The 72,089-nt window shown below is 38.1% G+C and overlaps 1 pseudogene; it reads left to right on the forward strand.

The window, feature by feature from the left end:
* The first annotated feature begins 16,867 nt into the window (after positions 1 to 16,867).
* On the forward strand, positions 16,868 to 37,863 carry LOC128311873 (uncharacterized; annotated as a pseudogene).
* The last annotated feature ends 34,226 nt before the right edge of the window (positions 37,864 to 72,089 follow it).

Genomic DNA, 72,089 nt, shown 5'->3' on the forward strand with positions numbered 1-72,089 from the left:
CTCTGTCAGCTGCACCCAAAGCAAATCCTAACCACCTAGTGACCTGCCAAGTGACCCAGCAGGAGCCCTACCAGGGACTCAATGGGAGCAACCCTATCTGTGCACCTAACAGCCCTGCCATCTGTAGACCCAACTGAAGACCTTGAAGCAGACCCTTGTTTTAGCAACAACCTACTAACCAAGGTCATAGAGGCAGTCCTGTCCACCCCGGGACCAGGGTAGACACCTGCCAAAGCCCCTGATCACAGGAGCACAGTTGCTGGGATGTATAGTAAAAGTATGGTTAGTTTAGTAAGACACTGCCAAACTGTCCTCCAAAGTGGCTTTTCTCAAAATGCATTTATTCAAAGCAATGAATGAGATTCCTGCTGTTCCACATCTTCACCAGCATTTGGTGTTGCCAGCATTCTGGATTTTGGTTGTTCCAATAGTTATAAAGAGTTATCTCACTGTTATTTTAATTTGCAATTCCCTAACAGCTTATGATAATTGAACATCTCTTCACATGTTTATTTGCCATCTGTTCACCTTGTTTGGTGAGGTGTCTATTCAGCCTTTTCTGCTCATTTCTTCAAACTTTAAATGTGAAGGAACAAATTCACCTACTTTTATAATAACCTCAAAATAGATTTCCTTCCTGGATTTCTACTATTTCCATCCTGAGATGGGATTGAAGAATCAGAGGTATTTAATTGGGGAAAAAAAATCCCAAATCAGTCACTCATAATCTTCTCTGAAAAAAAAAAATTAGAACTGTTAATTTCCTCAGGGTGAAACATGGACAGACAACATTGTACCTGAAAATAATAATAATGCACATTATCCTGCTAGTCTGGAACATTTGCCTCTTGACTTCCGTTGCCCTGATTTCACCTCTAAAACATTGACAGGACACAATGGTTATCACTGTCCTGGTCTGAGTGATTAATCTGAAGGACTGAGCTATTTTTGAATTGTCACTTTAGTTTCATGAGCTATGCCCTCACTTGTTTTGAATGACCTTATATTTAGTTATCAATGTTATGGCCAAGTAAAACAGGGATCAAATTACCACACAAGCTCTGATTCATGAAATTATTTAAACAACTATTAGCATTGGGCTAAAAATACTGTTACTTTCTAATAACTAATACATTTTCAAATAAGTAGCAAGTCAGGATATTTATTTTCTGAAAATGTGTTATATCAAAAGATAATAAAGTACCATTGAGAAAAATCAAAATTACCTTATTAAACCACGTTTTGGCAGGAGTATGGTTTAGAATATGAAAGTGGTTGTTAATGGGTCTCAAGCAGTTTATAATATATTTATAGGCATGGCTATTAAGGATACTAAAAGTATTGTAACATAAAAAAGAAAACAAAGAAAGAGACATAAATATAGGTCATAGTCAAAATATCCTTAGACAGCAATAATTTAGATAAAAATTAGTCTTCATTTTCTAATACATTTTCATTTATTGAACCAAATATTATACGTAATAATTCAGATAAAAATTATATATTCTTTTAAACTATTAATTTTAACATTTATGATTAACATATATGTACCTTATGCTCTAATTGAATCTCTGCTTTAAAACTCTTGTTTGAAACTGAATATCCAGGGATGCATGGGTGGTTCAGTCAGTTAAGCATCTGACTTTTGATTTCAGCTCAAGTCATGATCTCTTGGTTCATGAGGTGGAGCCCCGCACGTGCTCTGCACTGACAGTGTGGAACCTGCTTAGGATTCTCTCACTTTTCCACTCTCTCTGCCCCTCATCTGCTCGCACATGCTCTCTCTCAAAATAAATAAAATAAAACTTTTAAAAAAAGTGAATATTCATATAATGATAGTTTTATCAAATTTTATCATCAAAGATAAAATGAATAAATTTAAGGCCAGATAAAATTCTGAAACTACAACAAAACCACCTATGATGACAATCGGTAGGAAATCATTAAAAATATCTAGTCATCACGAATCACTAAATAAGTGGAAGTTCTAGAATACTTTTGGAACTGCAAGCAACTCAGAAGGTCATTTGGTCCATCTACCATGTTTAGTTAAGTCTATAATTAAGAATTATGCTGGGCATATAGTTGTCGATTTTTCTTCTAAAGATACTTGGAACATTTTCTGATCACCCATTGCAGTACCAACATTTATTAATTACATTCTAGAATGTCTTCCTTCTCTTTGAATTCCCTCCTGCCACGATTTCCTCTGTTTTACCTTCTGAAGGAATTGCAAATAATTTCTCAAAAACAAGAGCAGTGTCAATCAAACATCAGTTCAATCAGCATTTTTACCTAAGTTAAATAGAAAATACCAGGGGCACCTATGTGCTTTAGTCAGTTAAGCGTCCAACTTCCACTCAGGTCATGATCTCATGGTTTTTGGATTTGGGACCTGCATCGGGCTCTGCACTGGCAGTGCGGAGCCTGCCTGGGATTCTCTCTGTCCCTCCCCCTCTTGCTTTCTCTCTCTCTAGAAATAAATGAATAAACCTAAAACGAAAATAGAAAATACCAGTGTGTTGGGGATTCAGGAAACTTGTTTCAAGTTATCCGTATGTATATGTGTGGGTATTCATTTATGTGCAAGTATATGTCTGTCAAGATAAAAATATAACTAAGTATAATCGTTTTTAAAAATTAACATAAATTTCTATTAGGACATCAAGAATTATTCCTTGGTCATTTTTTATTCTTTTTATAAGTTGAAGAATATTTTCTGACTATATATTTTCCATTTGACTCAGAAATTGTGTTGTTGTTCACATAATTATTCCCCTTGTTAATTGTCCGATTTTGTTTTGGGAAAACTCAAAAAATATTTTCTTACATACTATGTTGTCACTAAATTATATAAAACCTAGAATTATGACCTTTGGAAATTGAGAATAATTTAAAACCTTTGATGTATAATTTGTGACATAACTTCTATTTAGCCCTCATGTCAAAGAGAATCGCTCACAATGTATGTATGGATCAGCAAATGTAAATTGTTATTAGAATTGATATAACCAGGAAGTGTTTTTCTGTGTGAGGTACAATTGAAGCGTCAGTTGTATTGCAGTAGGAGCGCCTGGGTGGCTCAGTTGGTTGAGCGTCTGATTTCTGCTCAGGTCATGATTTCATGGTTTGTGGTTCAAACCCCATGTCAGGCTATGTGCTGATGGCTCAGAGCCTGGAGCCGGCTTCTGATTCTGTGTCTCCCTCTCTCGCTGCCCCTCCCCTGCTCACACCCTGTCCCACTCTCTCTCAAAAATAAATAAACATTAAATAAATAAATAAATTATGTTGCAATAAATATCATTCCTTTGACATGTAATACAAAAAAAGTAAGAAAGAATTTTTCTATGCTAATTTGGCACAATTTCTCATTAGTAGAAGCAGAAAAATTCAAAACTTTGTATTAATTTTAAACATTAATAATATGAATCCTTACTAAAATAAAAACTAAAATGATGAAAAGGAATGTGATATTATAAAACCCCAAGCATTTTCTTGAGTTTTTTTTTCTTTTTTTTTTTAAATCAACTTTACTCAGGACATAAAATGCTGTGTACTTTAACGGGTACAATCTGATGAGTTTTGACAATCTATCCACCCATGTAACCACCACCCTTTCCAGTCAATCTTTTTTCAGCCATACAGTGTGAATCAATGTTATTAAAATATATTTTTATTGTTCTGTGTAGTTTGTTTCTTGTCATTGCTGGGTAGTGTTCCATTGTATCAATATATCACAATTTGTTATCTAGTCATCTATTGATAAATATTTGGATTGTTTCTAACCTTGGGTTATTATGAATAAAACTGCTATAAATATTTGTGTACAAGTCTTTTTATGAATATAATCAGAGAAATTTTTATAAGGAATTTTTTATAAGAGATTTTTTTATAAGGAATTTTTTATAAGAGATTATTATAAGGAATTGGGTCATGAGATTATGAAGTCGAGAAATCCAAGATCTGCAGTCAGCAAGCTAGAGACCCCAGACAGCCAGTGGTATAAGTTCCAGTCTGAAAGCCAGAAGACTCAAGACCCAAGAAGGACTGATGTTTTAGTTTGAGTGAGAAAAAGACTAAGATCCCAGCTCAAATAGGCAGATGAAAGTCCCTCTTACTCAACCTTTTTACTTAGTCTTTTTGATGGATTAAGGTCTTCAGCTGATTGGTGAGGCATGTTGTCTTAGGGAAGACAATCTGCTTTACTTAGACAATGGATTCAATGTTAATCTCCTCCAGAAATACCCTTACAGATACACCCAAAATAATGTTTGGCCAAACATCTGGGCACCCTGTGGTCCAGCCAAGTTGACACATGAAATTAACCATCACAGCTATTCTGTGAGTAATCTCATATTTCATAACACACTCTAAACACCAAAAGTAATTCCCATAGTACATCACTAAGACTGGTGACAAGAAAGTAAGACAAATCAGGGAAGAAAGGAGGGAGAAGAAAGAAAGCATGAACAAGGAGCCAAGGAATATGTAACCAAGGAGAGGGTTTATCAGTCTGATGTGTGTGTATGAGTACAGTTTATATAAGATGCCATTGGAGAGGCTACAGAAGATGTTTCCTTGCTGTGCAAGTACACTCCTTAATAACAATGAATTCTGAAACAAACACCCTTTAGAGACCTACCTTGTGGCTTGGGGTTCTAAAATCACAAAGCACACTCACTTCAATTACTTGCCCAATAATCATCTTCTTCATCCCAAGCAAGGGAACGTTTTCAATAGAACCAGCTCCATTTGGAGAAGCTAAGAGGTAATTGGAAAAATGATTCTGAAAACCTATACTCACAAAATCCTGAAAAGTTTATTTGCTTAAAACTCTTCTTTAGGCTGAAATTTACAAGAAATGTCCGCACTTCCCACCCTCCATTCCACCAGTTCATAGGCAATAAAAGTGGTATCTGGACTGATATCTTTTAGAGGGATGACCTCTGACCATTGTATACTTGACCAGCAGCCATGAGAATGTCCTCTGAATTAATTCCAAGTTCTGTGGGGAGTAAGGACTTCTTAAAGACCATTTTGTTGTTTTTTTTAGCTACTAATGTTGTAACCTGACATTTTTTTCCTTTACTTGGGACAAAGTCTTCATAAATATTCCCTTCAGGGTGGGTAGGGGGAGGTGAGGGGACAGTTTTGTTGTAAAGAAAGTGAGAGTCTAGGTTCCAATTTCCCATGCTGGGACTGTATTTGCCATTCCTTGGGCATGGGTTCAAAGACAGCCTTTCCAATCTGTGAATTTTATGTTTTTAGTATTAAATGAAAATTGGCAAGTTTCAAATGTCTGCCATGATTTTCTTCATATTTGAAAGCCTGTACAGCTCTCAGGTGTGTGCACTTGAACATTTCAAAAGAGTTTCATTCTTTCAGGCGCTTAGGATTATAAATCTAAGTATTCAATTTTGCAAATGGGGTTTTCCATACCCTGAGATTTTGATATAAATGAGCACCTATGTGCCAAGAATTGTTCAAAGTGCATGACGATTTTCATTTTTAACTCATTTAATCTTCATAAGAACCACAGAAGTTGGTTGCCATTATTATCCTTATTTTACACCTGTCTGTGGCATAGTGAGGGATGAGGTACTTCACAAGTTTGCACAGCTAGTAAGTGAAGGAGCCAGAAATCAAACACAGATTTGATTTCGATGTTCTTAAACACTGTGCTATGCTACCTCTCCTTAGAATGGCCCATTTTCTCTTCTTGAAGTGGATCAATTCCTGAAGTTAAAAATGAGGATAACATAAGATATTGCACCTACTTGGGTAATATATCATAGAATTTGGGAAAAGCATTACATTGATACCTTCATATGTTTCTTTTGTACCATTATAGGGAAATTTACTTTATCCCAACGTAAAATAGATACACTACCATGTAGATGCTATAATTTGTAACTATGTTTATCAAAGATCTTTTTTGAAAGTCTAGAAATGGCATCAAGCAAACATTAACATTTAAAAGTGTAATACCAAAAATGATCTAATTCCATTGATTTTCAGATTTTTTTTTCTGTTCAAAATTTATCATAGCATTTTATATCCCCAAAATAACCAATTCTCACTTGATTAGATAGGAAACCATCTTATACTTATATTGTGTCATCATTTTTGTGTCTTCTTCTAACTTTAGTTAAGAAAAAACATCTGGTTACCTGAAATTGGTAATTAAACTGCCCCTGAGGACTTACTATGACTCTTGAAACCTTTAACTCCCAAACCTTTAATCAGTGAATTCATTACGGATCCCTGCCAAGTTCTCCTTATTTTTTTCATGTCTTTCAAATCATTGAGATCCATACTGGACATGTCCTATAATTTATTATTAAAATATCATTGTCATCATATCTCTCCATCTTGTGAGCACTGCTCTGGGAGTCAGAAGATTTAATATCTACTTTCCGTTTCCAGTTTATTAGCCTTTAGAGTTGTCACCTGACTTATCTGCATCCCAGTGGGCTTACATGTAGATAGTAGCAACTTGCCCAGAAAATTTTTACTATCTCAAGATGGTATGATTCTATGACTTTCTCCAGTGAAACAATAATTTTTAATGAATATCCTTGCATAGCTAATTTTTTTGCATTCTCTTTTGCCAGATTGTTTTTTCTTTGCAAATCAAATTATCCTTCATTTATCCCAAGGGAGCTTCATTATATTTATTTTTCAGCTTGTCAAAGTTATTAAGAGTTCTAATTTGCCACAAGGTAAGGAATTCATTCACTTAAAATATCAGTCCTTCAATGCCAATATGAAGTACCTAGGAAAAATGTCAGAATATTCTTGTGTGTATTAGATCAGTTTCAGGAATTTATGGAAGATAAACTAGCATGTTTACATCTAGTCTCAGAAAAGTTTAACAGGAGGGGTATTGGGTGGCTCAGTCAGTTAAGTGTCCAACTTTGGCTCAGGTCATGATCTCACTGTTTGTGGGTCTGAGTCCTGCATCGGGGTCTCTGCTGTCAGTACAGAGCCCACTATGGATTCTCTGTCTCCCTCTCTCTGCCTCTTCCCTGCTCTTGCTCTCTCTCTCAGAAATAAATAAACATTAAAAAAGTAAATAAATAAACATTTAAAAAAAGAAAGGAAAAGTTTAACAGGATAAAAATAGGTCAAAAGGTGAGATTAACCAATCATTACTGCTCCTCCATTTTCTCTTCCAATTGTATTTATTTCACACCCCCATTTACTGTGCCAGGTGCTATGCCAAGAAAGCACAACAGATGTATTTCTTGTCTTTGAAGAACTTAAATCTTAAAATAGGTATTACTGAAGTGCGAAAAAAGGGTAAGAAATAGATTTAAAATATGCAGAGAATAAGTGACTCTTTCAAAGTATGTGTACTTTTACCAATATGTTCTGGTTGGAATCTTGTAGCAAAAGGTTCTTTATCATCAAATCTGACCGCATGACTTGGGCAACAGCTTCTACTTCGCTCGTTTTCATATGACTTTTAGGAAGGATCTTATCTAGAAAGAAATATTGTCTTTATTCTTTTTCCACTACTGTTTTTTCAACCTATTCCGCTCGCCTTTCTTCCCTTCCCCTTCTCTGGCCTTCCCAGTCTGCCTCCCTGCAATCCTTACACAGTACCTCCTTCAATGTAAGTAGTTCATGTAAAGTCAGCCCCATACTTTCCTTGGGACCTGGGTCCCCAAAATTAGTCTCAACTTTTTCTCAAAATTACTCTCAAATTGTTTCTTTCTGAGAAATAATTTAAAGGGTTCCTGAGAAATAATGATGATGATAAATCAAGTGTAGCTTCTTTTTATGAAGACACTTAAATCTCTGGTATAGGGATTATAAATAATTCTTGCTGGAGTGAGATGTGCGTGTGCTTAACTTGTGGCCTCATAATTGGAGAAGGTCAAGAGAACTCTAAAGGAAGAGTTGGAAAATTTCTGGTAGAACTGAAATGGGGAGAGATAAGACTTAGAAATATTTTAGCAATATTTGAGAATATGTAGAATGTTCTAAGGAGTAGATGTAGAGGAAAGGCAGAGTGGAATAAGCAGTCTGGGCATAGCCTTATATTCTAATTTGTAACTATAGATAAGGAATTGGACAGTGAAGAAGAGAGTTGGCAAGAGAAGAATTTTACCAAGAGTGATTTGATGGTTACAATGATGGATTACTAGCTCACTCCTGATAAAACACATAAAACACCCACAGCCTCCATTCCTTTGTAAAATGTGGCTAATGGTGCTCTCCTACTGAGGGAATGTCCAAAACAACAACGAAAATTACTGAAAAGTTACCAATTTAAAAAATTCCTTAAATAATAACTTTTCTTTCCTGAATTTTTTCAAAGCTTTATTCGACTAGTCTCAAGACTTATTTTAACATGTCATATTTTATTCTAACAGAATACAGCTACCCTGTTTAAAAACCTAAGAGAATTTTTCCTTCCATCAATTGAAACATGTCATTGCTGTCTAGTTCTAACAGCAATCATCATAATGTAGAATAAGATTTGTGCTTTCGTTCTTTTTCAAAATTAATAATATCCGAGAGAAAGACTGGTAATGAAAGTCACAGTAAATGAAAACATGGTACTGGGGAGATGCTGGGTCAGGTGTGCCAGAATATTTAATATAGACCAAATCATTTAAAATTTATTTTACAGAAACAGATGCATTTAAATTACTATTTAAGTGCTCTTACACATTACTGTTTATAGGGTTCGGTTATAAACTGCTCATTTGGTTACAGCTCAGTAGGTAAGTGTGTTAATGAACAAGGTAGAGTTTGAACCATTTATTTAGGACATGCAAATACTTTCAAGCTAGGAAAAAGTTTCTTCTCCTCTGCGGGACTCCTATGTAGAAAAATACTGATTTTATGTTGATTCTTGTGACAATGTTAGAGTAGATAAAAGTTTAAAACTAAATGCTTGATGAGATTTGTATATTCAGTAGAAATAAAATTCAGTGCAGTTGTGTTCACAGCCTTTTTATTTTTTGCTTGGGAGTTTTAAAAATGCTTCTAGAAGAGGTGAATGTTTTATTGATTAGCTAACCCTACAATTTTTTACTATGTATAAATAATTGCTAGGTGTTTCAGCAAGTTCTAGTTGTAAAACTGACTAGAGTCAACATTATTTGGTAAATTACTATAATTCCTTACTAAACATTTTTCACATTTCAATTAACTTTTTTTCCTCCACTAAGTACTAAACAATAAAGTCACTGTGCAGTTAGAAATCATTTTGTCATGCCTGAACATTACTGTTTCACAAAGAGCAATCATTTTTGGATACATAAGCTGTCAGTAAAATAATTTCATTTACCTTTTAACTGATGCTTAAGACTCTTTAAGACCATCATTAACAAACCTTCTTTAATGATTAGCCAAGAAATGTCTTCAAATAATTAGCAATTTTCTGGCACCCAGCAGAACACCTTTGTCCTATAGTAGTAGAGGGCAGAAGAACTTTTGAGGAGGCCCACCGAAAAGACGGTTCTAGGCCAGATATCCCCAATGAATATCTGGAACCATTTAATAAGACTTGCATGGGGAGAAGAAGAGAATGGCTCTTTAGTATCGTCATCATGTTATAATCGGCAGAGGCGGGTTTGAAACATTCTTCTTTCCTGTGTGTAAATATGGAACATCTGTGGGAGCAAGTGCCTGTGCAGACTATGCAAACAAAAATAGAAAGATTTCCATTTCGAAATCTCCTTCCTGGGATGGTCAGGGATGAGAAATAAAAGACTGGATCCTTCCGTGGCATTTTAAGGTAATATTTACTGATGCTAGAGAAAATAATCAGGTTTGTCCATTGTTTCAAGACAATGATCTTAATGGATAATTTCTTAATGTCCCCAAGCATAAGATTCCTCTATGCAGATAGAGGCAGGTTGATGTGATGTTGGTAGCAAAAAGATTATGTTATTGTCTGCACAGTTCGAAGTCTCCATGATGATTATAGATCAGAAAGTAATTTAAAAAGACAAATTCTATTCCCCTAATGCTTTCCATGAAAGTAGTTAAGATTGCTATTCCAGATTACTTTTAAAAACTCACATGCTGACTTTATTCAAGGAATAATTAAAATATTTCAGTTAGATTTGGCTCACAGCAATCCTTTTTTTTGTTGTTATCACAATCTTAGACTAACTTTCCTGATCATACCAAGTTAATTTAGACTAGATGGCTGAAAACAATGGAGGAAAGTAATAACTATCGTATTTAAAATAATTTGGGGTTTGGGGCACCCGGGTGCTCAGTCGGTTGAGCTCACTTCAACTATAGCCCATGTCAGGTTTTCACAGTTGGTGATGTTGAGCCACACATCAGACTCGCTGCTGTCGACGCAGAGCCTGCTTTGGATCCTCTGCCCACCGCCCCTCTCTGCCTCTCCCCGACTCACGCTCTCTTCCTCAAAAATAAATAAAAACACTTATTAAAAAATAAAATAATAAAATAATAAATTTTAAAATAAAATTAAAACTTAAAAAATAAAACGACAAATAAAATAATTTCGGGGTTTTTTTCCTCTCTGGCATTTATAATACTTTTCAATAGACCAATGAACCAACCACACTTTGAGGTTAGAAATTTTATGCAGTATATAATATGTCCACATAAGAAATCAAAATCAACAAATGGTCTTTGGTCTTTCTGGTTGAGGACAGACATTTTTAAATTACAACTTCCAATTTTAACTGTCTCATAAATAAGTCCACCCTGGTTCCATTCACCTATAGTATAAGACAAATTTCCTTACTGGGGGTATTTAACAGGTAATTAATGTGCATGCCTTTTATCCCTGTCAGAGAAGTTATTTTCAAAATATTTTTTAGGAGCAACATGGCATATATTAAAATTTTTTTAATGTTTATTTATTCTTGAATGAGAAAGACAGCGTGCGAGCAGGGGAGCGGTTGCTAGGTATTTCCCTCTGGGTCTTTCTCTCTAGAAAGAGACACTAGGTCTTTCTCTCTTGAAAGAGAGATACAGAATCTGAAGTAGCCTCCAGGCTCTGAGCAGTCAGCACACAAACTCATGAACTCATGAGCCATGAGATTATGACCTGAGCCGAAGTCAGACGCTTAACGGACTGAGCTACCCGGGTGTCCCAAAATACCACATATTAAAAATTGTATGCTGTGAACCTTATTTAGTATGTTCTATTGGGAAAACATCAAGCCAATTACATATTTTTAAACCTGTATGTCTCCAGGAATGGGGCTATATTGTGTTTTAGTTTAAATGTTACTTATTATAAAACAGTAGTATTTTAACACATTGAAGAAAACCCTATGGTTGTTGGCAAAAAAAAAAAAAAAAAAAAAACTAGAACCAATTTATAAAATTAGAGCAAAATTTTTTTAGATCAATCACCCGTATTTTCAGCTGTGATGAAAGAATGGGACACCCCTATCAACACGGTCAAGTGGTAGGGTTGTACTATACCCAACAAAAAGCCTGAGATTGTTTCGAAAATTTTATTGAGTCTGTTAGACTGGAAAGCTGCTGACAGTAGATGATATTAATTATTCTAGAACATTCCAGCAAATGAGATTATCACTGTTCTCACCCCAAACTGTCCTGTCAATTCTACCTTTAAAAAAAATTATTTTCTGTATGATATACGGGCACACCTCAGAGATACTGCAGGCTCAGCTCCAGATTATCGCATTAAAGCAAATATTGCAATAAAGCAAGTCAAACGAATTTTTGGTTTCCTCGTACCTCTAAGAGTTATGTTTACACTATCCTGTAGTCTATTAGCCGTGTAATAGCAGTATGTGTAAAAAAACAATGTGCATACCTTAAATTTAAAACACTTTATTGCTTAAAAATGCTAATCATCATCTGAGCTTAAACAATGTGCATACCTTAAATTTAAAACACTTTATTGCTTAAAAATGCTAATCATCATCTGAGCTTCTAGCAAGTTATCATCTTTTTGCTGGTGGATGGTCTGGCCTCGATGTTGATGGCTGCTGACTAATCAGGGTGGTAGTTGCTGAAGGTTGGGTCAGCTGTGGAAATTTCTTAAAATAAGATGACATTCAAGTTGGCAACATTGATTGATTCTTCCTTTCACAAATGATTTCTCTATAGCATACAGTGCTGTTTAGTAGCATTTTGCCCACAAAACTTCTTTCAAAATTGGAGTCAGTCCTCTCAAACTCTGCCACTGATTTATCAAATAAGTTTGTGTAATATTCTAAGTCCTTTGTTGTCATGTCAACATCTTCACGAGGAGTAGATTCCATCTCAAGAAACCACTTTCTTTGCTCATCCATAAGAAGCAATTCCTCATCCATTCAAGTTTTATCATGAGATTCCCATAACTCAGTCACATCTTCAGGCTCCACTTCTTTTTTTTTTTTTTTTGACATTTATTTATTTTTGAGACAGAGAGAGACAGAGCATGGACGGAGGAGGGGCAAAGAGAGAGGGAGACACAGAATCGGAAGCAGGCTCCAGGCTCCAAGCCATCAGCCCAGAGCCCGACACGGGGCTGGAACTCACGGACCGTGAGATCGTGACCCGAGTCGAAGTCGGACGCTTCACCGACTGAGCCACCCAGGCGCCCCTTCAGGCTCCACTTCTAATTCTAGTTCTCTTGCTATTTCCACCACATCGGCAGGTACTTTCTCCACTGAAGTCTTGAACCCCTCAATGTCATCCATGAGGGTTGGAATCAGCTTCTTTCAAACTCCTGTGAATGTTGATATTTTGACCTCTTCCCACTTCCTGTGAATCATGAATGTTCTTCAGGGCATCTAGAATAGTGGATCCTTTCCAGATGGTTTTCAGTTTATTTTGCTCAGATTCATTTGAGAAATCACTATTAATGGCAGCTATAGACTTATGAAACATATTTTTTAGTTTTTTTAGTTTTTTTTACATTTATTTATTTTTGATAGACAGAGAGAGCCAGAGCACAAGTGGGGGATGGGGCAGAGAGAGAAGGAGACACAGAATCCGAAGCAGGCTTCAGGTTCCGAGCTGTCAGCACACAGCCCGACGCAGGGCTCGAACACACAAACCACAAGATCATGACCTGAGCCAAAGTCAGACGCTTAACCAACTGAGCCACTCAGGCACCCCTGAAACATATTTTTTAAATAATAAGACTTGAAAGTTGAAATTACTCCTTGATCCACTGGCTGCAAAATGGATGTGGTATTAGCAGGCATGAAAACAACATTAATTGCAAGCATTTCCATTGGAGCTCTTGGGTGACCAGGTGCATTGTCAACGAGCAGTAATATTTTGCAAGAAATCTTTCTGAGCAATAGGTCTCAATGGCATGCTTGAAATATTCAGCAAACCATGTTGTAACCAGATGTGCTGTCAGCCAGGCTTTGTTGTTCCATTTATAGGACACAGGCAGGGTAAATTCAGCATAATTCTTAAAGGTCCTAGGAATTTTGGAATAGTAAACCAACATGGGTTTCAATTCGAAGTCACCAGCTACAAGAGAGTCAGCCTGTCCTTTGAAGTTTTGAAGCCAGGCATTGACTTTTCCTCTCTAGCTTTGAGAATACTAGGTGGCATCTCTTCCTATATAGGGCTGTTTCATCTACAGTGAACATCGGTCATTTAGTGTGGCCACCTTCACTAATTATCTTAACTAGATTTGGGTAACTTGCTGCAGCTTCCTCATCAGGACTTGCTTCTTCACCTTGCACTTATCTGTTATGGAGACAGCTTCTTCCCTCAACCTCATGACCAATCTCTGCCAGCTTCAAACTTTTCTACCACAGCTTCCTCACTTCTCTCAGCCTTCATAGAATTGAAGAGAGTTAGGGTCTTGCTCCAGGTTAGGCTTTGGTTTAGGGATACTGAGACTGGTTGATCTTCTATCCAGACCACTGAAACGTTTTCCTTATGAACAATCAGGCTGTTTCCCTTTCTTATTATCTACGTGTTCACTGGTGTAGCACTTTTAATTTTCTTCAAGAACTTTTCCTTTGCCTTCTCAACTTGGCTAACTGGCAGAAGAGGCCTAGCTCTCAACCTGTCTTGGCTTTTGACACATCTTCCTCAGTAAGCTTAATTATTTCTAGATTTTTATTTTAAAGTCAGAGGTGTGTGACACTCCCTTTCCCTGGAACACGTAGAGGCCACCATAGGGTTCTTAACTGGCCTAATGTCAATATTGTGGTGTCTCAGAGAATAGGGAGGCCTGAGAAGAGGGAGAGAGATGGGGGAAGAGCCAGTTGGTGGAGCAGTCAGTCAGAATCCATATACAACATTTGCCCATTAAGTTCACCATCTTATTTGAATGCAGTTCATGATGCCCCCAAACAGTTGCAATAGTAACAGCAGAGACCGCCAATCATAGATCACCATAACAAATACAATAATAATGAAAACATTTGAAATATTGTGAGAATTACCAAAATGTGACACCGAGACACGAAGTGGCAAATGCTGTTGGAAAATGATGCTGAGAGACTTGCTCGATGCAAGGTTGCCACAAACCTGCAATTTGTAAAGAATGCAATATCTGTGAAGCACAATAAAGCAAGGTGCAATAAAATGAGGCACGGCTGTATATAAAATTCAAAATGATGTTCACTCTATTCATCAAAATGCATTGAGTGTTTTTACTAAATAAAGGATTGTAAAAACCTGAATGATGTTTTTCTGCATGTTCTTATTGTCCTTAAATTTATAACATTTCCCTTCATCTCTGCACTCTGTAATTTGAGAATGTGGGGGAAATTGGTGCTACAATGTTTAATACTTTTCATTTTGGTTTATGAGTGCAGAATCTAACTCATCAAAAGTATATTGTGTAGGTCTGATTAGCTCCCTTGCAAATGTCTTTTGGAACGTGTATCACATACTTTGCATGCAATTAGAAGTTAAAATATGGATGGATATAGGGAAAACTGAGATGGTGTCCTTGACTATGCTTACAGAATTCCAGAACTGAAATGGAAACATGTTTTCATAATTACCATTTACTTCAGCTTTGAGTCAATCTCTAACTGGATTACTTTTTACAAAAAAAAAAAAATCTTACAGATAAAAACTTTCAAATAAAATTAGATGCAATGGAGGATATGAAACAAAGTAAGCTATGAATTCTGTCCTTGAAAAGCTAATAGTTTAATATAGGAGATAAGATATGTAAATAACCATAACACAACGAGACGATAGGTGATCTGAGGAAAATCACTGGGATAACTTAGTGAAGAGGAAAATGACTTCAGAAGACCTGGTGAGGAATGTGGCAGATGAGTTTTGGGAATGAGTCTGGCAGAAAAAATCAGAAGATGAGCAAAGCAGGGACGTTCACGGTGTGTAAAGTTACTAACAATGAGGGACTGCCCACAATGTAAAATCACCGGGCTGGGGAGCCACAGCCACTACTGGAACAGGTCAGAGGAGACCTGGAGGCTGTGATTCTTCTCTCAGCCACTAGCTCAGGCTGGTTCATTTTCAGTTCTTCCACATTCGCCTTTCCATGTTTCAATAGCCAACTCACCATGTTGTGAATATCAGAGGCAGCTAAGGGACTCCTTGCAATTTGTTCTCTCCTTTTACTGTTCCATTTTTAATGAACAGAATGACACATGCAGGAGGTTCATTTCTCACAATGTTCATTTCATGCTTAGATCCAAATTGCAAGGCCACATCTGAGAATGAGTCCTCGATGTAGAGCAACGGGGGACTGTGTAGATGCTGATGACAGGGGAAGTGGATTTTCAGATGAGGCACACTAGAGCGAAGCCAGCACCAGGAGACCTTCAGGTCATTAAGGTCATTTGCTGCTGAAGGATTATTGTCGGCCTCAGGTCCTGAGGAAATGCCAACAAAGATAATTGCTTGTGGAAAAGTTAACTTGGATAAATTAAAAACTGCTCTTTACTTATATATTAAACAACCTGGAAGCTTTCATTTTTCCATATGGTTTTGTTAGTTTGTTTCTGGGCAGTCTGATTACAGCTAGAGGCTGTATTTGTTATATTCTTCATGGCTGAATATTGGGTAAGTAGAAAAGATCGAGGCAGCTGCATTGGGTAGACTGCTTCAAATGTGTAGGTGACGGGGTGAGCTGCATTCCTGAACCTTTTAAGGCAGTTGTTAGCAAGTACGTTGTGGCCACCACAGGTGAAATTTATCTCATTAATTTTAATTGGGGAAAGTCATCTTTACTTCCTTTACATAAAGCCCACACTTCGTTCCATGGTTTAATTATGTTATTAATGCACCTCACTGAAAACACAATTCATCTCTTCCTGATCTCCTAATAAGCGTCTTACAACAGTTCATCCAAAACTTCCCCACTGTTTCCAAGCCTTCATTTCTCCACACTCATTCCCAACAAATGAGCTCACTAGTTTTTTATGGAGGAGCGAAAAGTCATTTAGCATAAACTCCCTCATCTGCTCTCTTCTCAGGTTTGGTTTCTATGCTACCATGTCTCTTTCCTTGACATAGACTCAGAGAAAGAGGCGTTTCCTTCCAAGGCTTCGCACTGGGTCTGGGCTCTTTGCTTTTCTAAGTGTGGCCTGAGGAGCAGAAACGTCAGCATCACTCGGGAGCGTGTTCAGAATGCAGAATTTCAGGGCCCATGCTGAAGTTAAGAATCCAAATCTGGATATTAGAAAGATCCCCAGGGGCTTTGTACACACATTCATATTTCATTTCAGGTCCTACCCCCCCTCCAGGCTATTTTCCTTTAATTGTGTACTTTCACTGTAATTCATCATTATACTATATCTCCTTCTCTCTTGTGTTTTTAAATGCTCATATTTTCTTTTTTTCTATCTTGCCAAGCAAGTCCTTCTCTTCCCACCACTTCTCACTTAAGTTACACTTTCCAAAATTCTTAGCATATTCTTACCCGTTGACCTGGTTCTTACATCCTTTCGTCATGACTCCTGACATTTTACTTCCACATGTACCCTTGAAAGAGACCAATGATCTTCAGGGCCGTAATCCAATAATCTAGACTTAGTCTGCATGACTTTAAATTTTTGTAGAATGTGGCATTGCTCAGCAGTTTCTTGACATTTTTTTCCTCCCGCTCTTATGACACTGGACTTTGCCCAAGGCTCTAGCGAATGGTGCTGGCTTTTTTTTCTTTCCTGTTCTCAACTGTGGTTGAAGGAATGGCATGGGAGAATCCTTAGCTATAAATATGAGACACCCTAATCATAAGAATCCTTTAGAATTGGAGTGGCATTATTGCAGCATTCAAGGGAAAATCAAAGTGAAATCCAGAACTTGAAAACATATTTGTTCAAAATAAAAGGGAAGAAGAAGACTTATAGAAAAGTCCTGGGGACTAAAAGTGCTACAGTTCCTCAGTACATTTCTTCAGATGCCATCTTCTAAGAGAAGCAATAAATGAGCTGAGCAGCTTTAGACTTTATTCTCATGATGTGAGGCTTTTGGTATTATAATTATTCCTTTGATGGAAAGTCTCTTGGCTGAGTTCTCGCCCCTCCTTCAACTTGGTAGAAATAACTTTAGGAATCAGAAAAAATATTCATCAATACAAGATGTTAGCAAAAAAATAGACTCAGAATTCTATTCTTCCCTCTCAGAGATAACCACAGTTAACTCTTCAGTTTCATCTTTCTAAATTTGCATTCATACATAGATAAATAGATGGATGGATGTGTATTGGGTGTGTTGGTGTATAAACTTAAACTTTTTTTTTTAGTAATTTGTCTACAAAGAATGAAACCTTCTTTTTCAGTTACTTCTATGTAACTTGAAATTTCTATGTAAAAGTAGATATATCCACGCTATTTCTAATTGTCAGTATTAGTCTAGTGAGTGACTATGGCATCATTTATTTGAATAATTGTTTATCATTCTTTTCTATGTTTTGCACCTTTAAACAATGTTTCAATGAGCATTTGTGTATAGATACCTTTGTTTATCATATTGCTTCATTATGGTAAATTGCTAAAAGTAGAATTTTTATGTCAAGGGCTATGTGTCTGTCAACTGTGGACAAATATTGGCAAGTTGCCCACCAATTTATAGGCCATTCACAGTATGGATGAGTGTTATTTCTCCTGATTTTTACCATTATGTGCAGGGCCAGAATTAAGGTCATATAAATGCAGGGCTGAATCCTGCCTTTATTTAAAATTTTGACATTTTGTTCATCATAGATTTTTTGGATTAATTTCCATCAAAATGTCACTTATTGTGATTACGAATTTTTTGTTCCTGAGACAAGTAACTTATTTCACCTTAGTCCCTGCCCTGAATATTGAGTCTGATATTTTAAAAAAAAATAGCCAATATGGTTGATATGAAATGATGTTTAATCGTTACTTTAGCTTACATTTTTAAAATTTCTGATGAGAGTAAACAAACTTCCATATTTAATGATGATTTATACTTTTTCCTCTAAATTGGTTGTTTGCATACTTTGCCAAATTTTTATGGAATACTGTCTTTCACATTTTGATTTGTAAAAACTCTCTGTTTATCATATACATTGTAATAATTTCCTCAGTTTTTTAAGCCTTTTTCCACATAAAGCTTGAAAATTGTTTGTAGGTATGATGTGAAGGTAGAGACTGTTTGAAATGGAAAACAAACCTTTACTTTTCTCCCTCACTTCAAGTATTTTTTTTCCTAAGAGAATTTGAAGACCAATTCTTCCCTGCCCCTGAGGAAATGTTAAGTTTTTCTGCAACTCTTAATAATCTGAGTGTTTTGAAATGCACCACCAAAGTCCATTGTAGCAGAAAAAGAAGGAGGACAGGTAGGAGAGGAGAAGCAGAGTGGAGACACAAGAGGTGGAGAAGGGTTTTCTCCAATGCGACAAAGATTTTTGGAGACAAGGCATCTGGTTTCAGAGCTGCCTTGGCCTTCATGCTGGGAAGGTGGAAGGATCCCAGGGAAGGTTGAATTGTACATCCAGGCAAAAGAAGCTGGTTCCCTAAGTCCTCGTGTGACACAGAAGCCAGGGAGAGCTACCCAACTTCAAGGGCCAATTATAAGCTTGGATAAATAGTTGCAGGAAAAATTCCCTGGAAAATAGGAGCATTGACATTTGCATCTCATCATCCGCCTTCAACCCATCTAATTTTCTAACTACCACATAAGCCTCTTTGATTTCGACGCAACCTTGAGGAAGAGAAGAAGTCATCAACTGTAATAAGGTTGGGATTTTCTGGCAATCTGTTAGAAGGTTGAAATTAAAGGAAACAAAGTCTTGTTGGTTGTATGTTCAAGTTTGAAGTCTGAGATTCACATTTGCTAAATGATTAGATTTACAAATCTCATATGTATTTTTGGTTTTGATAGAATGCTAAGAATAGGCTTTCCCATTCCAGGAATTTTTTTAATTATCCTAGAATTTTTCTAGTATGTTAATGGTTTCGTTTTTATTTTTAAACCTTTAATTCATTTCTAGTTCGTTTTGGTGTGTTTGTGTATAATAGGAATATAATTTTAAAGTCATTTCCAAGGGGTGCCTGAATGGTTCAGTTGGTTGAGCATCTAACTTCAGCTCAGGTCATGATCTTACAGTTCGTAAGTTCAAGCCCTGTGTCAGGCTTTGTGCTGACAGTTCAGAGTCTGGAGCCTGCTTCGGATTCTGTGTCTCCCTCTCTCTCTGTCCCTCCCCTGACCATACTCTGACTCTCTCTCTCTCTCTTTTTTTTTAACATTTATTTATTTATTTAATTTTGAAAGACAGAGACAGAGCACAAGTGGGGGAGGGGCATAGAGAGAAGGAGACACAGAATCCGAAGCAGGCTCCAGGCTCTGAGCTGTCAGCACAGAGCCTGACGTGGGGCTCAGACTCACAAACCGTGAGATCGTGACCTAAGCCGAAGTCAGAAGCTCAACCGACAGAGCCACCCAGGCGCCCCACTCTGACTCTCTCTTAAAAATAAATAAACATTAAAAGAAAAATAATTTAAAAAAATAATGAAGTCACTTCCAAAATGGTCAGCCAGTTAATTATCATCTCAACCATAAATAAAATCCCCAATAGTATAAACTGGACATCCTGTACATGAGAGGCTAGAACTTGTTCTTTGTTTTCCCTTTCTTATAATTTAGTCAGTCTAGTCTCTCTTTTCATTTCCTTCAATTATCTCCCTTTCATTTTATTCCCTTGCAGCCAAAGTGATCTCTCTAAAAGACAAATCTTCTCATGCCATATAGTTGCTGACAAATATTTGAAAGGTTATATTGTGTAAGAGGAATCTGCTCTGTCAGGCACCACCAGGACTTCTGGTAGAAAAATTTGGTGCAAATTTAAATTGTCAAACATTGAAGTATCTGTAATATAAGGAAGTAGATTCCTTGTTTCGGTTCTCTTTACTGTGGATATATTTCAGACTGGAAGAGTACTCTGTCAAGAATGTTGTGAAAGAGATTATGCCATAGATAGAAAATTGGGATAGATGACTTCAAGATTCTAGCTGTGCCAAGTGCCAGGGGTTCCAAAGAACCAGAGCTCAAAAGGTAACAAATTAAGTAGAAAATTACAGTTGTTAAGATATCTCCAGTTGAAACAGATCCACTTTTCTGTTAAGTGCTGTTCCTTTAAGTTCTATTAAGTGCTATTTCTGTTAGTGCTTTTATAATCCTGGAACTGAGTTTTCTGAATATCTAACATAATTATTTATAGCTATAATTGTTCTCTTTAATATTGGTGTAGTGCTTTATTGCAAAACAATATTCTTATGAAATGTTAATACATATCCTCTATCTGTGTTTTCGAGATTTAATTAATTATGACGGCTTAAATACATTAAAATGTATTAGCTGGAATTTGATCTTAACATAACTCATTAAAGTGATTTCTTTCTTTCAATATGGAGTAATGTTATTATTGGACCATAGTTCTGGTAAAAAAAAAAATTAGGAAAAAGTTTATGATACTTTTTAGCAATATCCACGAGCTCAACATTGATTATCATTTGAAATAGGGGCAACGAGAGTATCAGAACTTCATGGTTGAGTGATTTAGTCTCTGAACTACAATCTAGTTAAGAGGAGAGCCGCAGGGTTACTAATACATTAGGACTAAGGTCACAGAAGGGAATCAGGTGCCTTATGCCTTGACTTGATTATTATTAAATGTTTCCCTTCAGGAACATTACATTAATTTTCCATTTCAGAAAGCAAATTACTTTTGCAAGAGTTAGAACAGGGAACTAACTAGGTTCCTCCAAAATCTGGATATTTGCCAACTGCCTTGAGATATTCTTGATAGATAATTTCCTCCCTGCCTCCTCCATGCACGCAGTACGTTCTAATTGTCTAGTAGGTGGGAAATACAATTTTGTGCTAAATGAATTTCCATCGATGCTATTTGGAATATCTGTGTGTTGTAACCCACTAATTCACAGTGGGCTATTTTCCTGGATAAATGCTTTAAATATAAGGTAGTTGTGTAGTTCTGCATCTTTACTCAAAAAATGTTTTTAGTAACATTTCTCTATTTTCTATTTTTTGTTAATGTGTAAGATTAAAATTGATAAAGCTTAGCAAGTGGAGGAAGGGTACGTGGTAAAATAATAGCTCACCCAATCAAAAGATGTCTGAGGTTCTACTTATACTTTACTCTCTTAAAACTTTTTATCTCACAAGGGTAGCATACTGATTTGTATTATGTGCAAACCTACTTAATAAATTTTCTAGACTGTGCAAAGGAGGATTGACATTTGTCACAACATTTGAAGCTTTGAAAAATTTACTTTATTTGGCACCCATATGAACATTTTTGTGTTTTGATAATATTTGGGACTGTTTCCAAGAATACTATATTCTTTGTACCACTATATATGTGAGGCAGATTGTTAATTTCTTCACTTTTTTTCACTAGAGAACATCCCCAATGCCACTTTATTATGAGTTAGAATATAGCACCTTAGACGGGCACCTGGGTGTCTCAGTTAAGCTTCTGACTCTGGCTCGGGTCACGATCTTGCAGTCTGTGAGTTTGAGCCCCATGTTGGGCTTGTGCTGACAGCTCAGAACCTGTAGCCTGCTTCAGATTCTGTGTCTTCCTCTCTCTCTGCCCTTCCACCACTTGCACTCTGTCTCTGTCTCTGTCTCTCTCTCTCAAAACTAAATAAACATCTAAAAAGTTAGAATATAGTACCTTAGAATTATCTGTATACTACCTAAAATCATAAAATTGTATGTTCTTCCTCTCCAGGTATACTCTATGCTGTGGATAATTCAAACAGCATTGGTCATAAAATACGGTTGTGTTTCCATTCAATGTCTGTTTTTTGAAAGTAGCAAATGCTTTAGCACTAGTTTTACTCAAACCTAACCCAGTAAATGAAACACTTCTTGAGTGTATTTCAATCCCAGTGTATCAATTACCTATTGCTTTGTGACAAATCACCTAAAAACTCAGTGGTTTCAAACAACCGCTACTTATTATGTATCACAATTCTGTAGGTTGACTGCAAGTGTCTTCTGGAAGTCTCCACTAGGATGGCTGAACCTCCCTCTCCACCATCTGGGAAAGAACAGGGCTGCATCAAAAGTTTGGCTTCTCTACATGCAGCTGGACTCAAAAGGGTGAGATTGGTGGAGGCAAGGCCTCTTGTCGCCTTGGCTTGGCAGTCATTCCAGTATCACTTTTGCCAAATTCTCTTGGCTAAAGAAAGTCACCAGGCCAGTTCAAATTCAAGATGGAAAAGTAGACTCTATCTCTTTACTGATTGGATGAATGGCAACATCACTTCCTAGATTGGGAGAAACTTGGGGCCATATTTTGCAGTCTACCACCTCTGGGAAGTAAGGAAGTGACCATGGGTGCGATCTGCAATCATCATATCTAAGTCAAAATCCCAAGAAACCAGAAAGTATAGATAACTCATACAACCCAAGTAAACAAAAATTTTTAACTGGCAAAATTTGAATAGACACTTTACAAAAATAAAATATACATATACATATACATACACATACATATATATATGTATATGTATATGTATAGCCAATGGGCACATGCAAAAATGTTCAACATCATTTGTCATCAGGATATGTAAATTTGTGCCTAAATAACACACTGCACACATTTTACTCACTCTCCCACTCATGTATTCAATTAACATGTATTATTTTCTCAGTGCCAAACATTATGGTAAGTAGTAGTTATATAAAGATAGGTCATGTTTGTTGAAACTCCCAATAGAGATGAACAAATCGAGTCAAAACGAAGTACTATACTAGAGAGTGTACAAAATTTAGAAAGGCACAGAGGAAGTAGTGACCAAGCTTTGGGAGACCAGAGAAGGATGAGGCAGAGTGATTTCTGGGTAGTCTTGAAAGAAGGGTGAGTTTACAAGGAATAATGGGGAGAAAGAGTATTCCAAGAAAAGAAGTAATCCTGTGTCAAAATATAAGGGCATGGCACAGTGTGGCAGGGTTGGGAGAATATAAGGAAGTTTGGCCTCTAAGGGAAAGGAGTAGGCTTAGTGGTGACTGATAGATGGGCGAGTACATAATGGGCAATGAGAGACTCATGATAACTTTCCTACTCTGTTTCTTTCTTGGTGGACGAGCACAGAAGACAACTCCTCCATCAATTTATCAATTCTTTAATCTCCCCCTTCTCCCCTTCTTCCCATAAGAAAAAAAAAGCAACAACAAACAAACAAACAAAAAACCTTTCTTTTCTTGAGCTTCAGTAACACTTTGTTGTATACTTATCACATTTTACTTCATATTTAGATTATTTTTCTTCATGTCTGAACACCCATATTTGACTGACAGCTGCTGTTAAGGCAGGACCTGAGTCTTTTCTTTTCTCTTAAGAATATTTTGCAAGATTTTACTTTTACAGGTCACCAATAAATGCTTGTTAAGTAAATTTTTACTGTATCCTTTAATTATTTTTTGGCATATGATGTTGACATGTTAAAAAGAGATCAAATACAACATAGTTTACTGCAATTGTCTCATAGATTTAGGTGTGTATGAAACTTAAATAGCCAAACTTAAGTTTGTATATTGTAGGCTTTTTTTAAAATCAAGTACTTTCAGAGGTACCTGGGTGGCTTAGTCAGTTAAATGTTGGACTTCGGCTCAGGTCATGATCTCATGGTTTGTGAGCTGGAGCCCTGAATCAGGCTGCCTGCTATTAGCACAAAGCCCGCTTGGGATCCTCTGTCTGCCTCTCCCTCTGCCCCTCCCCAACTTGTGCTCATTCTCTCTCTTTTTCTTTCTCAAAAAAAAAAATAAACATTTAAAAAATCAAGTAATTTTATGTTTTTTTAAATGATTATTTCTTTTTGGTAAATTTAAATTTTGGAATATTTATCATTTAAAATATGAATTTCTTTATGCTATGTGTTAAGTTGAACCCAGATTTCTTGGCCTTACACATTAGAATTTGCTTTCAGAACTAGCTCTTTGTCATGGAATCACTTTCTAACAGTAATTCATAAAAGATACATTAAATCACATGGGCAATGTGATACATGAAATGCACTCATATATGAACTAATGATAAGCTCAACACACATTCTAGCAGTTCTTGGGAGATGAGCTTGGGGATAATAGGGAATAGTTTATTTTAAAATCCCAAGGAGTAGAATGTGAATTGTTTAAAAAACATAAATTTGATCTAAATATTATATATAAATTATTTTTAGAATGAAAACTACACAAAACAAGGCTTGGCTGATGTATGTGAAGATAGAGTGAAAAAAATACACAAAGGTAAGCAAATAAAGTTGTAAAACTTAGTGGGTACTAGACCTATATGTATTAAGTGAAAACTATCTGAATAATTTCGAGAAAGAAAAGAAAATTTAATTCACAAAATTAACAAAGTTCATTGAGCATCTATTATGCATAGGATACGTGAGGATTTTCATTATTAACTGTACTCAAATGAAAGTTTTCCCTTTCTACTTTATATTGTATGCTCAGACAGAGACTTAGTTTCTAACCAGAACAAAAGGACACTTAAATAACTTATCCTAGGTGTGAGCATTTATCCTCTGACTCCTGTCAATCCTTCATCAGTCAGGCTAGTCCCTAACTAAACAGATGGGGTTTTCACCAAGCTCTGACGGCCAGCAGGCATTGTTGAGCCAAGAATGAAAATTAATTCCATAGACAATGACCTTCTTCTGAAAATGCTTACATAGTCAAGGTTTGCATTCAATCATTCAAGGAAGATGTATTCTGCTTGATTTAAGGGAGGCCTTTCCTTCTACTATGATATTGCTTTGCTATTGAACAGGAATTCATAGGGAAGGCATTTGTCAGAAGATGGGGTTCTCTGCTTCTTTCTGAGTAATGAGGTTCGGGTCATTTAAAATACGGTTTCTCCATTTGTGAAGGAGGGTAGTAATACTCTCCTCCTCTCCAACTGCAACAACAGTGTTCACTATACCAAGAACCGCAATAATTTGTAATGTATTTTGAGTGTCACAGACTCAGATACCTGTAGCATTTTTTAATGCCTACCCCATTACAGATTATTAACTTTATTTCAGTGGAACCTAGAATAATGAGGAAGTATTATTATTCCCACTTAAATATTTTTTTATGTTTATTTATTTTTGAGAGAGAGAGAGCATGCGCATAAGTGGGGGAGGGGCAGAGAAAGAGGAAGATACCGAATCCGAAGCAGGCTCCAGGCTCTGAGTTGTCAACACAGAGCCCAATGCAGGGCTTGAACCCACAAACCACGAGATCATGACCTGAGCTGAAGTCAGATGCTTAACCGACTGAGCCACCCAGGTGCCCTGCACTATTCCCATTCTATAAGCAAAGACACTGAGATTCAGCAATGTTAAGCAGTTTGGCTAAGATAACATTTCAAGTAAGTGCTAGAAATATTTAGAGTTATGTTATTCTGACTTCAAGTGCAGAGCTCTCTTAATTCTCCCACCCTGCCCTCTCAGAGCAATGCTATCCGCACAGTATTCTCTCCAGATTGTTCAGGGTGTTGAAGTAACAGTCTATATATAAAGTTCTATAAACTTCAAACTAGACTTTTCCCCTCTGCCTCCATAGAAGATCTCAGAGCCATAACACCTCCACTGAAATTTGTCATTGTCTCAAAAGGACACTGGTTTACAAACAAAAATAGCCCTTCATAGTTTTACCCATGATTAAATCAATCCTTATCCCAAAATATTTAGAATCAGCCATTCAACCATACTACTCTGCCTTTGAGACATATTTTTATTGAAATAAAAGCTAAATGGTATGAATACAGCCTTCAAAAAAAAGTCTCTAACTTTAGCTGAATTTAACAACAAAGTTGGGATCTTTTCTCAACCTGCAAAAGTAATTAATTCACCACCTGGCTCAGTGCCTCGAAAGGATTAAATATAAAACATGAAAATTGCTTTCAGTTAAGGGGCAGTGAGATGAGATCGCATGAGAACTTAGCAAAAGACTCACAAGATCAAAGCTGCACCTTGGCAGCAGGTCAGGGGTATCTGTTCAAGCACAGCTCCTTTCAGGGTTCAAACAGTTGGCATGTATGTGGAACTATAAATAAGCAGGCTCCATCAAGAAAGTGTCCCCAGTTTCTGCTTTTTAGAAACCTCTGAGGAGAGGTGTATTTACCCTGGATTTTTGTGCTTATTGGCTGCCAACAGGTTTTTGGAAGCAAGTATCATAGGCATAAGAGGAAAGATATTACTAATTTTCAACAACAACAACAAAGTAAAAAACAAAATAACAGCGCAAGATAGATGTAAGATTCATGTTGTGTACTCCATAATTCTAAATTTCCTTTTTTAGCATCTACAGGGAGTATTCAGATCATATTCATATTTGTTTTCCTCCTTCCTAGCACACATCTTGGCACATAATAGACTTCCAAAAACTATTTGATGTCAGAATAATTAGGCTGTTGAGTGAAAAACATTCACCTACAGAGTATATCTGTCAAAGAGCCAGTGTAATAGAGTCAGTGATTAGACTCTGGAGTCAGACTGTCTGGGGTCAAATATTCATTGCATCACTTACTAGCTTTATGATCTCACCCATTATAAAAAAGGAAAAGAAGTGGTAGAAACCCATCAAATAAAATATGGTGCATAATAAACTCAGCACAGGGTCCAGCAGATAGTAAGTGCTCAGTATACTTTAGCATTTATTGTTTTTGTTATTTGTCTGGAATCCTGTATTTACCAACTTTAATCATATCTTTGTGGTTCATGGAGAGAAATACAAGATGAAAGATGGTTCTATCAGGTGAACACCCACCAAATAAGTGACTGTGCAAAAGAGTAGAGATAAATGACCGAAGGGCGATTGTAAGAGCTGTGCTTCAGGGCTCTCTCCTTGGCTTCTTCTAATCAATATTTTTACCAATGACTTGGTTGGAGATTTATCACATTTAAAGACTATCTGACATGTCTGGTATAAAATGGAATCTAACATTCCCTGATTCAGCCTTTATCAACTTCTCCCCAAAATATCTGTGAAAAACAGCAAAATATCAAAATATCAAAAACTGAAAGCTGATGATCCATGGATTGTGGGAAGTCAAGAGTCATTGGCACTATCAATACGGCTTAAGAAACATCTAAATTAATTTATCACAATCAATACTAGCCTGAAATATATTCATTTTATCCAACTAATATTTATTGATTGCCTACAATGTGTTGAGTACTGTTCTAGGAACTTGGGATCCTTTAGTAAACAAAGCAAAGATTCCTGAATTCACAGAACAGGGGATAAATGGTAACTATAATTAATAAATAAAATATATTGTGTCCAATGGTTTTGAGTGCCGTGATACAAAAGGGGGGGTGGGGAATATCAGCAGAAGATGAGGGCTGCAGTATTAAGCAGGGTGGTCAGGAAAGCTTCACTCAGAAGGTGAAATTGGAGACAATGCTAAAGGAAGTCTTGACAGAAATAAGGGATTGACTAGGGGGACATCTGAAGGAGGACTATTCCAGGAGGAGAGAAGAGCTGGAGGAAATGTTCTGAGATGGAAAGAAAACAAGAGAAGTCACTTCTTTCTATGCTTGTCCCTAAGTGACAAAACCATAGTGATCCAGAGGAGTGTGTTTTATTATCTTTTAAGTTTATTATTTAGGGCCATCTGGGTGGCTCAGTTGGTTATGTGTCCGACTTAGGCTCAGGTCATGATCTCACGGTTCAAGGGTTCAAGCCCCACGTCAGGCTCTATGCTGACAGCTCAGAGCCTGGAACCTGCTTCAAATTCTGTGTCTCTCTGTCTCTGCCCCTCCCCCACTTGCACTCTGTCTCCCTCTGTCTCTCAAAAATAAATAAACATTAACAATAATAATAATAAAGTTTATTTATTTTGAGAGAGAGAGAGACAGCATGAATGGGGGAGAGGCAGAGAGAGAGAGAGGGAGAGAGGAGAACTCCAGGCAGGCTCCACACTGTCAGCACAGAGCCCTGTGTGGGGCTGGAACTCACAACCCATGAGATCATGACCTGAGCCAAAATCAAGAGTTAGACACTTAACCACCTGAGCCACCCAGTCACCCCTGGAGGACTTTGGTTTAGAAAAATAAGAATAATAATATACATATTGAAAACCAGAGTCAGAATCACAACTCAAGAAAAGCCACTGAATAAAATGAAGCTTAATGGGGATAAATTATAAAGTATGGCAATTGAGTTTAAAAAAAGAAGTGCTGGAGGGCGCCTGCATGGCTCAGTTGGTCAAGCGGTTGACTTTGGCTCAGGTCATGATCTCACAGTTCGTGGATTGAGGCTCTGCGTTGTGCTCTCCGCTGTCATCACAGAGCCCACTTTGGATTCTCTGTCTCCCTCTCTCTCTGACCCTCCCTGGTGTGCTCCCTCCCTCTCTCTCTCTCTCTCTGTCTCTCTCTCTCTCAAATAAAAAATTTTAAAAAAATTTTTTTAAAGAAGTACCAGGGTGCCTGATGGCTCAGTGGTTGAGCGTCTGACTTCGGCTCAGGTCTTGATCTCATGGTTTGTGAGTTCAAGCCCCACTTCAGGCTTTTGCGCGGATAACACAGAGCCTGCTTCGGATTCCCTGTCTCCCTCTCTCTCTGCCCCTCCCTCACGAGCACACATGCACGCATTCTCTCTCTCTTTCTCTCTCAAAATTAAATAAACATTAAAGAATTAAAAAAAAGAAAAAAAGTACCTAACTGTAGTATAGCAAAAGCCAGTTTTAACAACAGGATGTGTCAAAGACACTTGGGAGTTTTAGCTGATTTCTTCTAAAACCCAATTTGACTCAACACTGGGAGTGGCTGCCAAAATAGCTCCGGTACGAAAATGCATTACTACTACGTAGTATCCGAAACTGGGAAATTGATATTTTGGCCCGCTCTACATGGTTGATCAAATCCCGGAGTATGTTGATCAATTCTGTGTCCCACACTTAAAAGTGCACCCAGAGGATGTTAAGGAGACTATCAGCATAACATCTGAGAAACAGATTATGGGACCGACACTGAAAAAGCTAGAAAAGGAAAGGCATGGGATCAGGATAAGAACATATTTAAGCAGTTAGAAATCAAGTACATATACGAAGCACTTTCACATAGCTTTTCTTGTTAAATCTTCACAATATCCGGAGGTAATTATTATTACTTTTATTGACACCTCACCTCGTTTTTTAACCCGAAGATTAAGACTCAGAGAGCCCAAAGAGAGGCCAGGTTTGACTCAGGCCCTGGAGTGTGAACATGCATGCTCCATTGATCATGGCCCCAATCCAAGGACACTCACTAAGCTCTCAGTGACAGTCTAACCCTGACACTCCTCTACCGGATCCTTGACAGACTGAAGCCCAGTGTTCCAAATGCCAAATGACTGTCCATTAACAAAGCCAGACATACTTCTTCTTCTCTTCTTTTGCTTATCTTCTTTTAGTCCTCATTATCCTCAGGTCCCAGCAAATTTCTCTCTTCTTTCCACCTTGAAAATTTACGAATATCTCTTAAATACCTACCATGTGAGTAGCAAGAAAAGGGAAAAGTGGCGGAAGGGGGATACAATGAGATAAAGATAAGTAAAACACCGTACCTAGTAAGTTGGAAGTAATGCATCCTGACTCAGCCATTCCCTGTCTAGGTATATTCTCTAGAAAAACTTGCATGGGTGTATAAGAAGATAAGTAGAATACATTTCTACAATGCAAGTAACATTGCTTGCAATATTGAAAAACTGATAGAAACTAAGGGCGCATCATTAGAAACATGGGTAAGCAGAAAGGTAGAATGAATGTACCAGAGAGATGTAGAGGTCACAAAAAGAAAGTTGAATGGGGAAAAAAGTTGCAGAATGGTTATGTACAATATGACACCACTTATAAACATTTTTAAAACACACGAAGGAGTTTCAGATATACATATGTATTTTTCTGCCTGCCTCCATTCTTTCAAGAGTTGTCTATGTTCCAGTCACCACTTTCTTCCTCTGCTCAGATATATCTCTTTACTCTTTTCTGGTCACTTGCTGAAGTCCCCAACTGAGATGAGTCCTTGTCCTAGGAAGGAGGTTAAGGAGGAAGGGTCAGCTGGATTTTGAGCTTTACTTTCCTCATGCTCTTTACCTATGTATCTTTGTTTAGAATGCCTATCCTCATTGCCTGATATAAAATTCTTACCCATTATCCAAGATCCAATTTAAACCAATTTCCTCTAAAATGCTTTCTTAATCACCCCTAATTGAAATTTAGTTCTCCTCCCTCATATTCTCTTAGCACCCTTTCCAACCACTCTTGAAAAATTGTTTATGTATATCTGTCTCCCCACTGCACTGATGGCCTCTAGAGACCATAGGTTTTATCTTCTATGCCTCTGAATTCCTCCTCAGCACCTAAGACAGGAGGCAGACCATAGGATGTGCTCAAAACAATGTTTGTTTAATTCTGATACTGTGTTGTGACAAGACTTCTTGATCTCTAAACACCACTTTGCTTGGAGCAAATACCTTTTTCTCCCATTCTCCAGAAACTAATTCTGTGATCTCTAACTAAACCTAACTACATTCTGGATCAACTGCTTGGCCCCTTCTCCACTGTTTTATGCTCTGCCTGCTTTGTGTGTATCTGTGTGTGTGTATGTGTGTGTTTCTACTTTCACACTGATTTCACTTATTTTTAATTTTGAGGGCTATAAGCTAGTAGTCTGCATGATTGAATTATGCCCAACTTTTTCAGTTATTTCTGTGCTAATCTTTTTATATCCACTATATACAATCTTAACAGATAAGTTCAGCAAGAAGTGATGAACAAGCCATTTTTAAATGGGTCTTCCCAATTAATTTCAGGACTAGAAAGTCAATGGAGTTCGAAGAGGAATGACCAGAGGCTCTGAGAGTTTTCTGAAAGTCATTCCAAATTACCAGATAATGAGGAGTTTTCTCTGATAGCTAGTGTATAATTGAATGCAGCTGAATAGTAACCAGTCCCAAAAGCAATTCATTTGTGTAATATAATTCTGTTTTTTTCTTCCAGATAAGTTTCTTGCAACTATAACAGCTAGTTCACATTATCTTTTTCTCTCTGCATCTTTCTAGGTTTACTTCTGTCCTTACTGAAGCACACCCTTTAGTAGTTCTTTCAGAAAAAATCAATGGGTAGCAAACCGATATAATCTTTTTCTAAAACATGACCTATTTGGCTTTCAATTTGGAATGATGCTTCTGCGTCAGGACTTTAAAAATATTATTCTCCATTTTCTTCTGGCATATTATGGATGGAAATCTAATGTCAATTTAATCATTATGACTTTGGCAATAATCTGTCTTTTCTCTTCACTTAGGCTTCAACATTATCTATGTATAAATGTCATTTTCCTTTTTACCATACCATTAGCTATAAATAATTTTTATTTATCCTATTCATTGCACAAGTATACTTTTCATCTAAGTGTAACAGAACCCAAGTCCATCTGTTTGATGCACAGCAAAGTCAATAGGGTATGTACCAGGGAAAGAGTTTGAGAGGCAGCCAAAGGGGGAGATGGGAGGACAAGCCTCAAATCTGCCTCTCCAAAGGGGAAGAGAGCAAGTTTTTTACAATCACGGGGGTTTTAATTACATACATACTGATGAAAAAGGGCAGAGAATGATATCATTATTCTTGAGGAAAGAGGGAGTATGCACAGTGAGCAAACATATATGTACCATATATCCCATGCTCACTTTAAGGTGGAAACTTAACATCAGAATGAGACAAAATTCAGTCCCTGATGTCAGGGGGGGTTATCTGAAGACAAGGAGAAGGGGCAATGGTCATGCTCCAAGAGCTTATATAAACTAAATGAAGTCTTGGGCTCCCTATCTTGGGTAAGGAATGCAGGGCCTTCCTTGTTCATAGGTTGGGACCATATCAGTTGACCTTGAGTCAAGACTTCTGCAGTGACAACTAGTGAGTTTTTTAGTGGGGTCTGAAAAGATACAATAGCTGATTAGAGGGAAACAGTTCTCTGAAAAACAAGCTTTAAACTTTCTGCCAGTTTTAACCTCCTTAACCCAATAGGACATGGTTTCATAAGAGCTCAGCTGTTTCTTGTCTAGCTAAATTCATGACCCTCAGATCCACTTTTAGAATAATTTAACCCCATTTAGTTTTCTATAATTCTAGAAAATGTTTGACATTACCTTTTTAGACTTTTTTTTAGTTCTTCTAGGTAAACATTAGACATCAATTAGCACTTATCTGGTCTTGCTCCTAGCTATATAGTTCATGTCTTTTTTTTTCTCTACTGTGTTCTAGGTAGAGTCATCAATACATTATTCCAATTTATTAATTCTTTTTGTGTTCTGCGTGGAGAATTCTTATTGTATCTGCTTGGAGTCTTGATGTGTTTGGTAATTTTGGTTTGCAGACTCATTTTTAGAGGTACGTATTTTTCCTCCAATTCACTTACTTCTTCCTATTTAGCAGTTTTCTGGGTCCATCAACACAGCCTTCTGGGGAAACCAGTTCAGAAACTTTTATTAGAGGCTTAGAGTTCCTGTCCTGTGACAATAATAAATGCATAACTTTGCTCACATCCTTCCTTTAAGCTAATCTGGATCCTCCTACCTTCCCAAGCATCCAGTTTAGCCTAGCCCTAGGCAACTGTCATTAGTAACTCTTTATAGCGTTCTTCATAATGCCCCTAGTTTCAAGTGATCCCCTTGACTCTACCTTATGTGCAGTTTCATTCTTCTTGTACTCAAAAAATATGAACTCCTGGCAGCCTCACAGCTTTTATACCTCTCAACAGTTTGCAATTCTGTTTCTGGTCCATGGACATGTATGCCTCATCTTGACCATTTTGTTTTCTCTTTCTACATATTCCTGTCATCTCTAAGCATTATAGCTGGAGTTGGGAGAAAGAGTGCCTGAAATCTATCCTGCCCCACTATCATCTATATTCTAGCTCTTCTCAAAGCAGTTCTGCGATCTCACTGGAAACTTTCCCTCTCCCTCTACCAGTGAGTGAAGTGGTGAATGTTAGCTTATGAGATTTAGGTTCCTTCATGTGCACCCAAGATCATGAAATTGTTCCTCAGCTGGGAGCAATCACTCTGGTTTGTGTCCATAGACTCTTTAATAACAGTTAAATACTTGTCAAATGTGTGCACACTGTTTGCTACTGATAATGGGGCAGAATCAACATTTCACACAACCAGTCAGCACTTCATCTCTGTTTAAATCTGATGGACCAACAAGAGAGGGTACATTAAGATAATTTCTACATTAAGATAACTTCTCACTGCACAAGATCTTGGAAATTCTGATTACATGGAATCTGAGACTGAGTAAGTCAGAGTTGACACCTGGAAGAGGTGGGTTCTCCTTTCTGTTTTCACCTAGTCAATTGACCATTACATCAGCAATATATCCTCTTAGTGGAGACCGTAGAATTTCAACAGACAGATCACTGATAGATAGATAGGTCAATCAATCGATAGGTAATACACACACACACACACACACACACACACATGAGGCCCCTTAAAAAGGGGAGACTAGACTTTGAGCTGTATCTCTGTTACAAAAATACTGTTTTTACTTAGATTGTATGTTTTAGTCAATAGAATTTTAAGAAATAATATGGCTGCAAGATACAGCGTGAATTATAAAGAGACAGTAATTGACTAATAACAGAATAAACTGGTAACCCATAGCAACAATCACCACTCTCAAACAGCACTTTCAGAGATAATTAAAAATTTTAACCACCAGCTTTTTAATATTATTCCTCCAAAGTACTTACATGGATTTATTTGTATGGGAGAGGTAAAAAAGAGAAAAGATGTTAATGGAAAATGAAGAAACAGAATTAATAAAAGCTCTGGTTAAAAAAAAATCTCCTACTTTTGACTTTCAGTATCATTTCAAGTGCATCACATAATTTCTCTGCCTACAAAGCAGAAATGCTAATATTTGCCATATCTTCAACTGATAAACACTCTTTGAACAACTAGGATTGAGACTCAATGTAAATACAGCAGAGTGCTATTTTTACTAACATTTTTCAAAGCCTTCTAAAATTTTAATCCACTGAAAATAATTGCTTAATTACATGAAAAGACATGAACACCTGGCTAGATTAAGATTTTGCACCCCATGGGGAAACTCACATGGAGTTGTCCCATAAACTTACAAGGGGAATAAATTGGGCCTATAAACTTGGAGCCTTAGGTCAGGTTTACTCCAGCCTAAAGCTTTTTTCCAACTGTAAGGAAAAATTTTGCTTTGTTTTAGGAGATTAAAAAGTTCTAAAACACATTGCTCTTATACAACTGAGTGACTCAAAGTGCTATTTCTCTCAGCAATTATCATATGAGCTACAAAATCGGATGAATTCAGGGGACGCTATGAGCCACTATCGTATCCCAGTGCCGGCGTTTAAATGAAATAGTTGAACATTGTCAAAGGAAGAATTGTGTTATGAACAGTGTTAACATTTAAAAAGAACCATGCCTACCTGCTGGGCGGGCAGAAGGCTGAGTTGAGAGTGATCCACAAGGCCAGCCATACACCTTCAGTGTCCTACCTCTGGAGTATATCAGCTCCTCAGCATCATCTCATTATTTAGTTCACATGGATCTTGATCACCTCTCCCTTCCACGAGATATGCTGGTCCATTACACTGATGATATGCTGATGGGGCCTAATGAGTGACAAGTGACAACCACTCTAGACTTACTGGTGAGATATTTGCGTGTCAGAGGGTGGGAAATAAATCTGACTAAAATTCAGAGGACTTCTACCCAGTGAAATTTCAAGGGGTCTACTGGTATTGGCATGTTCAGATATACCTCTTTAGGTGAAACATAATTTGTTGGATCCCCTGGACCTTCCTATAACTAAGAAAGAAGCACAGTTCCTCATGGGACTCTTTGGATTTTTTTTTTAATTTTTTTTTCAACGTGTTTTTTTTTGTTTTTTGTTTTTTGTTTTTTTTTTTGTTGGGGGGGGAGCAAAGAGAGACAGAGCATGAACGGGGGAGGGGCAGAGAGAGAGGGAGACACAGAATCGGAAACACGCTCCAGGCTCCGAGCCATCAGCCCAGAGCCTGACGCGGGGCTGGAACTCACGGACCACGAGATCGTGACCTGGCGGAAGTCGGACACTTAACCGACTGCGCCACCCAGGCGCCCCCGGGACTCTTTGGATTTTAAAGGCAGCATATTCCTTACTTGGGTATGTTACTCCAGCACGTTTATTGAGTGACCTGAAAAGCTGAAAAGTTTTGACTACAGCCAAGAATAAGAGAAGACCCTGAAATAGGTCTAGCTGCTGTGCAGGCTGGTCTCCCACTTGGCCCATATGATGTAGCAGATTCAATAATGCTTGAAATGTCAGTGGCAGACAGAGATACCATTTAGGGACTTTGGCAGGCTTGTGTAGGTGAATTGCAGTGCAAGTCTTTAGGATTTGAGAGCCCTGCCTTTATCTGCAGATAACTACCCTCCTTCTGAGAAACAGCTCGTGACCTGTTATCGGGCCTTAGTAGAGACTGAAAGCTTGAGCATGGACCACCAAGTTACTATGCCATCTAAGCTGCCTATCATGAATTAGGTGCTGTCTTTCCCACCAAGCCATAAAGTTGGATGTGCACAGCAAGATGTCATCATCAAATGTAAGTGGTATATACGTGATCAGGCTCAACAGGCCCTGAAAGCACAAGTAACTTACATGGAGAAGTGCCCCAAATACTCCTGGTCCCCACTCCTGCTATACTGGCTTCTCTCTCCCTACAATCCATTGACAGAGTTAGAGAAGACAAGCTTGATTTATAGATGGTTCTATATGATATGCAGATACCACCCAAAAGTGGACAACTGCAGCACTATAGCCCTTGTCTGGGATAGCCTTGAAAAACAATGGGAGGGGAAAATCCTGCCATTGGGTAGAACTTTGGGAAGCACACCTGCTTGTTTACTCTGTTTGGAGGAAAAATGGTCAGATGTGCAAACATATACCAATTTATGGGCTGTAGCCAAAAGTTTGGCTGAACGGTCAGGAACATAAAGGGGATATGCTTGGAAAATGGATAACAAAGAAATTTGGGGTAGAGGTATATGGATAGACCTCTCTGAATGGGCAAAATATGTGAAGATATTAGTGTCCCATGTGGATGCTCACCAAGGGCAACCTCAGCAGGGGAGGATTCTAATAATCAAGTAAATAGGATGTCCTGTTCTGTGGATGCCAATCAACTTCCTTCCCCAGCCACCCCTGTCATCACCCAAGGGCTTCATGAACAAAGTGGCCATGGTGGCAGGGATAGAGGTTATGCATAGGCCCAGCAACATGAACTTCTACTCACCATGGCCAACCTGACCACGGCCACCTCTGAGTGCAATCTGGCAGCAGCAAACTGACACTGATTCCCCAATATGATACTACTCCTCAGGGTGATCATCCAGCTACCTGGTGGCAGATGACTACACCAGACTGCTTTCATCATGGAAGGGCCAGAGTTTTGTTCTTTCTGGAATAGATATTTACTCTGGATATAGGTTTGCTTTTCCTACACACAAAGCTTCTGCCAAAACTATCATCTGTGGACTTATAGAATGTCTTATCCACCATCAAGCATTTCACAGAGCATAACTTCTGAGTAAGGAAATCATTTAGCAAAAGAAATGTGGCAATGAGCCCATGCTTATGGAATTCACTGGTCTTGCCATGTTCCCCACCACCTTGTAGCAACCAGCTTGCTAAGATACTGCAAGGGCCTTTTGAAGACACAGTTACAGTACCAGCTATGTGGCAATACCTTGCAGGGCTGGTGCAAGGTTCTCCAGAAGCTGTATATGGTCTGAATCAGTATCCAATATAAGGTGCTGTTTCTCTGATAGCCAGGATTCATGAGTCCAGGAATTAAGGGGTAAAAAGAGGAGTGGCACCACTCACTATCACCTCCACCAACACATTCGCAAATATTTTTTGCTTTCTGTTCCTGTGATGTTATGCTTTGCTAGCCTAGAGGTCTTATTTCCCAAAGGGAGGAATGCTTCCCCTAGGAAAAACAACAATGATTCCATTGAACTAGAAGACAATATTGCCACCTAGCCACTTTGGGATCCTCATGCCTCTCAATCTGTAGACAAAGAAGGGAGTTATGATGTTGGCTGGGGTGATTGATTCTGACTACCAAGGGGAAATTGGACTACTATTCCTCAATGGAGGTAAGGAAGAGTATGTGTGGACTCGCTAGGGTGTCTCTTAGTATCACCATGCCCTGTGGTTAAGGCCAATGGAAAATATAACAACCCAGTCCAGGTAGGACTATTAATGGCTCAGACCCTTTAAGAATGAAAGTTTGGGTTACCCTGCCACCTGCTAAAAAAAAAAAAAAAACCACAACCAGCTCAGAGTCTTGCTGAAGGCAAAAGGAATATAAAATGGGTAGTAAAAGAAGTAGTTATAAATACCAGCTACAACCACATAACCAGTTACAGATACAAGGACTATAATTGTCATGAGTAGTTCCTCCTTATTTTGTTATAAATATATTGATGTGTATATTTACATTAAGCTAATACCTTTGTTTTCTTTCCTCTTTTATTCCCTTATCATGTAATATAAGATGTACTGGCTAATAGTACTTAAGTATTATTATTTCACATCATAGTATTTAAGTTATGGGATATCAGGAGAAGAGTAAACATCACTCAAGGACTTTATCTCCTCTTCTGGGGAAGCAGTAGTGTATTTTCAGTTGTATGCAGGATAGTTGTATCATGTAAGGCAGAATTATGATCTTGTTATTGTTAGAGATTAAGCAAGGATATGTGTATGGGTTCCAGGTTGACAAAGGTAGGATTTATGAGGGTTATATTATGCGTCGGCTTCACTGGACCAAGGGACGTCCACATAGCTGGTAAAACATTATTTCTGGGTGTGTCTATAAGGATGTTTTCAGAAGAGATAAGCATTTGAACTAGAACACTGTGTAAAGATTGCCTTCACCAGTGAGAGTGAGCATCATCTAATCTGCTTAGGGGCCAAATAAAGCAAAAAGGCAGTAAAAGGGCCAATATGCTCCTTCTCCTTAAACTGAGACTCTGTCTTCTCCTGCCCTCAGTCATTGGTACTCCTGGCTCTCAGGCCTTTGGCCTTGGATGTGGACTTATACCATCAATTCCCAGGTTCTCAGCCCTTCAGACTCAGACTACAACGTACATTATTTTCTCCTGTGGTCCTCAGGCCTTCCAGTTTGGACTGGAACCACACCACCAGCTGTCCTGGCCCTCTAGCTTACATATTGTTCAGCTTCCATAATCATGTGAGCTAAACTCTCATAATGAATCTCTTTCTATCTATCTATACATATCTTGTTGGTTCTGTTTCTCTGGGGAAACCCTAACTAATTCACCAGTTTACTTACTATTCTGTAAATCACTGCCACACGTTTCCCCCAGTCCTGCTAAGATCTGCTATATTCAAGAGCCTTCATGATTGGACTAAATTATGTTCCCCCACAATTCATATTTTGAAACCATAACTTCCAGTGTGGCTATATTTGCAGATACAGCCTTTAAAGAAGTAATTATGGTTAAATGAGGTCATAACGTGTAGTCCTAATATAGGAGAAAGAGACATCAGAAAGAAAGCACAAAGAAAGGGCCACATGACAGTGCAGTGAGAAGGCAGGCAAAGAAAGAGGCCTGGGGAGAAACCAACCCTGCCAGCACTTTGATCTTGGACTTCCAGCCCCCAGAACCAGGAGCAATAAACTTCTGTTGTGGAAGCCACCTGGCCTGTGGCATTCCGTTATGGAAGTTCTAGCACACTAATATGCCACCAGTAATATGCCACCTCCGCCATGAAGTCTTTCTGAATGGGCTCTCCCCTCTGTGGAACCCTTTGAAGCACTTTCTTCTGCATTGCCTTTATGGCTCTTCTTTTTTTTAACTTTCTATCTTGGAATAATTTTAGACTTACAGAAAAGTTGCAGAAATAGTACAGAGAGTTCTCACATATCCTTCACTCAGCCTTCCCTGCTGTTAACACCTTATATAAGCAGGAAAGTAACATTGGTACAATACTATTAATTAAACAACAGACCTCATTCAAATTTCACCAATTGTTCTCAAAGGTGTGGGGGGGAGTCCAATGCAATACAGAGTTCCACATGGGGTTCTGTTGCCACACTTTCCTAAACCCTTTCGATCTATGACATCTCCTCAATCTTTCTTTGTTTTTCATGACCTTTATAGTTTTGAAAAGTACTAGAAAGTTCTTTTGTAGACTGTCTCTCAGTTTGGATTTGTCTGATATTTTCTTATGATTCAACTGAGGTTATGCATTCCTAACAAGAATATCACAGAAGTGGGGTTTGACCTTCTCAGTGCATCATCGCAGAGGGCACTTGGTGCCAATATGTCTTATTTTGGGTAATGTTAACATGCATATTTGGTTACAGTGTTGTCTGCCAGATTTCTTCACTGTACAGTTACTATTTCTCCCATATAATTAATAAATGCCTTGAGAGAGTTTAAGATTAAACAAACGTTCTGTTTCTCATCATACTTCTGCCCATGAATTTTAACATCCATTGATAGATCTTGCCTGTAACAAATTATTAATGCAGTGTTTATCCAATGGTGATTATTCTACTTCTCTAATTTCTTAGACATTTTTTCATTGTATTTCTTCTGTAAGTAAGAGTTAGGACTGTACCAAAAAGTGTCACTTTCCCCCTCAATCCTCACTACTCACTCCCCATTCTTCCCTTCTTTGCATTCCTTTCCCACTCTCTCTCCACTGAAAGCCAGTCTTACTGGGTTTGTTTTATCCTTTCTCTATTTCATTTGCACAAATGAGTAGAAACATGTGTATCTTCTTATATCCTCCCCTTGTACTTACATGAAGGGTAGAATATGGTAGGTACTCTTCAGCACTTTGCTTTCCACACTTGATAGTATACACCAGAAATCACTCCATATCCATTTATAGAGATTTTTCTCTTTCTTCATTATAGTTTCACAGTACTCCATAATATGGATATACCATAGTTTATTCAACAACTCCCCTATATGTAGGCATTTGGATGTTCACAGCATTCTACAATTATAAACAATGCTACAATGAATAGCATATATATATTTTCTTATTGTTGGAAGTATATCTTTAGATAGATTCCTAAAAGTACAACTGCTGGTCAAAAGGTAAATGCATATGAATTGCAAATTTCCCTTCAAAAGGATTGCACCAGTTTGCATTCCCAGCAACAATGTATGAAAATTCTTGTTTGCCAATTTTCTAGATTAGACATGGTATCTCCATGTTGTTTTGATGGCCATTTCTCTAGTTATAAATGAGTTCAAACTTTTTTCATACCAGTTAGGACCATGTTTTGTTATTTTAATTTTTAATTTATTTTTATTGAGACATAATGAATATATAATGTTGTATAAGTGTACAATGTGTTGATTTGATACATTTATATATTGCAATATGATTACCATTGTACTGTCAGCTAATCCCTCTATCTGTATCACATAATTGTCATTTCTTTTTTCTGGTGGGAACAATTAAGATCTGGTCTTTTAGCAATTTTGAGGTTTATAATATAGTACTGTTGTCTATAATTACTATGCTCTGCATTGCATCTCTAGGACTTATTTATCTACTAGATCCAAGACTGTATCCTCAAACAAGGTATTGTCAATTCCTCCACCCCCCCAGCCTCTGGTAACCAACATTCTACCCTCTGTTTTCATGTTTGTTTTTTTCAGATCCCCCATATAAGTGAAATCATACAGTATTTGTCTTTTTCTGCCTAAACTACCCCACTTGGCATAATGCCCTCAAGGAGGACCATTTTTGTATCTTGGTATTTTTGTATGTGTATGAATTGTGTGCTCATGTATGTTTTCCTTTTTCTAGCAGGCTTTTGGTCCTTTGTCCCTCAATTCTCTCTACATTAGGAATATTAGCCCTTTATTTATGGTACATCTGAATATTTTCTCCAGTTTGTCAATTATCTTTGGCTTTTGTTTATGGTACTTTTTTGGCCACACCAGGAAGTGCTTTATGTAGTCAAATTTACCAATCTTGTCTTTTATTGTGAGTCAGCCTTAGCCTTTCCCTACTTTGAGGTAAAAGAGGACTTCGTCTATGTCATCATCCCTCTAATTCTGTGTTCTGTCTTAGAGTTATTTGTCTTAGTCTCCACCACCACCCATAATTTCTTCACTAAACTTCAAGCTCTCTGAAGGAAACCTGCTCCTTGTTTTATGATCCCTCAAATAATCAACCCATCACCTTCCTTATATTAAATCTTCAATGAAATAAAAAATTAAGAGAGCTAATTAAATTGAATTGAATTTACATGAAGACATTAGCTATGCTCTAATAAATATCACATTTCAAAAGTTAGGGGTGGTTTAAACAAACCAGTTACCAGTTTCTCCAAAATTAAGTAGATAGGTTTGCAGAACAATGCCTCTGGAAGGAAATGTAAAGATAATCTTACTTAGCTCCTTTATTTTGCAAATAAGGAAACTAATTCCCATGTAAGTTAAGTGACTTGCCCAATATCTTATGGCCAAAGATAGAAGTATTAGCTCTTTGGTGTATGGAGTCCAGTCAAATTCTTGGTCTGCAAAACTTCCCATCCTACTATCTATCCTAAACTTTCTCAACTTTTTTTTTAACTAAAGAAAGCTCGTTTTCAAAACAATCTACAGTCTAATATAATCCAGATGGAACCATTGATAAGGAATAAAAGATTCTTCTAAGAGGTTAAAAAAGCTGCCAGCATGTCAAATGCCTGGCTGTGATTAGATTACACTTTGAGTGAAAGAAACGCCATGGATTTTGAGTCCAAAAAAGGATTTTCTGCCAAATACACTCTTACTAGAAAGTCAGCTACGTCATGTGTGAAACACAGGATTTCCTGCTGATAAATAAGGAACCAACGGCTCAAACGCAGCTCAATAAATACGTCCCGCAGAGGTTTCACACTGGTGGACAGCGGGCCAAATACAGCTAAAAGACCTGTTTTCTTTGAAGTGCTATTTTCCAATACTGAGCAACAGGATTTTTACATCAAGAAATTATTTATAAAAATGTCCATTTTCACCGTTTCCTGAAAACTAAAAAGAACAGGCAGCTCTGAGCTTCCATTTCCACGTGATATTAATTGGCCAGGGGTGAGCAGGGGCTGATTCTTTTGGACAGGTTTCAATTTACCACCATCTCTGGCACTTCCCAACCAACCCACTTGATTCATTTATGTCCTGCCTAGACCACATAGGCCTTTGAATTTGTAACCACTGGTAAAGGCTTCCTTGGGTGCTAACAAGTAACAGGTTGAGTTTGGATTAATGTTGGTAAAACAGGAGCGATCGTTTATTGATCACTTTAGGGGTGGAGGATTTTTAGGTGCTTTAGATACATTACATAATTTCAATGTCACAAAAAGCTCTGCAAGGGAGGTGAAACCCTCCCATTTTACAAAAGAGAAAACTGAGGCTCCAAGAAGTTAACTTGATGAAGAGTACATGGCAACAGAGTAACTGCTACTTTGAGCAGGGATTCAAAGTACTTAAAGACAGCAGATGGTGAAAACAGATGGAATGACAATATAGAGGAGATCCAAGAAGTTTGTGCATGGAAAGGGTCATAGAAAAACATAGGGAAAAAAAGGGTAAGAAGGAAACTTACAGAAGAGTAAAGTAGTATCGCAAAAAAAGAGAACATAAGAATAGGAAAGGAAAGTTCTAAGAACATGCAACAACTAGAGTGAAGCAACAGCAATAAAATAGACACAGAGCAGGAAGGTGAGACTAGAAAGGTTGCTGAGGAGGCAGCAAGATCCAAGGAATGATGGAATGATAAGCCTTAGAGCATGAGACCATAGGTACTCTCAGCCCACACACACTTTGGCTCCTTCACCATGTATTAATCATTCGTGATCTGCTTAGCAATTTTGTTTCTAACTTCATCCACAGCAATTGTGGACTCTGAAATTCTTTGAAGGCAGGTGAATGTCAATTGGTCCTGCTTAGCTGTCCTGCCTGGATTAGCAAAAACCACGTTGTACCATCTAGTAGAGATATGCACAACCTTGGTGCTAAACCACGCTCCTCAACCATTTCCTTGAACCTATCCCCTTCCTGTTTCTGATGCTCTCAATTTCAGTTTGCAATTACCTTTTCTTTGTCATTCTTATTTTTCCTTTACTCATTGGTATGCTACTAAATGTTTACACAAAGAAAGAGGAGGGTAGGCAGGGAAGGAAAGAAGGAAGGAAAGGAAGGAAGAGAGAAGGAAAGGAAACAATTAAATAAAATTCCCGATTTTTTATTTGCTGATTCCCATAGTGTCAATATTGCATTATGGCCAATTCCAAGCTATGTATGCAATGTCACTGAAAACCATCTTGAAAAGAAATGCGAAGTTAAACACCATTTTATAGTAGTTCTATCATACCATACACATATAATAGATATATCAGGAGTACAGGTAATAGTAAAATATAGTGATGTAAATAGGAAGAAATCAGTTTGGAGTCATTTATTACTTTGTTTTTAATATAGTATATTTCAGTGTAAATTGATATAATTTAATATTTCATAATGGCTGTGTTAACAACCAACTAACAAAATACCTGAGAATTAAAAAATCAACTATTGTGAGCCAGCTCAAGCACACACTACTGCTTGTGTTTTGAACTTCTAGGGAACATGAGACACTTACATGGGCTAGAGATCTTCTTTCTCTATGTTTTCTAATTTACAACTTCTGACTCTGAGACCTTTTTTGAAATTATTATTGGGGGGGGGGGGGAGGGAGAGGGAGAGAGAAAGAGAGAACAAGCAGGGGAGAGGACCAAAGAAAAGAAGGAGAAAGGGACTCACTCCCATAAATCATGACCTGAGCCAAAATCAAGAGTTGGAAGCTTAGCCGACTGAGCCACCCAGTCGCCGAGACTCTGAGAACTTGTAAATAAAAACACACTCCCCTGTGGCTCCTTGGCTTGCACTCTCTACCACAACACTACTTCACCTCTGACACAAAGTGTGTGGGTTTTCCACATATCGGGCGATTCTCTGACACCAGCTGTGTGTTCTCACGATTTAACTCAGTTCTGACGCTATCCATCCAGACAGGGTGCCAGATCCCACAGGCTAAGGGATCAGGCCCACAAGACTGCTCCCCCAGTTCAGACACCAATCACAAGTCCAGGCTGATACCTGGACTTCTGACCAACAGACTAAAAATCAGAGGTTCTCATGACCCCCTCACCCCACCAACCCCAGGTTCTATTAGTTTCCTAAAGCAGCTCACAGAACTCAGGAAAACTCTTTACTTACTAGATCACAAGTTTATCATAAAAGGCTTTGTTTCACTCAGGAACTGCCCAGGAACAGATGCACAGGGCAAGGGAAGGGCATGCTGTGGAGCTTCCATGCTCTCTTTGGATGACCCGCCCACCCAGCTCCACCAACGGTTCACCCTCCCAGACGTTCTCTGAACCCTGTCCTTTTGGGATTTTATGGAAGCTTCATGATGTAGGCACGATTGATTAAATTATTGGCCATTGGTGATTAATTCAGCTTCTAGCCCCTCTCCCTACACAGACGTCAAAGTGTGGGAGTAAAGTCTCCCACCCTCATCACTTGGTTCGTTTCCCTAAGCAACCAGTTCCCATCCTTAGATGCTTTACAAAAGTCGTCTCATTGACATAAACTTAGGTGTGGTTGGAAGGGGGTTATTATGACTAACCAGATACTCCTTTCACCTTATGGGTCTGGAGCTGTTTCAGACAGAGGACAAAAGAGCGAATATTATAACAAAGATGCTCTCGTTGCTCTTATTCCTAGAAAATTTCAAGCGTTTTAGGAATTCTTTGCCAGAAACTGGAACGAAGACCAAATATATATTTCTTATTATGAATTACAGTATCACAGACTGCCATAAAAAAAGAATTTTAATCTCCATCTTTTCGGGTACCACCCTTCCCATAGGCTGTGACACACAGTTCTGAGATTCCTCCAGGTATTGAGAGGGAGCCACCAGGTTAGCCGTTATCAGTACAAACAAGTACCACTGAGAAGGCCATTGTCCTGGTCCACGTGACACCAGGATCCAGCGTGACAAGTTTGGAAAGCTAAGAGCAGATGTTTTTTTAATGACTTACCCCAAGGTGAGTGTAAGCAGCGATCCATGTCTTCTGTGTCTAAATCTTAATGCACAGGGAGCTCTTTATGACCTGGTCCTTACCCACTTACTACTTGCTATGGTGTTCTCCAACTTCCAGCCTCGCCGTCTTTCTTTCTCCTCCAGCACACTTGTCTTCATGTTTGTGGGCTTTTGCCTACGCTGTTCTGACCACTTGAAATCCTTCCCCATACCAAACAAGAGCTGATAAACTCCAACTCATTATTTAAGACATTACTGAGGAGTCTGCTTGTTTGGATTCCAGTTCATGCCCCTCTTACAGTCTTTATCACCTTTTACTATCATTTTCTGTTTGAATTTCTCTTACCTATTGAATGAGCTTTTTGAGAGGCAGATTCAGTGTTTTGTTTGTCATTAGCACAACACCCACCCAGTATGCAACAAATACTCAATAAATGATGGTTTATATTTAAAAGATCTTAAAAATGGATGAGTCTCATTTAGTAATTAAAAAAAATTTTTTTAATGTTTATTCTTATTTTTGAGAGAGAGAGAGAGAGAGAGTGCGTGTAAGCGGGGCAGGGGCAATGACAGAGGGAGACACAGAATCAGAAGCAGGCTCCAGGCTTTGAGCTGCCAGCACAGAGTGCAACACGGGGCCCCAACTCGCAAACCGCGAGATCATGACCTGGGCCAAGGTCAGACGCTTAACAGACTGAGCCACCCAGGCGCCCTCATTTAGTAACTTTTTAAAAGGGTTATTCGGGGGCACCTGGGTGGCTCATTTGGTTAAGCGACCCACTCCTGATTTCAGCTCAAATCTTGATCTCACAGTTTGTGAGTTCCAGCCCCACGCGGGACTCTGCACTGACAGTGCAGAGCCTACTTGGGAATTCTCTCTCTCCACTCCCCCCTCTCTCGCTGCCCCTTCTCCACTTGCATGTGTGCTCTCTCTCTCTCTCTCAAAAATAAATAAATAAATAAATAAACCTGATAAACAAATAAATAAATAAATAAAAATTAAAAGTGTTACTATACAAATAACTTATTGACTACAGATTAAACCAACAATCTAGTCAAAGAAGATGTTGGTTAGAGCTTCAGCGAGTCACAGGTATCACTGAAATGAAACCCAAAGAAGTCCCCTGGAGCAGATCATCTAGGAACTATCAGCTGTGCGGCAGGTAAGAAGGACATTCTCTGTATTGTCCTTCTCAGCAGCTGTCACAGTGAATCCACCTTTCCTTGGGTTTTCATCAGAGCTGCTATCCTCTAATTGCCCCACGGACAAAAATATACAAGCAGCAGCTCCACACAGATTTTCTGCTTTCATCACTAAGGAAACCACGTTTTGATCATTCTCAAGACAATTACAAGGAAGAACAAACCCAAGCCAGAATGCTTGACTAAACCAGCTGAAAAAGGCTACTTGTGGAACGAGATGGACAAAAAGGACCAAGATCAATGGAAGAAAGTTTTCTATAGGTACAGACTATGTAAATATACAATACCTTGCATGACTGTCAGGGTGATAATTGCTTCTTGCTGAAGACTTTCATTAACACAAAAGAATTTAACATGATCTATTTCCATTCTATGATTATTGGCAAACTAGTACAAAAATAGTGAAAAACTTTCATAGGATATAAATCAAGAGAGACAGAAAGCATTTCTAATTTTTTAATATGAGCTAAGTCAAGGGCCACAAGAAAAACATTCAGCATCAAGCCCCTTATTGCCTAGATTCACACACACACACAAATCACAGGTAGAAAAGAACTTTTCTTCTTTCTTGCCCTGTACAAAACTTGGTATTTTTCACTTTAAGCATCCCTTTGCCTCTTGTAGGTTGAATAGCTTTCCTCCAAAATTCATATACTGAAGTCCTAACCCCCAGTATCTCAGCACGTGACCTTATTTGGAGATAGGTAGTCAGATTAAATTGAGGTCATTAGAGTGGGCCCTGACCCAATATGGTTTGTCTTTATGAAAAGGGGAAATTCAGAGACATGCACGCAACCTGAGAGAATGCCATGTGAAGATACAGGGTGAAGATGGCCGTCTATAAGCCAAGGGGAGAGGCTGGAACAGATCCTTCCCCCACAGCCCTCAGAAGCAACCAGTCTCGTGAATACCTGGATTTCAGACTTGTAGCCTCCAGAACTAGAAGACAACCATTTCTGTTGCTTAAGCCATTCAGTTTGTGGTCCTTTGTTATCATGGGCCCAGGCAACCAATGCACTCATCCTAGACATTTTTCCTCAGCTACCCCTCATCCCTGTTCATCCAGCATTCTCTAAGGTCAAAAAAAGTTACTTCACAGATGAATATTACAAATCATATAGTTTCATTTGCCTTTAAAAAAAAAAACCAGTACATAATCTCACCTCACAAAGTTAGATGTGATGTGGGGAAAACCTCCACAATTTTCAACCCGTAATAATCGAGTTCTCTAATCACCAAAAAAAGAAGAGTACAAAAGAAGACCAATGCTGAGACGGCTCATAAAGCAAGTACAAAGGGGGAAGACAGAATCGGCCCCGTGCACTATCATTAACTAAAGTTATCACAGTCCCTTTGTCATCTTAAACAGCTATTCTGTGATCTTTTCACTTGCAATAATGAACCAAACTTTTGATAAAAGAAAATATTTGATCTCCTTTTAGCCAAAAATCTCCCCTTTATAATCCCATTTAAAATTCTAGAAGGGTTTTCTTTCCTTTGGAAAAAAAAAATGTAAGTTTGACAATCTAAGGGCATTTGTATTTTAAAGCCTGCAAAAAAGATTTCTGGAGAGTACCTGGTGAATCACCAACTTGCCCCTATGGCTCAAAATTTCAATTACTGTAGACATTTCACTCAGAATAGCATTTCTACCTTTTAACCTTCATCTAAATAATATTCATTTTTCTTCCACTATGATAGAGTTCAAGCCCTTGCAGTATGCTGTAAAAGTTGTAGGAGATATACAATTGTACTTTTTTTCTTTGTTCCTGGATTTCGAACATCACCATCATAATAAATAAAATAAAACGTCATGTTTTCTGCAGAGACATGTTTCCCAAGAAGAAATCAGTAAGGAGAGATCTCAGTTGTTTCCGAGAATAAGAATTCATCAGGCAAGCTTATCTATTTTATTGTGTTTTTCTTCTGAAACACAAGAAATAGATTTCCTAATTTTGGAAAGCTGATTCCTATAAAAGCATCTCTAAACTGTGAGCAAATTATCTCAACAATGAGGAATGAAACTGTCTTTTTAAAAATATTTACATGAGGGGCACCTGGTGGCTCAGTCAGTTAAGTGTCTGACTTTGGCTCAGGTCATGATCTCATGGTTTGTAGGTTCAAGCCCCTCATCAGGCTCTGTGCTGACAGCTCAGAGCCTGGAGCCTGCTTCAGATTCTGCCTCCATCTCTCTCTCTCTCTCTCTTTTTCTCTCTCTCTCTCTGCCCCTTCCCAGTGCACTCTCTCTCTCTCTCAAATATAAATTTTTTTAATTAAAAAAATATTTATGTGATGTACAAAGGGATGACTAAAACACATCTTAAGTAGGCAGCTTGCATTTGTTACAGGTGGTAAGGTTACAGAGAAGTGATTGAAAATGGCAAGATTCAGGTTTTAAAGACTGACTTCATTTGGCAACCAGTAAAAATAATTGTGTTTATTTGATTAGTGGTGTTCTTCCCCTGTGAGAGGCAGGAAAACCCAAATAAAGAGTAAAGTTGGCAAAGATGTAATTTAGAAACGTAGCTGAAATTAAATCATGAGAAGAAAGACCCTGACTGTGATTCAGTGACAGGTCTTTGTTGGTAAGCAACGGAAATGGATTCTGCCTACCTTGAGTAGAAAGGTAACTTAGGAAGAACCTAAGGGAGCTCAAAGAATAAATCAAACTGACCGGACAAGGGCCAGAAGAACTCTAATCTGGGTAGCAAGAGTGAGTGAGCTGTTTTGCCTGGGCACGACCACTGGGATGAATCCATGGCCACTGGTCTTCCTCCCATCTACATTAAGTCTGGGGAGATTGTCATTAGCCTATCTTGGTTACCTGCCTAGAAAAGTCAAGAGTGTTTTGACCAAAGCTGTTTACAAGGTGGGAGAGGTAATTTCTCCAAGGGAAATTGGGAAGTGTTTAAGAAGAGAAGGAGAAATGGATGGTAAGTTGCATAAATAAGTAAATAAATAAACAAATCTTTTCAAATTAGAGCCCCCCCAAAAGGCATAAAATTACAAAAAGTGAAATCATTTTCAAAATGAAGGGGCTGGGGTGCCTGGGTGGCTCAGTCAGTTAAGCCTCTGAGTCAACTCAGGTCGTGATCTCACAGTTCCTGAGTTCGAGCCCCACATCAGGCTCTGTGCTGACAGCTCAGAACCTAGAGCCTGCTTCGGATTCTGTGTCTGTCTCCCTCTCTCTGCCCCTCCCATGCTCATACTCTGTTTCTCTGTCTCTCTGTCTCTCTATCTCTCTCTCAAAAATAAATATTTAAAAAAAATTTTTTTAAATGAAGGTGCTGACAAAGAGTTGACAAGTAGCATATGAATTAAATACGAACAAAACATAGTTTAACATTCTCATTACATATAGCAGGATTGAAAAGAGTTTTGTCCTTTAGATGCCAATAGCCACACAAGACTCACGACTCCTAGAAGAAAACAGATGTTTTCAAGTGCAACACATACATTTGCTGCATTTTAAACCACTTAAATGACTCCCCCACCCCTTCACTTCCTCAGTTTTTCGTTCATATTATCTCTTACACACTCCATTCTATTCAGTGAGGTTTCACTGGTGGCATGAGTTGAAAGGCATTTCCCAAATACAAATAGCCAGTCCATTCTACAGCTTAAATTGTTTAAAAAGGGTTTTGTGCTAGGCTCTATGAACCCTTTGAAATTGTAGCCAAAATCTTAAGTTCTCATACAAACAGTAACCCTTATAATTACTGTTCAGCAAACTGTATTTGTAATGTTGAAGTATCTTCCCAACAGTAAAACCTCACTTGTGCCATAAAAGCCATTCAGTGTGAGCTTTGCTTTCCTTAAAACAGATGTATAAAAATTATCGTTGATGATATAGTTTATTGCCTGAAATCACCACACCTAGCAAGCTTTGTTTCTCCACCTAATAATTTGTCATGGGTGCTCTCATCTAGAAACATCCTGACGAGTTTCGCACCACATAATAAAACAGGATGTTAAATTATCCTCATGACTCGTCAAGACCCAGCAACTTAAGAGACAACTTGAAAAAGTAAGCCACATCAGAACGGTTTTATTTCCTAGAATGAGATTCAATCATTTGGATTAAAAAAAAATCTTCAAATTTAATTTTAATTAGACTTGTTTAAACCTAAGTTCATGGTGATAGAAACACTCTCACTTATTCTATCTTAGCAAAATGAAGAGAAATGCAACAATGTCATGTTCACTCTTTATTTAAAATGAAGAATCTTTGCTGTAGAGTAAAGGCTTTAGGCATAAAGTTCTCCATCTAATAGCAATATTTTGACTATCTTTATGCTAGAATCTTCATTTTGACAGTCTTGCAGCTGTGAAAGTTTGCAGCTTCCTGAGCTAAACTCAAGAGGCTCTGAGTCCATGCCAACTGTCTTTCAATTTTACATCAACTCTCTTGATATTTTGTCAGTTTAGGGCTTTTGCAAAGTTTGCAAGGCCTGAATTCATTAGATAAGGGAAATGGGTCATCTAAATCTTAGCCAACCTCAACTGCCATAGAGATTCACTAGTGTAAATTTTCTCCCCGAGAACGAATTAGAAAATAGACCCCATGGGCCTTTGTCAGTTTTGGTATTTGATGAAACCATTTTAACAGGAGCTGCTGAAGCTGTGTGTGCCTCAATAAAAATCTCTGGTTCAAATTCTCTTTCCTTTATATTTTCTGTATAAAATCGGATGCTGACAGCTGCAATAATAAGAGCAAGAAGGTCATTGAAAGTTCAGTTTGCCAGGCACATGATAGGTAACAAGTTAATCATAAAAGGTACTTTTAAAAAATTATGATGGTTATTAGAAGAAGAAAAATCCATCTTGCTTCTAAAGAATGCTGCAACATTTTAAAAGAGCTTTAAAAAAAACCTCAGATTGTCAGCGGTAGTTAAGGAAATCAGAACACAAAGTTTCAACTAACAAAAGGATTCCATGATTCCTCTGAGAGTGAGGAATAGCCTTATTATCACAGGCGATCATATGTTATCTATATTTTCGTACAGTATGCATCTTAGATCTGCAGAGACTGAGCCCTTTTCACATCTTGTTATTAGAAATAGTTAAATGCATGTCTGTATTTTAAACTGGAAGAAAAAAAGCTAAATATTATGTGAAACAAGAAAAAATTGTTGGTAATATTCTGTAACACATAAATGAATGAATGCTTCATCCCATATCTATATGGATTCCCTGTACATACACCTATTAAATTTTATTTTCTCCTATTAATCTGTCTCATGTCAATTTGATTCTTAGTCCAGCTAGAAGGACCATTGCAGGGGACAGGAATTCTTGCTCCCCAACACCTACTACAGAGGTCACAAGCTCTATAACAGTGCTATCCCATAGCACTCTCTGTGATGATAGAAATGTTCTATATCTGCACCATCAAATATGGTAACGATCAGATACATGTGGCTATCGAACATGTGAAATGCCAGTGCAACTGTGCAACTGAATTTTTAATTTAACTTAATTTAATTAATCTAAATTTAAATTGCCATATGTGGTTAATGCTATCGTATTGGATACCATAGCTCAATACCATTGATGCTTTCATTAGACACACTTACTGAGCTTAAGAGAAAAATAGTTCTGAGTGAGTAAAAGTTTAACATAGATATCAAAAAGCCCTGCTCTTCACTTCAATCCCTGGATCCTTAGAACAATTTTATTTACCAAGCTGTAATGTATCAATTCTCCTAAGGAAATCAACAGGGGCTTCGGTAGCTACCATGAGCTACCATGACATGAACTACTATGATACCAATGGTGAGTTACCCAGATACCAAAGTGTGGTGGAGCTCACTGTCAGCTACTTGATAAGATAAAAAACACCAGGACCCTAGAAGAATTGCCACTATTATGAGCTTCCCACGAAGGTATCCATAATGGAAACCAAGAACAATAGGTGCCTCTAACTAGCAGAATCTGTGCTTGAGAACCAGCAAGCGTAATTGTTACGGTTGGCATATGAAAATATGACTTCTTGGAAATCATCTCCTCTAGTTTCAGTTGTAGAAAAATAAACTTGTAGAATAAACCCTTACAGAAGAATAAACTTCTTTTTCACGTGTGATACGTAAGGCAACATATCTTCTTTGTGTAATTTTTTTTGTTGAAAGATGGAGGTAAGTGACTTTTATGTTGGGAAATGGGCATGCCTTTCTTTCTGCTAGACCTTTAGTATGGGAGGTTGAGTAAATTTAGCCAGAAGTTGAACTGAGTTTTGGATTGTTGTTAGTATACCTCTGGCACAGAATTCCTTCTAATATTACCAACTGTGTTTATTTGTAATTAAAAAAAATTTTTTTTAATGTTTATTTATTTTTGAGGGGCACCTGGATGGCTCAGTTGGTTAAGCCTCTGACTTTGGCTCAGGTCATGATTTCACAGTTCATGAGCTGGAGCCCCACATCGGGCTCTGTGCTGACAGCTCAGCCTGGAGCCTGCTTTGGATTCTGTGTCTCCCTCTCTCTCTGCCCCTCCCCTGCTCATGCTGTCTCTCTCTCTCTCTCTCTCTCTCTCTCTCTCTCTCTCTCTCTCTCTCTCAAAGATAAGTTAACATTTAAAAAAATTAATGTTTTAGAAGCCAGGTTCTATCAATGCTCCATCTACCAATGGGGATGATGAACCAACTCTAAAGCCCCATCCTAGAATCTGCTTCCTAGGACTCCTCCATTTCTTGTATCACCCAACCCCCACCAACCCCACATCTGGAAAATAATCTCTGAGACTCTGATATTTAATACAGAATGTTAATTGCTGATGCTCTTGGAAACAACTGTGGGTGGTGAGAGAAGCAGTATTGTGCAGAGGAATAGGTTAAACTGTGACGAATTTATAAACAAGGACCTCAGACAATATCTCAGAGACCTCCAGAATAAAAAAGGTATTTCAGAGTTGTCCCAATTAAGTCAAGAGGGCTGAGCATTTGTACCACACATCAACCAGTCATAAGATACAGATTGCTACCAGAACAGGAGTGAAATCAAGGCAAATACTCTTCCTTCACCCAAGGACAATTCCCAGAAAAGGACTCGATTTTGAGCCTTAAGCAGCAAACTCTCTCAGCAGTGGCTTGAATGAGTGCCTTGATCCTGAAGGGGAATCTGGGCCACATACCACAGCACTCATCTCAAAGTGTTTACTACCAGCAGTTGATAAATAGGGAATTTGCAACCTTGTAGATAGGACCTCTCCCAAACATCTCATCTGAGTTGAAGAGCTCTAAAAATTCATATGATTTTGGGGGTGCCTGGGTGGCAGTCAGTTAAGTGTCCAACTTTGGCTCAGGTCGTGATCTCATAGTTTTTGGGTTCGAGCCCCCCATTGGTTTTCGTGCTGATGGTGCAAAGCCTGCTTCGGATTCTCTCTCTCTCTCTGCCCCTCCCTCACTTGCTCTCTCTCTCTCTCTCTCTCAAAATAAATAAACTTAAAAAAATAATTACAGAAAATAAAAATTCACATAATTTTTAAGCCTGATCAACTAAATTCATGACACTCTGTTTCTTTCTCATTTTTTTAATCCTAATACCTAAGCTTAAGTATGATGATGTTTCCAGGAAGTTTATGTGAATGTCCCAATCTCATCTCAGCTACCAAATGAAGAAGCAAGGGTAGGTGTGTTACATACAGCTAGAGTTTTGAAGGGGGAACCACAAACTTCCAACACCATGAAGTCAGGACAGTGGCAGTAATAGAAAACCAAGAGAAACCACAAGAGAAAATGAGCCTGTGCTTAGAGATAATTTCACCAGGAGAGGCTTCTTTCGTTAATAGTAGTGGAAGATCTGGGTTTTAATTTCATCAAACAGTTAGGATTTATTTACAGTTCACAACACTAAAACCCTAACCTATAACTCTCTTATGCATGTTCTTTCTTGGTGATGGTACTTCACGAGGCTCAGATAGAAACGCATTATGAAATCCAACTGTTAGTAAATTTTACTCATTTTTGTACAATAACATATAAAAAATAAAATTAGTAGAGATAGTGGCTTGAATGTGATATAATTCTACATTTAAGTTTCTCCTAAATAAAATAGCTAATAATCAGGCCTATAACAAATCAACTGAAATTTCATGTGAAAAATGTAAATACTGCTGGTATTTATACCAACAACAGAAAATGAGAACAAAGTCATTATTCATTTTCACAAGTGAACAAAATCTGAATGTGCTATGACTTTACTTCCTTTTTTAATGTTTATTTATTTACTTTGAGAGAGAGTGTGTGTGTGAGGGCATGAATAGGGAAGAGGGGGAGAGAGAGAGAGGGAGAGAGAATCCCAGGCAGGCTCCATACCACACTGTCAGTGCAGAGCCTGACATGGACCTACATCTCAGGAACTGTGAGATCATGACCTGAGCCAAAGTCAAGAGTCAGTCACTTAACCAACTGAGGCTCAGGCGCCCTACTTCATTTCTTAGTACTATATGATGAGCAGAGTTTTCTGAAGGTTGAACATTATTGGGTTATTCCAAATTGTCTCATCGTTAAAATCATGTATGGTAAAACCTTGGTTTGTGAACATAATTCATTCTAGAAACATACTTATAATCCAAAGCACTTGTATATCAAAGCAAATTTCCCCCATAAGAAATAATGGAAACTCAGATGATTTGCTCCACAAATCATATTCATGTAAAAATATTCATGTAAAAATATTCATGTAAAAGTGATTACAATACTGTAATATAATACAAAATATAAAGAAAAATAAACAAATTAACCGACACCTTCGAAAACCTTCGTGGCTAGTGTGAGGGAGACAAGAGAGTGGAGGGTTATTTTGTAGGATGACTTTCACTATCACTAATGGAATCACTGAGATCTATTGGCTCAGTGGAATCTTTTTCTGCGTGGGGGCCATTATGTATGCTCGCATGGATATTGACTACAGTACAATATTAATAAACTCTTGTCATATATTGTATTCAATGTAACTGGCAATAAGGCAGCAGAGGAAAGGCCTACATCTGCAGGCAGCCTGACCTAGAAGGAAGCAAAGCATTCCTAAGCTGCTTCTTATATGGAAAAGCAAAGGACTGCCCATAGGTGCTTTGAAGTGACAAAAAATACACTAGGAGCCAGTTGTGAGCCCCTGCCAACTTTCTGAAAAGTCACTGATTTCTACCAAACACCAAGGCCTGAGACTGAGCATCTGAGCATGGGAGACAATCTCCCACAATCCCACAGTGAGAGAGAGAGAAGAACCATTAGGTCAGTTGTGATCATGTGACATTCAGCATCATGTACTACTTTTATTGCAAGACATCACTCATTTATCAAGTTAAAATTTATTAGAAATGTTTGCTCATCTTGCAAACACTCCAAGTTACTTGCAATCCAAGGTTTTACTGTAATTTTTTTATTTAAAAGATACTATGTGCCAGACATAATGGTAAATGTTTTATGTACCTCAACTCTTTAATTCTTATAAGAATAGTTATAAGAGAATACTTATCAAAATAATTCTTATAGGAACATGATTGTTTTCATAATTGTAGCAAGGCTTAGAGATTTTAAGTAATTTGTCCAAATTCACACCTGTTCGTGACAGATTAAAGATTCTAGGATGATCTGATCCTCAAAATTCATCCCCCTAAACACTATGCCACAGGGCATTTTTAGAGTAAAATAAACTACATGAGGGGAAAAAAAAACTCTACATGATTCTAAGCTCAAAATTTTCTCTGAAATGGTTAGGTTTATGTTACCTAAAACCTTTCTATCCTGAAGATGTAGTTTCACTTTTATTGAAGCCTTAGCCTTGAATTCTTCCTGCCAGTGCATGTACCTAGGATAGATTCCAAGGTGAACTAAAATATCACCTGGAGTGCCTGGGCGGCTCAGTTGGTTAAGCATCTGACTCTTGGTTTTGACTCAGGTCATGATCTCATAATTTGTGGATTTGAGCCCCACGTTGGGCTCCATGCTGACAACACAGAGACTGCTTAGGATTTTCTCTCCCTCACTCTCTCTGCCCTCCCTATGCTCTCTCTCCCTTTGTCTCAAAATTAATAAATAAACTTAAAAATATATAATCATCCAAAAACAGGATGAGTTCCATTTTAAAAAATGTAATTAATAGTACATACTAGGAAAAGACACTGAACACATTAGGAAGACCAAAACATTTCTAGCATCAATTGTCTAAAAACCACAATTGAGGAAGGAAAAGGACCACACAAACACCCAACCCATGTGGTTATCTCTGGCTAAGCATCTCAAGAAGGAGTGGCAAAACAAAGTCTCATCTTAAAACAAAAATGTCTTTCACGTGATGAAATAAGGTGTTAGAGTCTGGAATATTTGGCTCTATTTCTCAAAAGGGCTGCCAAAATTTTAGCCAAACACTATACAAGTCAAAATAAGGAAAAGAAGATACAAATACATAATGCAATACTTCGAGAATACTAAGACACCTGGAAAAGACAAGTAAAAGTGATCTTTGGTCAAATTGAGTTTAACCCTGGAATTAAATGAGACTGTTATCTCCCTCCCCATTACAGAATGTATACATATGGAGCCAATGATTTTAATTAGACTGGTGTAGCACACAGGCTGACTTCCATATCCAATCAATCTTCTGATACCTGGTCCAGCCTCATTCTTACCAAAATGTAAACAAGCAATAATAATAGTTTTCCAGCATAGATCAAATGACTCTTCCATCCCTATAAATGTTCTTCTGTGAGATTAAGGAAAGGGTTACTTGTATGTGGGAACAATATTTCTGTCCTCTCTCAATGTCAAAGGCTTTTAGACTTGCTATGAGTATTTCTCCTAAACTTTAGGCTACTTCAGCTCATCCTCATGGATTTTTGTTTTGTTTGTTTTGTTTTGTAATTAATGAAATTCTACAGTCAAGAACCACTGTAAAAAAAGAGAAGCTGGAAAGGAAAGCGTGATCTGTGCACTTGTAGACACAGCCATTCAACTTTCTGGCATTTCTTTTCCCTACTCCTGTCATTTCTCCCATCATATAATCAAATGAATAAACATTTCATTCAGTTCCAATTTAATTCCAATTTTTATGTTTAAGAAAATATGGATCTAGAGGTGCCTGGGTTCGAGCCCTGCATCAGGCTCTGGGCTGAGAGTGGAGCCTGCTTGAGATTCTCTCTCTCTTCCTCTGCCCCTCCCCCACACATTCTCTTTCTCTCTCTCTCTCTCTCTCTCTTTCAAAAAAAAAAAAATATATATATATATAAATATATATATATGGATCTAGATTTTGAAGTCCCCCTCACTAGTTTGGAAAAACAAACAGGATACCCCTAGGAAATTTGGTAGGCAACTCTACTTTTCATAGTTGGGGAGATATTGATACAATCTATTTGGTATTATCCAAATAAGAACCACAGGACTAAGTAACCCACAAGATTTAATTAAAAGCATATCATGTCCCACTAGGTTTTTTTTTCCCCACATCATAGTTATAAGCCTTATGGAGTGCAGAGAACTTAGTAAGATTTTGATTCAATCCTACATCATAGTCTCATGAACAATTTTGAACGATTTGATTCAGACACTGTACTAAGGCATTGCATCTGTAACAAGAGTAAAAGAAATAGTGAATTTTTGCCTAAAACAAAGCACATAAAACCACTACTTACTATCTTTATTACATGTATAGCACTGCAAGAACATAACTGACATCAACCTAGCATGTTAACATATAAGACACTAAATAGAATTGCTAAAGTTCATTGAACACTGGACAAGTTATGCCCACTTCATTCGCGCTCCCCACAGAATGATGTTCAACTCTTAACAGTGTAATATTATACAATATTCACTTACCCATACTATTGAGAGCAGCTGAGATAGTAAAAGAGATCAACGAAAGCCTTCATATTTAATTATAAGGTTAAGGTAAGAATTTTGCCCCTCAATTTACTTTTCTTATAATATTCTACTTGGTTCAGAAGGGAATTCTTTAGGCATCAACTGGATTTCATGTTGAGTTTTTGAGTCATTGTTATAGCTTTCTATCTCAAAAAAAAGAAAACAAACTTAACTTCTTTTTTATTTCCATGTTGTTCACGAGTTCTTATTAATCCCTAATGTATTAGTAAATTTCCTAAGGAAAATCTTCCCCCCAATTTTGGGCTAGGAGTAAAGTCGGTCTCCAATTTACCATTTAACTCTTAGTATATAAAACAGTCTTAAGTCAGTTCATTCGAGCTTGGAATTAACATCTCCAGAGAAACAATCTTACAAGTGGTGGTCACACCCCAGGTCAGTTTATACAACTGACGATGTAATGAAATTTACCACAGTATCCTGCTACCACGCAGGGTGCTATTTTAATGGTGTTAAGTAAATTAAACACCCCATTAGACTGGGATGGCTTTAATGCCTCAGTAGCCTATGTCAGCAAAGCAAAACCTCAGCATGAAATGCTTCAAGGATACGAAATCAAAACCTAAGGACAACCAATCACGAAAAGCCAACTAGACTTACCCAAATAAGGCAACTGCTTAAACTGTAGCCAATCAAACCATTGCCTTGCTTTACTTCTAATCTTCTCCATTAAAGTCTTTCCCTGGCTCCTGGCCGCGGAGCCCTCCTAACCACTTCTGGTGTGACTGCCCTATTCCAGTTGATTTTTTGCCCCAATAGACCCTTAAGAATTTAATATGCCTCCGTTTATCTTTTAACACTAGTAAACACGTCCACCCACTCATGTAGGGGATAGACACAGTGGTCTCTGTTTAACAGTGAGAACAGAGAATCTGCTGGCCCTGCGCACAGAATGGGGAGCAAAGAATATTTAGGGGCTGCAGTGCTAGCTGCTCGCCTGGAAGCTGGGCCCCATTGAGGAGAGAGGCGGCCTCACAACCAGGCTCTCAACAGCTGCTTCTCCCCTACCCCACTTAGGGCAGGCTCTCCAGGCAGTAGCCCAGGAGACCCTTTCCAGGGAAAACTGGGTCTTGTTGGTTCTCATCACAAAGCTCTCCAGGGTTTCCCATCGTGCTTGTGAAAAAATTCCAAGTCCTTACTTTGACCTGCATGATATGGCCTCTGGCTCCTTCTCTGATCTCATTTCCTGTCACTCTTACCCCCACTCTCTCTGCTCCAGCCAGTTTGAAATTCTTCAAACATGTCAAACGTGTTCTCACCTTAAAGACTCTGCACTTAATGATCTCTCTGCCTCTCCCTTCCCCCAGATGAGACATTGCTGGCTTCATTTAACTTCTGTCTCTGCCGTAATGTCACCTGCTTAGAGAGAGGTCTTTTCCGATGACCATAAAATAGCACTGCAGTCATTATCAAAAACAGTCCTGCTTCATTTTGTATAACAGCCCTTAATACTCTGGCTTTTATCCTGTATTTGCTTATCTTCCTTAGTACAATGTAAACTCCATTAGGGTAGGGAATTCGTTTTCTTTGCCACTGTATTCCCTCAAACGGTGCATGGCATGTAGTACACATTCCATATATATTTGTTCAATAAATGAATGAGAGATATGACTCTCTAAGAAAATTGTTCACAAATCACAGCCTGCCTACATTTAAAACTGGCTTTGATGATCTCAATATTTACCCACTAACGCCAGAGTAAGATAAGTTAGTTCAACAGGAATAGTCAGCCATACTATAACTAAAACATTCTTCTAAGCAAAATACATTCTGGAAAATTAACAACCAGAATATTTTTTTAAATCAATGTATAGAACCTTCCATCTTATCACCTCGTGCCCTGATTGTAACCAGGGGCCCTAAAGCTGTCCACAAAGGCTGTATATTTTCCAAATTGCACCTGTGTAGTCCTCTGAAGTGTTGGACTCAAATGGAAAATACCTAAGGCTGCTGGCACTCACAGATGCAACACTCTCACCTTCAACACACCTCAGCCTTCAAGGCCAAGTAAGACAGGATACTCAGCAGGAGCGGTGATTGCTCATCACAGAACGACAGAATGTTAGAGCGGAGACACGGAAGAAATATTTAATCAACCCCCTACATTTATATTTGAGCAAATCAAGGTCCAGAGAGGAAAAGTTGCTGAAAGATACTAGAATATGTCACCCCAAAAGTATCTCTTTGGCAGATGTATTATTTTGAGCTAAAAGCCATCAAGAACCAGCAGACACAGAAAATGCTCTAAAACACAGGGCCCAGGTTTTCCTTTTGTGAAGGAAATTTACATTCATGGGGGGAATTTCATTTGTAAAGATGTCCTCTTCTCCCACACCAGGAAGAGAAGGACTCTTAATAACTTATCAATGGAGAAGAAATCAACTTTAATCTGCATAACAAACTGTACTAAACAACCCTTGTTTACCATACTTTTCCTGGTGACCTTCCCATAACTTGCCTCCTTCACCCAGAAGCCCCAAACCTCTTTTCTTTTGTTTAGCCTAAGATAGTATGTACATACGAGTTCTAACCACCCCTTTGGATTATTCACTAGGTATCCCTGTGAGTATGCACGATGCACATGTTAATATACTTCTGTTCATTTTTCTCATTAGTCTGTCATTTGCCAGTCTCATTTACAGAGCCCCAGCTGGAGAACCTAAGATGGGTAGAGGAAAAGTGTTCATTTTCTTCCCTCCCCTACACTGCTGATGTATCTTTATAATTTTATTAAACATCTTTATAAACACATTTTGTTTAGATGCATTAGTTATTTTCCTCATTTGTGTTAATTAAGGGGCAAAACTTTGTGTTTTTAATAAAAAACTTGTGTTTTAATAAAAAAAATTCTTTAGGGGCGGTGCCTGGGTGGCTCAGTTGGCTAAGCGTTCAACTTCAGCTCAGGCCATGATCTTGCGGCTTGTGGGTTCGAGCCCCACATCGGGCTCTGTGCTGACAGCTCAGAGCCTGGAGCTTGCTTCGGATTCTGTATCTCCCTTCCTCTCTACTCCTCCCCAACTCGTGCTCTGCATCTCTCTCTCTCTCTTTCTCAAAAATAAATAAACATTAAAAATTAAAAAAAAAAACTCTTTAGAATCTGGTGTAGTTGACAACTGTTGACTCTTGCCTGTCCCATAACCCTCCATCCTTTTCCAGAGAGACACATCTACTTCTGAATCACTTTTTCCTCTTTCTGAGTCAAAGAATGGAAACTCTTCTTGGCTACCCAAGTCAGCCTCTGATGCAAGCCTAGTTAACCAGAGCATAGTCTAGCCCTGTCCATAGAAATTGGTTCATGGATGGACACATGACCCAAGTAGATCTATTACAGTAGTAAACTGAGGAGGAAAATTCAAGAATATAAGCCTTGATCCACAGTCAGCCACAGAAGGGAGGCCTGCCTGAAAAGTGAGCCAACACAACTGAAAGCAGATACACCAGATGGAAGGACACTGAGTCCCTATGACATTATTAGGTCCTTTGCATCCAGTTATGTCTACATCTTGATTTTTCAGTTACTCAGGTCAGGTCAATGCACTAAGTTGAGTTTTTTATCATGTGCCACCAAAAGTATACTAACAACTACAGAGAGTGTTGTATGAATTTACAGAGGAAAAGCAAATACAGAGATATAATACAGAGAGTGATTTGAACACACAAGAATAAAGCTTTTCACATTCATCCACCTTCAATAAAGAGGCTAAAACTAGAAGCAATGCAAATAATATAGTTAGCAAGTTTCTTGGCTCTAGTTTAAAGCAAGGAACCTACTGCCTGAGTTTTAATCGTCTGCACACTTTCCTCTACCCCAATCTCTAGCAAAAATAACTGCCGATAAATTTTTCTAGGAAGAAAAAAACCTTATGAACCAAATTGCTATTTCTACTGGCTGATGAAAAAGGTTTTAATATAAAAAGATACTAAAAAACAAACTGCAGCTGTGAAAAATTAAGATCAATTTGAAGATTTGTTTTTATTCTTAAGGCAGAAAATCTGATGACGATAACAACAACTGCATGCATAACTATCCATGGTTCCTGTGACCCCCAAATGTAGCCACAAAAGAAATGCTATCCCGCATACCAACTTTCAGCTGGGAGGAATAATACTGTCTGCCAGAAGAGTTCAATTTTTCCTTCTGCCTATGTGGGGTCACTCACCTAATAGAATTAGCTATAATAACCAGCGAAACAAAATGGAAAGGCTACACTGGGGTAAGCAATTTCAATTCGACTCTATTTAAAAGAAAGAGTATAGTAAAAATCCTTTTTTTAGCAACACATTTTCCCATCCTGAAGAACTTTGGAAGGTTTAATGTGCTCACAGACTTCTCTAGAGGGCTACAATCCATGAGTCGTTTAGCTAAGTAATCTATTTTCACCCAACAACTCAAACATTTATTTGTAGTTTGACTAGAGGTAGAGTCATGGTTTCTGTGATTATCCATGCCTGTGTCTACACAGAAATAAAAGTTGTGTTCATAAACATTAATTTAGAAAGTGAAATCAATCCAAACAGTTCAGGAGGAAAAAAAAGGCGCTCTCACTTAATGGGGGGTAAACTGACACCAATGTGTTTTTATAATGAATTAGAAAGCTACCTCCATTCTTTACTTACACTTGTAAAAACAACAAAAATGAATGTTCCGTTAATTCAAAAGTAGATTGACATAGTACAGATGTCCGTTCTCCCCGCATTGAACTATGGTTACATTGCAATTCCTAACAAATTCCCAACAGGGTTTTTTGTAGATATGGGCAAGCTTATTCTAAGATTTATACTGAAAGGCACAGGGATTAGAATAGCTAAACCAACTTGCAAAAGAAGAATGAAGTGGAAGAAATCACTCCACCCAATGTTAAGAATTAGTATAGGTCCACTGTAAGGAAGACGGTGTGATGCTGGTGGAGGAATAGACCCATAGATCAAGGGAACAGAACAAACAACAGAGACAACAGAGAAAGAGACCCACATAAATATGTCTGACTGATTTGTGTCAAAGGTGCAAAAGCAATTTAACAGAGGAACCATATCTCTTTCAACAAATGGTGCTAGAGGAATTAGACATCCATACGGGAAAGAAAGAAAGAAAGAAAGAAAGAAAGAAAGAAAGAAAGAAAGAAAGAAAGAAAGAAAGAAAGAAAGAAAGAAAGAAAGAAAGAAAGAAAGAAAGAAAGAAAGAAAAGAAAGGAAGGAAGGAAGAAAAAGAGAGAAAGAAAGAAGAGAGAGAGAGAGGGAGGGAGGGAGGAAGGGAGGAAGGGGAAGAAAAATTGATCATCACCCTAAACCTTACACCTTATACAAAAATTAACTCAAAAGGATCATAGCTTAAATGTAATAATGTAAAACTATAAAGCTATGAAACGCTTACACAAAAACATAGGAGAAAAGCTTTAGGACCAAGAGCTAGATATGACTGGACAACCTATACTATAGGTTGTATGAAGGACAACCTATAAAAGAAAAAAACAGCAATAAATTGGACCTCATCAAAATTGAAAATATTTGCTTAACAAAAGATCCTGTGTAGAATATGAAAAGAAAAACAGCAGACTAGGAGGAGGTATTTGCAAACCACATATCTGACAAAGGACTTACATTTAGAATATTTAAAGAACCTCAAAACACAACAGTTATTTATTTATTTATTTATTTATTTATTTATTTATTCACTTATTTATTTATTTATTTTGAGAGACAGAGACAGAGAAAGAGAGAGTGCACATGCATGAGCAGAAGAGCAGCAGAGAGAGAATTTCAAGCAGGCTCTATGTTCTGCACTGAGCCCAACATGGGGTTCATTTCCATAACCAAGAGATCATGACCTGAGCTGAAATCAAAAGTCTAATGCTTAACAATATGAGCCACCCAAGTCCCTAAATTTTTTTTATTTCAGTAGAGTAGACACACAATGTTACATGAGCTTCAGGTGTACAACATACTTATTCGACAGATACAAACACTATGCTATGCTCACTACGAGTGTAGCTACCATATGTCTGCATACAATCCTATTACAACGTTGTTGACTATATTCCTTATACTGTGCCTTTTATTCTCATGACTGAATTCACTCCATAACTGGAAACCTGTATCTCCCACTCTCATTCACCCATTTTGCTCATCTCCTCACCCCACCTAGGCAACCATCAATTTGTTCTCTATATGTATAGGTCTGAATCTGCTTTTTGTTTATTCACTTGTTTTTAGATTTCTACATATAAATGAAATCATATGGCATTTGTCTTTCTCGGTCTGATTAATTCCACTTTGCATAATACTCTGTAAGTCCATCCATGTTGTTGCAAATGTCACAATCTCATCCTTTCTCATAACTACATAATATTCCTCTGTGTGTGTGTGTGTGTGTGTGCGTGCGCGTGTGTGTTCCTTATCCATTATCCATTCATCTATCAATGGACACTTAGGTTCTCAGTATGTTTCCATATCTTAGATATTGTAAATAATGCTGCAATAAACATAGGGATGCATACATCTTTTTGAATTAGTATTTTCATTTTCTTTGGGTAAATACCCAGTAAAAACTCAGTAATGTTAGGTTCCACTTCCAGGATTGTGGCTTGAGGGGCTTTGCAGATCTTTGCCCTAGAAAAACAATCATAATTGCTATAATTACCAAAAAAAAAATCTCTGAAGGAAACATTCATTCAAGGAAAGTCTACTAAAACTCAGTAAGAATGGCAAGAGTCTATGGAATTTAAACTATATCCCACTCCTCACACTTTTCATGGCTTCCCAGCTCAGCATGGCACTCTAGGTGGGTGCATCTAAGAATGCACTAATCCCTCTCCATCTAGCTCACAGTTAAGAGCTCCAGAAGGGAGGGGGGAAGTCACCATTTCTCCTCCTCCCCACCCCCCAGATCCATGTTGCAGAGGCTAAATTCAGGTACATGTAGCCTAGAGATCAGGGCTCCCTTTCTCCACCCAGCCCCTGTGTAGAGTATAGTCTCTACCCCAGGCAGAGTACCTGATGCTGAGACACTGGATCAAACACATTGCTGGTGGTCACTTTGAAAGCAATGCCAGTCTCTTACAAAACCAAACATGTGTTTAACATGCAACCCAACAATTGCCTCTTGGGCTTTCTCAAGAGAGAAATGAGTTTATGTTCACACAAAAGCTTACACATGAATGTTCATATCAGCATTATTCACGATAGACAAAAGCTGGAAACAACCCAAACATCTTTCCATAGGTCAGGGGTTAAACAAACTGTGGTACATCATGATATGGAATACTACTCAGTAGTGAAAAGGAATTGATACACAGAACACCTTGGATCTCAAGAAAATTAACCTGAGTGGGGGGACAAAAAAGACCCAACTCAAAAGATCACATGATTCTATTACTAAACATTCTTGACATGACAAAATGAGGCAATGGAGAACACAGATCTGTGGTTGCTAAAGGCTGAAGTTGAGTGGCTGCGGCTATTAAAAGGTAGCATGAGGAATCCTTACGATGAAACTTTTCTGTGTATTGACTGTGGTTGTGGGCCCATGAATGCATGCATGTGATAAAATTGCATAGGATGAAACACACACACACACACACACACACATGAGTACACGTGAGACTGGGGAAATCTGAATAGAATTGATGGATTCCATCAATGTCAATTTCCTGTTTGTGCTATTGTATTATGGGAGGAAACCAGGTGAAGGATATGTGGGGTTTCTCTGTATTATTTCTTACAACTACTTGGGAATCTTAAAGTAAAAAGTTTTTTAATGAAAGGGAATTACATGTCACACAAAGCTGAGTGATCAGATGAATTTTCGACAAATTTAGCTGAGATAATCACATCATCATCACTGCTAACCATTTGAACCAGAGAATTTCATTTATTTTACCTTACTTTGGCCCTTTTTGACACAAAAGACATAAAAAATATCTGGGGGGCTACTACCTCCAGCTGTGGTCCTCTGATAGCTAACAGGGTAAGAAATTTTCTTTTGTTAATAACAGGTTTTTGCCACAGATGTGATTTGGCACTGTGCAAAATGCATGGTCCGCGGTGTCATGGGTGAGGGAATCAACCCAGCTTTGTCTCCTGCAAGATCTGTGACATCCTGACTCTCTCAAAGTCAGGGCTATAAATAGTATAAGAATAACTTTTTACAGAATTTTGTAAAAATTAAGTGTGATAACATATGTAAACACATGGCCTTATTAAAGGGTTAAGCAATTATTGCTGTCAAAGAGAAATAAAGCCATGATGGTACTTCACAGATCACCCAATAAATCCCTGAATTGTACAGAAGCGACATCCAAGGTCAGGAAAAGTGACAGTTAGAGAGCAGGCAGAGAGTAGCCTAACAAGTAAGGAATAGGGTAGTTGTGTTTCTAAGGCACTTAGAAACACTTTTGGAAGACCAGTCCCATTTTTATAATAGAAAAAAATTTTTTCATGTTTATATATTTTTGAGAGAGAGAGAGAGACAGCACAGGCCAGGGATGGGCAGGGAGAGGGGATCAGAGGATCTGAAATGGGCTCCGCACTGACAGCAGAGAATCCAACGTGGGGCTCAAACTCACGAACCGCACGAACCACAAGATCATGACGGGAACTGAAGTCAGACTCTCAACTGAAGTGGGACTGAGCCACCCAGGTGTCCCTGTAACAGAAAGATATTAAGTAATTGAAGGAAATTACCTCTTGTTGTCCCACGTTTTAATCTCCCACTGCACCCAGGTGATACCACTACATAGAGTATAGTCGTTTCAAAAATGAGGAGAGATTCAGTTACAAAACAAAAACAAAAACAAACAGCCTAGGCAAATTCTAGCAATACACATTCATCTCATACACGATTTCTTGTCATATTGTTAGTCCCAATTTGAAAGCCAGCACAGCTTTCTTCCCCCTCTGTCTCAACAGAACAAAGTCCAGTATTTGTGGATAGCAGTTGCTGAATTTTCTTATGTGGTGATACAGTTAAGTACCTCAGCCAATTTTGTTTCATTAAAACCCAAATTGTGTCAGCACGGTCGTTGTCTTCACCTTTACCTTTTTGGTCTTTTCTCTTCATGGAAACTGATCAGATGCTAAAACTGACAGGTTTGGGGTGGGGTGGGAATATCTGGACATTCACATTGTCTTCTTATTTCTGTAAAGTTATTCTTTTTTTTAAGTATATTTATGTATTTATTCTGAGAGAGAGTGAGAGGGGCACAGAGAGAAAGAGAGAGAGAGAGAGAGAGAGAAAGAGAATCCCAAGCAGGCTCTGCACTGTCAGCGCAGAGCCCGACTAGGGCCTGATCCCACCAACCACCACATCATGACCCGAGCAGAAATCAAGAGGTGGCCGCTCAACCGACTGAACCACCCAGGTGCCCCTCTGTAAAGTCGATCTAAGTGAAAACTTTAGTATGCCTAAAACTAATACAATATTGTATGTTACGTATATAGCAACTAGCAAAAAACACCATAAGGAACGCCTGGGTGGTTCGGTTGGTTAAGCATCTGACTCTTGATTTTGGCTCAAGTCATAATCTCAGGGTTCATGAGATCAAGCCCCACATGGGGCTCCGTGCTGACAGTTCAGAGTCTGCTTGGGATCCTCTCTCTCCCTCTCTCTCTACCCCTCCCACCTCCTCTCAAAATAAATCAACATTTAAAAAACATTTTTTAAAAAATCACTATAGGTATGAAGCTATGTTCGATGACATTGGTACGCATTCTCCAGTCCTAGAAACAAAAACCAAAGTGTTGTCAAAGCAATGCTTCATGTTCAGATCCACTGTTCTTTAGAAAAATGGTGGAAGTAAGGCAAAAATGAGGCCAACCAAAGGTAAATCACAGAGGTGGGGCGCCTGGGTGGCTCAGTTAGCTGAGCGACCGACTCCGGCTCAGGTCATGATCTCGCAGTTTGTGACTTCGAGCCCCCCATTAGGCTCTGTGCTGACAGCTCAGAGCCTGGAGCCTACTTCAGATTCTGTGTCTCCCCCTCTCTCTACCCCTCCCCTGCTCACGCTCTGTATCTGTCTCTCAATAATAAATAAACGTTAAAAAATAATTTTTAAGGTAAATCACAGTGGGGCAGACTTATTCAGTGCCAGGGGTGGATCTTCAACCTGTGACTAGAAGATCTTTGGGAGGGGAGAAGGTATAGGTTCTCACAGGAAATCTGTGAAGCCGTAAATGCAGCTAACATGGTGTGTGTGTCTCACACATACCTACTATATCCAAGTGTTTTGAAATTAATAAAGACAAAATTAATTTTTAAACATCAACATAGAGACTGAGGATTCATCTATTTAAAAAAAACTTTAGGGTTTTGTTTTATAGCTCCATTTTAGTATTCCAAGTCTACCTGTCTTAAGGCTTTTTATACTGCTTTATAGACCTGAATTTTCAAGTTCTTACCTGAGCCAATAAGAAGTATATTTAAGAAGATGCCTTTTTCTGAGCTTCTGGACCTGGAATATATTCACCTTCATTTATGCATGTTCTGAAAACCTTATATAACTTTATGTGTCTTATTTTTCAACAAGTTACTTTGGCATGCTGGACCTGCTAAAACAATCATTTTAAGGTCCCTACGGGCTTCCCCACCATAATATCAGCTTTTCAGGACTTGACTGTATCACCACAACTCCCCAGGGCTTCGTAATAATAAAACCTTCTACATGTACAGCATTTTCCACTTTTCAAAGCACATTAACCCATATAATTTTATCCTGTGATCTTTATAGTCGGCATTTTTCCCCCTGCTTAAAAGTGAGGGTGGAAGTGGAAGACAGACTGAGTGTATTCCCAGGGATGGTGCCCAGACCAAAGGCAGGTGTCCTTCTTCCTCTCTGGCTCAGCCCCTTCCCTCATCGGAATCAGCACTCCCAGCATCCCGGGGAGGCGCGGTCTCAGTTCGGTGATTCCCAGGACGGTCTACCTCAGGGGAGATGTTCTGTCTCTGGAGACCGGGAGCTCCAGCTCCTGGAGGAATTCACACAGAAACCAAACAGCCAATTAAAGTGCAATCAATCAAATGGAGGGGTAGACGAGGAGACTTTGAAGGTCATTTCTAACTGGAATTCTGTGATTATAACAAAATCCTTTCTTTGGTGTAAAGTACAACTTTCTTTTAGTAAATTACTTCCTCATTTTCCTTCTTCCTTACAGACTATGATTATTAAAAAGAAAACAGATGCTAATAGGACTGTGTAAAAAAGCATTATGGAGTATTTTTTTTGCCTTATTTTTTGAGTCAATATTCTCCTACTACATCAATAAATGTGTGATTGTCATTCTTCCTACCAGTATTTCCTCTCTGCAATCCATCGTCTGAATCAGTGCTGTCTAATCGAACTTCCTGCAAATACAGAAATGTGCCTTACCTGTGCTGTCCAATACGGTAGCCATATGTAGCTCTTAAGCTACTAAGTACATGACCTGTGATTATAGTAACCAAGTAACTCAGTTTTTAGTTTTAATTAATTTTCATTTAAATGGCCATGTGTGGCTAGTGACTACATTTCACAACACAGCCTATATATCAAAGTAAAATCTTAAAAACAATTCTACTCCCCAAACCCATAAATTTGTCCAAACCCATAGAATGTACAATACAAAGAGTGAATCTTAATATAAATTATAGACATTGGGCAATAATAAGGTGTCAATATAGGTTCATCAATTGAAATAAATGTGTTACTCTGGTGGAGGATGATGACAATGGGGGAGGCTATGAAAGTGTAGGAGCAGGAGGAATCTATGGGAAATCTCCGTACCTTCCGCTCAATTTTGCCATGAACCTAAAACTGCTCTTAAAAATAGTCTTAAAAAATTCTGCTGGATCCCATTTGTCCATATCAATGTTTCTCAAGCTTCCCTATCAAAAGATTACTAACAGTAGAGGCTAGAGAGCTATTCCTAAAAAGTATGGGAGCTTTAACTTAAAGCTAGACAAGTTGGAAGTTAATTTGGAATGTTTTCTTATCTTTAAAATATGTATGTCTCTCTCTGCCCCTCCCCCACTCACGCTGTCTCTCTCCGTCTCTCAAAAATGAATAAATATTTAAAAAATAAAATAAAATAAGTACAATTGTTGCCATCCTCTACATGAGACAGCCAAATTTCTATTAATATATAAATGTGTAAATTTTCTTGCTATCAGACAAAACAAGGAATCTTCATTGATTAATGAGTGAGAAGCTATTGCATTTATAAATCACCATTGAAATTGACTACTAACAATTTGAGAAAATCCAGGGGGATAAAAAGCTGCTGCTTCTTTACATATCAGATTTGACACCCAGTAAGTTTCTCTTCTGGGTATGAATGTCATAATATTTTAAGAACTGAGATTCATATAAGTATCTGGATACAAAAGGCAACATTTTTGTTTTTTAATTCCTTTATGAGCTGTGTCAGAATAATCATTACCAGAATGTTGCCACAGGTGGGGGTGGGTAAAAAATAATTTTAGGTCCCTGTTGGTGGGTTTTTTTGTAACTGTACCAGCTTGTTGAGAAGTAGAATTTCTGGTGTCCTATGGCCAATGATTCAATGTCTTTTACTCCCAAAGGTAAAATTGTTAGATAATTTTTCTAGTGGATAAAAATGGCAGATTGTGTTCTTTATTTTATCATAAATGTTGTAATTTTCATCACATAAAAATAAATGCTAAGTATTTAAACCTGTTTTGAGAATCACTCTTTTCCAGTAAATATTTGTAACATGAAAAAATTATACGATATACACAGAAGAGTAAAATAAGGTAGTCTTCTTAATTTCTGTAAGAATTACAAATTGAATTACAAATTGAATTTTGAGACCCAATTCCACTGATGGGGAAAGGGAAAGTTTGCATTTAAATTTCCTAGTTAAAGATGATTGACATATTGTTGCTTAAAACAGTCTCTTTCAAGTAAATATCAGTCAATTGGAAGTACACTTTTCTTTTCTTTTTTTAAGTTTTATTTATTTATTTGAGGGGGACAGGGGCAGAGAGACAGAGAGAGAATCCCAAGTGGCCTCTGTGCCTCAAAGTCCAAACTGGGGCTTGAACCCATGAACCGTGAATGAGATCATGGCCTGAGCGGAGATCTAGTCAGCGCTCAACTGACTGAGCCACCCAGGCACCCCAGGAAGTACACTTTTCTGGGAGGATTTTTCTTCCCTCTTTCTTCTTTCCCAAAGATGGTATCTGCTTTCAAAGGAAGCCCTTCAGTGCTTCCCAGTAATGAGGCAGGGACCCTAGGTTTACTTAACCTTGAAGGGACCACCAAGCAAGTCTTCATTTGCTTGGGGATTACGTTTTTCCTCACATTGCTTCTAGCTATGATGTCTCTACTGAGCTGCAAGATTTCATGTAATTTTTCCTTCAAAATGTGTACTTTTTAAAGTATTTTAACAGTCACGGCTACGAGAGACAACATACTTCAAGCATTTGCATCTCCTCAATCACAAGCTCCAAATTTTAAAAAACATCTAAGTGTA

Source organism: Acinonyx jubatus, chromosome C1 (assembly GCF_027475565.1).
Source record: "Acinonyx jubatus isolate Ajub_Pintada_27869175 chromosome C1, VMU_Ajub_asm_v1.0, whole genome shotgun sequence".
NCBI lineage: Eukaryota > Metazoa > Chordata > Mammalia > Carnivora > Felidae > Acinonyx > Acinonyx jubatus.